The sequence below is a fragment of the Benincasa hispida genome, chromosome 1 (genome assembly GCF_027475165.1).
Source record: "Benincasa hispida cultivar pf3 chromosome 1, pf3_genome.v1.1, whole genome shotgun sequence".
Classification (NCBI taxonomy): Eukaryota; Viridiplantae; Streptophyta; class Magnoliopsida; order Cucurbitales; family Cucurbitaceae; genus Benincasa; species Benincasa hispida.
In genome coordinates this window covers 82,861,665-82,933,753 of record NC_143478.1, presented here as the reverse complement: position 1 = coordinate 82,933,753, position 72,089 = coordinate 82,861,665, and the positions used below count along the sequence as shown (strand labels likewise).

The following is a 72,089-nucleotide window of genomic DNA, read 5'->3' as shown; positions in this document are numbered from 1 at the left end:
AGCCTTTTCTCTCTAAAATATTACAGCATTTAGCCCCGTATCCAGTAGCATACTTTTCTCTAAAATCAATGGGGTATTTATAGGAGTAGATCCTTGACTCCGGCCTTGTGGTCCCACTTGATGAATATGGTAATTTCGTAGATGGAGGGATATTATTCCTTTTGTTATGCAATTAGACCATCAATTCTGCACAATCGTTAGTTGTACACATGTCGCAATCCTCCGCTCTCGCGTTTCTCAATTGCATCTTTCGATCATAGGTTCGCATGTGGTGTTTGTTCGAAGCATAGCTCTAGACTGACTATCGCCTTGTGCTGTCACTTCAGTAATCATCTCTTCATGGTTGATCGACGGGCGCAATTGTGACATAGATGCGTTGATTAGTTTCTTATGAGCCTTAAGTGCAAGCGGTGACTTGGTCTCCTTCAACACAGAGTTAAATTTGGATTGTCTTCCATATTTTTGGCGTTAGTGGGTGTAATCGCAAACATTTATAATTATTGTCATACTAGGCTAATTTTCATACAATTGGCGCATAATTACTAACGTTTGGCTGTGATATCTAGATAAGGTGGCATAAATAACTTGTATTTCTACAAGTTATCAGCCTCAATTAGAGCATTTGGAGGTTGGTTTGGGTGGTTCGGGCGTGGTTCGGGTTGGGTCGAGCGATCTAGACCTCTGTGGTATTATTTAATTATTTTATGTATGTGATGTGTATTACATTTGTGCATATAGTATGCCATTTAGATTTAAAATCCCACCATAGGATAACATGTTACATGCATAATATTATGTTATAAGTTAGTTATAATATATAATATGCATGTTTAGGATTTCTTAAAATTAATTATGTGTTATGTTAATTTTGAATGTCTTTGATGTATGTTATGGATGAATAACATGTCTATTTTTTTATAAATTGTTATAAAATCGCATTAGACATTAAAATCCATAGCAAAGATTATTAACATGCTCATTTAGGTTAACAACTTGCTTTAATAGTTAAAATAGGTCGTTATCTTATAAAATATGTTACAAACTCAGTCGATTCATAATCCTGTCTAAGGCTGGAGGTATTTAAGTTGACGGTTTACGTAACACTTCCTACCTTGGGATTATGACCAAAATGTTGAGCATTATTAACCGATTTTATGAGCTTGCGTGAGCGATATGAGGTTTAAAATTGGTTTAACACCTAGACATCGTAGGTTTAAATCCAAATATAAACGTTATACTTGGATAAATCACATAGACTTAGGTTGTTTAAAAGTAGCCTGAATATACCTAAGTAAAAGAATACCCAAAAAGTTTTTAGCAGTATATACGATATAACAATTTAGAACACTTCAGCGAGAGATTAACAATATATATGATATATTGTTTTTAGCTCTCACGTCCCCAAGAGTTCACAACGTGAGATTCATACTCGGCTTCGTGTCGCTTTTACCACAACTACTCCATTCGAAAATTGTTTGCATGGATCGATAATAAGGTGAATGGGGGAAGTAGTTTATAGTAAGTGGGTGAAGAAAATGTGTCAATATATCCTATGGTCTCATCCATTAGTTTGAACCGTGAGATTCCTATGTTGCGTCTACTATCGTTTTTAGGGGATAATAGCTACTTGTTAACCGCGATGATCCCTTCAGAGGGTTATAGCATAGGATTCGAAACAACCCAAGCTTCAGAAATGAAAAGGGTTTTATAGTTCCGTCTTGAACATTGTCTTCCAATTCGGGGCATGTTCATACTGCTCTATAAGACCTAAAAATGGTGGGTCACACTTACAAGAGTTACTAAATGTTAGTTAAAATTCTTGACCAAAAACAGTAACCAAACTACTATAGGAATAAGAATTATTCTAGATATAGTATTTGTTCAAGATTGTCTTACTTCAATGAAAGAGTATTTGACTACCCCTTGGTAGCATCTATTCTAACTCACTAAAGTATCGTTGAAAATAAATATGGGTACTTTATTACGTTTGCTAAAATTGGATTTAAATGCAATGTCGAACTCGATTATAAAACTTCTTGCTTCTGATAAACTCAAAGGAGAAGGTTACTCTAACTGGAAATCAAACATAAACACAATTCTAGTGGTTGACAACCTAGGCTTTGTTTTAATAGAGGAATGTCCTCTTCCCAGTTCAAATACTAACCAAAATGTCGGGAAGTTTATGATAGATAAGTAAGGGCTAATGAGAAGGTGAGATCCTACATCTTGGTGAGCATATCTGATGTGCTCAATAAGAAACATGAAGCCATGCCCACTGCTCGTGAAATCATGTCTGTTGGGAATGGTGTCCTAAATTTTCTTATAATCTCATAGTTTGTAAACTCTGTATAAACATATTGTTGTTAATAAAATAAGTGTTATTTTATGAGCATATACTCAATCCAATAAACTAAGATCTAAGGTTATTTCATGTAATTTAAGCAAGTATGTAGAGACGTACAAATGGATCTTGTTTAAATAATAACCTAAATGGTTTGTAGTAGATGGATAAGGTTGGGTACTTATCCTGGTGACACTATAGATACGACCCACTTTGTAGGTGTTACAAGTGTTGTAAAGTGCTACAAATGATCTGATCCTGATCATTCATGTTGAGACATGCGAGCGGGGGTATCCCATACAAAAAGTTTGTATAAGACTAGACCACAAAATGATAATAGAGCATTTCATTAGGATGACCATAGGTGACATGACCTGAATCCTTAGTGAGTTGTGAACTCCTGTTCATGAAGGTGGTCCTTTGATTTGTATGGGTGAAAGTGGCCAGATTATCAACTCAACAAGCCTACCATTTTGGGGATTCATCTTACTAAGGAGCTGGGAACTCAGCTACATAAGACGAAATTCACTTCTTCCCTGATGCAAGGGCAAGTAGATAAATAGCTCCCTTAAGGGTTGATTTCAGGTCTTGAACATAGTGGTCACACCCTTTCCTGGCCCGAGAGGACCTGGTCATAGTGGGACTATAACTTATTGTTCATTAGAGGAATCAATGATACTTAAGGAGTTAGATGTAACTACAAGGGTAAAATGGTATTTTGGCCCAGCTGTACTTACGAGCAATTTGTGAAGGGTCATCGCATTGTTGATTGGTTATAGCCAATGGACATAGAAATTTATTTGTAGTGCGAAGAGTGTAGTTGTCAGTATTTAGTGGAGTGACCGGCAGGTAATGGAAGTTGAGTAATTTAATTAAAGAATTTAATTAATTATCCAAGTACTGTTGGAGCTTCAATCTATAGGTCCATAAGGTCCCCACTATAGCTCAAGAGAGATTTTGTCTTTGGATTAATTTGAAGTGTTCAAATTAATTAAGAGAATTAATTAAGAGAATTAATTATATATGATATAATTAATTATAATGTATTTCATACATTATGAGAAAATTTTGAATATGATTCAAATACCAATTATATGAATGAGATTCATGTAATTAAATATAAATATGATGTATATTGAGAGGAATTACATATTTGGATACGATCCAAATATCATTTATATGAATGAGATTCATGTAAATGGATTTAATATAAATATGATTTATATTAAATGTCATGTATAGTTAAGAGAGAATAAAAACTATAGTTTATTTTGTATTTGATGTAATATATAACTATAGGTCATATGTTATATTTGATATAACATATAATGTATATATAATAAAGTAGTTATTATATATTTTTTTATTAATTTATTTGAAATTAATAAAAGGGAAAGAGTTATAACTCCCTCCCCACATTCTCTCAAAGAAAACGAACAAGTGATAAAAGTGGGTAGAGTGAGAATAATTCTCTTCAAGCATCCAACGTTTTTTACAGAGAAAAGTTATCTGGAGAAAAAACTCCCTCCCATCCTCTCCATCTCCTTCCCTCTTCTTAGGACTCAAGCAAAGTCCAAAACTTCTGTTTGAGTCTTTGAATCCCAAAAGAGAATATCGAGGGTTTTCGATTGGTAGTGTTCGTGCAAAAAGAAGGACATTCGTAAGGAAAGAGTTCCGTTCGTGATCGTTTGAAGGATTCGTGAAGAAAGGTTCTTCAAAGGTGATTTCTCTTGAACTTATTTCTTACTTAAAGCATGCTATAATTTAATGTTAAATGCATATCTCTTATATGTTTAATGTAAATTCTATATTCAACAATTAATTGAATTTGGACGATCCGCCTTCACTTAAAGATCCCCTCATGTCGAGATTTCCTTCAATTGGTATCAGAGCCAGGTTGTAGTTCTAATTCCAAATTCCATTTATGTATTGAAGTTATTTACACTTCTGATGGGTTTTAATTTCTGTATTGAGTTTATATGATAAATCTTTGTGGATAGTTGTTGATGGATGTTTAGGGGATAGACGTCTCTATTTTATGGCTTTCTGTTTAATTTACAAAGTTAATTTGTAAGGGCCCTTGCATTTTTAGGCAATAAATTGCAATTGATTCTGTATTTGTTAAGTTCTGATCGCTCATGAGGCTTCAGAAAAAGGGTTGCAGTGCGTTTCGATGGAGAAGACGAAACGAAGGTTGTCGCATCGTGTAGCTGGAGCTAAACGATTGTTTATATTTTGTTATGCGGTTGTGTAGAGTTTACTACACGATCGTATAACATTTGCTAAACGATCGCATAGCTAATGCTACATAATCGTGTAGAGTTTACTACACGATCATGTTGCGTTGGCTGCATGATCGCATAAGCGCTCTATGGGTAGACGATTGCACGGTATATGATACTCAACGCACATACTTGCATGCTAAACGATCATGTAGACTATCATACTCATCGCATAGTCATTAGCTACACGATCGTATAGTAAACATTACTAAATGCACGCTACACAATCGTGTTGACTATCATGCTCATCACATAGTCAATAGCTACACGATCGCATAGTAAATGTTACTCGATGCACGTTGAACGATCGTGTAGACATTCATGCTTATCGCATAGTCTTAAGTTACACAATCGCATATAAACAATTGTCTATTCTCAACGTCTCGCTACTCGATGATCAGGAGTTTGGGTTATTTGTGGAGCGGTTCAAGACCCGGTTCACTTGTTCCGAACCGGTGGACTCAAATTTTGTAATAAGTTAGCCTTTTATTTCTAGTTTCTGAGATTGTCTATCCTGGCCCATCAACTTTAGTTAAATATACATGTGATGTATGTTTATTTTATATGTCATAATGTATGTCATATAGTTTTAAAACCCACCATAAGTTATGCATTTATTTTCATGCATCATTTTATATTATAAGTGTTATAATATACTAATATGCATGATTTAAATTACATAAAGCATGCTATACTATATGTATGCATGCATCATTTATATTATAAGTGTTATAATATAAGGTTGAATGGTTGTATGGAATGTATGCTATGGCATGATTCATTACTTAATTATATAAATGTTATATATTAGTAATGAATGAACATTGCATGAAGTATGACACTACCTTAGGTTAATTTATAATTGTTATAAATAACTTATGTATGTCAAGCTTGCAATGCTCGGTTTTAATGTGTTTCATTTACTTTATAAGAGTTATAATTAAATGAAATTAAAAATTAAAATCAATAGCCAAGAGTTGCATGCAAACTTAGGTAAAAATCATTTTTTAAAATAGTTTTAAAATATGATTGAGATAGACCTAAGTTCACAAATTTCTAATGAGATTAGAAAATAGATTAATCTTTTAAATCAATTTAATAGGATTAAATTGATTTCAATAAAAGATTAAATTTCTAACAGATATATTTATCAGGAACCTTTTGTCTAAGGCGAGTTCTGGTTAGGCTGGGGTATTTAAGCTGATGGAAACGGAACACCACTACTTGGGAACCTACCTTAAAAGATGAATGAGATAGATTTACTACAAGTATTCAATTGTTGATTAATATTCATTAAAGTGTTTCATGAATGTTAATTCAAATTGTTTAACTTTCCAAAGTAAGTGTTACTTTTGAGAAAACTTAAACAATCACTTTGTAAAAATAATTAGTCGTATTTTTCCTAAGTAAATTAAACCCTAGGTTGTTAAAATACTCAGTAGGAGGAAAAGATATGTATGATATGTCATTTTTTTCCCTTACGTTTCTCCCTTAATATTCACACCGTGAGACTCATGCTTGGCCTTGAGGCACCTTGGGAGCGTCCCCTTCAGATGCTGTTTGCATGGGTCAATATCAAGGTGAATGGAGAGAGTATTCATAGTAAGTGGGAGAAGAATGTGTGTCAACATGTCTTACGGTCTCTTTAGTTGGTTTGCACAGTGAGACCTTTTTGCACGGCCTCGAGGCGCCCTGGGAGCGTCCCCCTTTGGATGGTTTGTGTAGTTGGTCAATACCAAGGCAAACTCCAGAAATGGATAGGGTCGCTTTAGTTTTTACCCCAATCGATTTTTCCCTTGGGTTGGCTCATTGGGGCAAAAATCTAGGATCTAAAATAAAAGGTCACACTTACGAAAAATTATTAAGCATGTTAATGGTTTCTTGACCAAATAAATGATGACTGGTCAGTATAGGAATAAGAGTTATTTTGGTGTAATGATTAGTTGAGAGTGTCTCAATTTAGTGAAGAGAGAAACTGACTACCCTTCGATGGCTTTTGTCTTAAATCACTGAAGCATCATTACAAAATTAGATATTAAATGAGGTTCATTTAGATTTTTCTAAAACTGATTGGATTTTTTTTTAAAAGAGTTATGCTAAAATCTAATGTAGACCAATATGTTTGGTTTTTTCAGCAATATGTCAAATAGTGATTTTCCGTTAGTTTCCTTTTCAACTTTGACCCTTTTTAATTACATGACATGGAAAGAATCCATTAAAATATTTTTCGTGGTAAACGACCTTGAAGTTGTCATGAATGAGGATTGTTCTCAAGTCCCAACCCCTGATGCACCACGAAATGTATGTAATGCATATGAGGTGCGGATGAAGGCTAATTCGAAGGCCTGACATTTTAGCAAGCACACTTGATGCATTGGCTAAAAGGTTTGAGAACATGATCATTGAACATGAGATCATGGAATCAATGGGAGAATTGTATGAACGAAAGTTCTCACTATTCAAGCAAAACGAGATTGATGACAATAAAATCAATAGTGTCAGTTCCCAAGATAATCTCCAGTCCATATTGAATGTCAAGGGACTAACAGAGAAAGAAATTGTTGCCAACTCTGATGAAGTTCATCGATGAGGATATTGATCCCACTACTCTCCAGAAAAGGAAGAAGTCCAAAGACAATAAATATGATTTATTTGTCTTAGAGACTGATGCGTTATTTTATGTGGTGATTTTATGAAAGGAATTATGGTGATGGGAAATGCATTGTGCAACAAGTTTTCTCAGTAGAATCTAAGTGAAAATCCTACTAAGTTTCCTGGTAAGTCCAGGATCGAACTCAGGGACTAAGAAAAACGGTATGCGGTGATAATTTTTAAGAAGACTTTGCGGTAACCAATAAATCAAAGAGTTATTTTGGGTTGTTTTTTTCGGTACAAAAAGTATGTGACGGATTTGAGAAAAGATTGATTATGCGATAGATACACTGAGTATGCAAAGGAACGGGTTGAGAAGGTCTTTAGCTAGCGTTTCCCGAGAATACGTTCAAAATATGCGATCATGCTACACTTATGTGACAGCAAATCATTTTCCAGTGCAAATGCGGTACTCCTAGTTCTAGAATGCATGCGATGAATGCGATAATGTCCATAGAGCTTATTCCTAAGTCTCTACTTTTTGCCTATGTGATGATGCAAGATGCACACAAAGACAAGATGACTGCATACAATCATAACCTATCTCTAGGATGCATGCGATGCGTTAATAGCAAACAGTGCTTATTCCTAAGCTCCTATCTCTTGTTTATGCATTCTAATCTGACTCTCTCGAGCCTAGATTCTAACCTGACTTTTCAAAGGCTAGATTCTATCCTTAGACTACCCTCCCGAGTATCTCTAATGGACGAATGATGCATACATAATACAAGATAATCGCATAGAATGAAGATCCCCAGTTATGCTAGCTAAGTGTTTCTCAACCCATTCGATAGATTTAGCTACTCATGCGTAATAAACAGAGGGTGAACAGATATAAAAAAGTAAATTCCATTTCTATAGATAAGTTCAAAGTACAAAATGACTATGGAAGATAAGGATAGAGAGCCTGGTAGCAATCCCTTGCTTCCCAAGGCTTTTACACTGTTAACTCTATATTGTTCAAAAGATATTCCTGCTTCCGCAAGAGTTGGCCCTCTCTCTGATCTCGACGCTTCCAACACTCTTCTAAGTTCACCGGAACGATCTTTCAGCACAATCTCGCTTCTGTCGCTTCCGCCTTCTAAATAAAAGAAAAACTAAGAACAAGGCTACTTCTAACTATGGAGAAAATTATCTAACTGTCGAACTCGACGAACTCGATGAACTAGACGCACTCCTTCACTAAAGGTTGCCTTCGATATTTATAGAGCTTCTGGGTGAAAGGCTTCTTCTCTCTTATGATTGCACTGATGGGATGGCATTAATTCTCTGTCTGATGTGCCGAATATTTGTCACCGAAAAGTCGAGTGTATTTGCTACAATAGTTCGTTAGCGACTCGTCAACTTAATTCGAAACTGACTGTCATCAGTTTTTTGTCTCGTCATGATTTATTATGCTTTTCACTCAGATGCGCCCACCATGTTGCGCTGGCTCTATGCGGAAATCCTTCTTGAGCAGATATTTGCGAACGTAAATCACCGTAAAGCCTTGCGGTAACGCTGTGGTCGACCATTGATTTCTTGTGATCGCATTTTCTGCCTTGCGTTAACGCATATTCTGCACAAAAATACATAAGTTAACTGTTTTCATGCGATGGACGCATGCGACGCAATATTATGAACTTAATGCTTTTTGGTCGCAATCTTATATATTTTATCAACACAAACCGACACTGTTTAATAACTTAGCACTGTAATAACGTGCATTTTTGCCCATTATTAGAGACGTGCTTAGTAGAGAATGATGATTCTTCTTGGATAATTGATTTAGGGGCTACTAACCACGTGTGTTCTTCCCATCAAGGATTTAGTTCCTAGAAACAGTTGGAAGCTGGAAAGATGACTCTTAGAGTCGGTACTAGTGAGGCAGTTTCAGCTGTTGCTGTAGGCAGGCTTAAGTTATTTTTGGACAAGAATCGATATCTGTTATTGGATAACGTATATGTAGTTCCTCATATGAAGAGGAACCTAATTTCTATTTCTTGTCTGATTGAATAAAATTATTCCCTTTCCTTCTCTAAGAATAAAGTATTTATTTTTAAGAATGGAATAGAGTTAGGTTTTGGTTCAATAGAAAATAACTTGTATGTACTAAGGTCGTTAGTCATAAAAGTTGTGCTCAATACTAAATTGTTCAAAATAACAATAATCATAAAAAGACCAAGAATTTCTCTTAAATAAAATGCCCATCTTTGGCATCTAATGTTAGGTCACATAAATCTCAATAGGATTAAGAAGTTGGTGAAAAGTGGACTTCTAAATGGTTTAGAAGAAAACTCTTTACCAGTATGTGAATCATGCCTTTGAGACAAAATGGCCAAACGACCTTTTACTGGAAAAGGTTATAGAGCCAAGGAAACTTTGGAGCTTATACATTCAGATCTTTGTAGTTTGATGAATGTAAGATCACGAGATGGGTATGAATATTCCATCCCTTTCATAGATGATCATTTTAGATTTAGGTATCTATACCTAATGAAACATAGGAGTACAAGACTGAAGTTGAAAACTTGTTAGGTAAGAAGATAAAAACACTATGATATGATCGTGGTGGAGAGTATATAGACTTAAGATTCTAGAACTATATGATAGAACATGGAATCACATCCCAACTCTCAACCCCGGGTACACCTCAGTAGAATGGTGTATCAGAAAGGAGAAACGGAACACTGTTGGACATGGTTTGGTCTATGATGAGTTATGCTCATCTTCCAGACTCATTTTGGGGATATGCAATATAGACTATAGTTTATATTTTGAACAACATTCCCTTAAAAGTTGTTTTTGAAACACCTTTTGAGTTATGGATGGAGATGTCGTAAAGGTAGTTTATGTGACTTCAGGATTTGGGGATGTTCAACCCATGTGTTTATGGAAAACCCCAAAAAGTTGGAACCTTGTTCAAAAGTGTGCCTATTTGTAGGTTACCCCAAGGAAACGAGAGGTGGATACTTTTATGATCAAGTGAGAATAAAGTGTTTGTATCGACAAACGCTATCTTCTTCGAAGAAGACCACATGAGGGATCATAAGCCACGGAGTAAACTTATTTTAAATGAGATTTCTAATGAGACTTAGCTTAGAAGCAAGCATTTAATTCTTCTTCAAGTCTTTTAGCTCTAGCTCTTGTCATTGGTCCTTATGGCATAATGATTGCCCCATGATTGGATTGACTTGGAAAGTTCTCCCATAGATTTTCAGCATGAGATTCAATTGAGCTAGTTTGAGCTTGGTGAGCTTCATTTTCCTCTTCATTTGAGTTGGTTTGATCTTGTTGAGCTTCTTGGTTGGTCAGTTCCTTATCATTCTCCATCTCTTCAAAAGGATTCATCCTCGAATCATAATTATCTACATTAAACAATGATAAGTCAGCAATATTAAATGTAGAACTCACTTGATACTTGCCCGGAAGATCAATTTTGTATGCATTATCATTGATCTTTTCTAAAACTTGGAATGGTCCATCTACCCTTTGATGTAACTTGATCTTTCTTTGGTTTGGAAAATGCTCCTTTCGAAAATGAACCCAAACCTAATCTCCTGGTTTCAGAATAAGTGGTCTCCTTCCCTGATTCACTCTTTTGGCAACATTTTCATTATGCTTCTCAATTCTTTCTTTCACTTACTTATGCAGCTTCTTGACAAATTCAGCTTTTGACTTGGCATCAAGATGAACAAACTGGTTAGTTGGCAAAGGTACTAAATCAAGAGGTGTCTTAGGATTAAATCCATAAACTATTTCAAAAGGTGAATATTTAGTTGTGCTATTGACAGGCCTATTATAAGCAAACTCAACAAAAGGCAAAATTTCCTCCCATATATGAAGATTCTTCTCAAGAATTTCCTAAAGAAATGTTATCAACGTCCTATTGACAACCTCAGTTTGACCTTCTGTTTGTGGGTGACGTGGTAGAAAACAACTTAGTTCCTAATTTTCCCCACAAAACTTTCCAAAAATGACTTAAGAACTTGACATCTCTATCACTAACAATTGAATTAGGAATGCCATGCAACCTCACAACTTTCCTAAAGAACAAATCAGCAATGTTCTTGGCATCATCAGTTTTATGACAAGCAATCAAAGGTGACATTTTGCTAAAACGATCAACAACAACAAATATGCTATCATGCCCTCTCCTAGTCCTAGGTAGACCCAGAACAAAATCCATAGACAAGTCAGTCCGAGGTGCATTAAGAACAGGCAAAGGTATGTACAATCCATGTGGCCTAGACTTAGATTTAACTTCTCGACAAGTAATGCATGTACTACAAACTTTGTGAACATCATGCAGCATTTGTGGCCAATAAAAATGACACTTGAGTGCATCATATGTTTTAAACTCAGAAAAATGACCCATCAGACCACCCCCATGTGCTTCCTTAACAGACAATTCCCTATACGAACCTTTCAAAATGCAAAGTTTATCTTTCTTAAACAAGAATCCATAAAAAATGTAAAAATTATTTATTGTCATTCCATTCATATATTGGGAAAATAAATTACCAAAATCATCATCATTTCCATACATTTCTTTCAAAAACTAAAATCCTAGTAATTTAAAAGATAAAGTTGATAACAAGCTATATCTCCTAGAGAATGCATCAGCCACAATATTTTCCTTGCCACTTTTGTACCTTATAACAAATGGAAATGATTCAATGAATTCAACCCATTTAGCATGACGACGATTCAACTTGTCTTGTCCCTTGAGATGCTTCAAACTTTCATGATTAGTATGGATGACAAATTCCTTTAGCCATAGGTAATGTTGCCAAGTTTGTAATGCTCTTACCAAAGCATACAACTCCTTGTCATAAGTTGGATAGTTTAAAGCAGCACCATTCAATTTCTCACTCTGATACCAAATGAGAATAAAAATAAATCCCAATAAACAAAATGATAACAACCCCAAGAAAGCTAAACATATTTGGCTTGGAAGATTGATCAATGATCAAGAAGAAATGAGAACTTGTTCCTAACTTCAAGATTCCGAACTCTCCACAATCTAATTGATCAAACTAGATTGAAAGTTCTAATACATGTATTCTAAACACAAGAATACAAAGAAAAAGCATAAAGCTTGAGAGAATAAACTCTAATAAATTTCATTCAAATTCAAAGTGTTGTTCCAATGACCAAAGTACATAGGTATTTATACTAATTGAAAAGACAACTTGGAAGGACACAACTTTTCACCTAATTGACTAGGTTCAACAAAAACTCTTCAACTACATACATGAATCTTAATAAATATAAATACATTGAAATAAATTAATACATCAAGCATTAAACATGGGGATGAATATGAATTTTCAGATTCATTAGGACTTTTGGGTGTCTAAGTGGCTGTTGAAGCTTGAAGGGTTGCAACTCTTCATGATGAGTTGGAAATTTAGCTTGGAAGCAAGTATTTAATCCATTTCCAAGTCTTTTAGCTCTAGCTCTTGTCATTGATCTTTGGGGCATAATGATTGCCTCATGATTGGATTGACTTGGAAAGTTCTCCCATGGATTTTCAGCATAAGATTCAATTGAGCTAGTTTGAGCTTAGTGTGCTTCATTTTCCTCTTCATTTGAGTTGGTTTAATCTTGTTGAGTTTCTCGGTTCGTCTGCTTCTTATCATTTTGTCATGTTAAAGTTTATTAGGATTCTCTTGTCCATAGCCACATATTATGACTATGAGATATGACAAATGGATGTCAAGACTGCCTTTTTTAAGGGTAATCTTGAAGAGGCCATCTACATGATTGAACTAGAAGGATTCATTGAACAAGATCAAGAGTAAAAGGTTTGCAAGATTAATCGGTCTATTTATGGACTGAAAGAAGCATCTCGATCTGAAATATAAGATTTTATATTGCGATTAAATCTTATGGCTTTGATCAGAATGTTGATGAGCATTGTGTTACAAGAAAATCATCAACAGCTCAGTAGCTTTCCTCTTGCTGTATGTGGATGATATCCTACTCATTGAGAATGATGTAGGTTTTCTGACTAATGTTAAGAAATGGCTAGCCGCCCAATTCCAAATGAAAGATTTGGGAGAGGCGCAATTTGTTTTAGGGATCTAGATCATAAAGGATCATAAGAAGAAAAGGTTGGCCCTGTCTCAGGCATCATATATTGATAAGATGCTTGTCAGCTATTCGATGCACAATTCCAAGAAAGGTTTATTACCTTTTAGGTATGGAATTGTTTTGTCTAAGGAACAGTGTCCTAAAACTCCTCAAGAGGTTGAGGAAATGAGACAGATTCCTATGCATCGGCTATTGGTAGCCTAATGTATGTAATGTTATGTACTAGACCTGACATTTGTTATGTAGTAGGGATTGTCAATTGATACCAGTCTAATCCAGGATTAGATCACTAGACGACGGTCAAAACGATCCTTAAGTATCTTTGGAGAACGAGGGACTATATGCTCGTGTATGAAGATAAGAATTTGATCCTTATAAGATACACAGACTCTGACTTGTGAAGATATAGTATGGCAAAGCATCAAGTAAGGATGCATAGTAGACTCCACTATGGAAGCTGAATACGTAGCTGCTTGTGAAGCTGCTAAATAGGTTGTTTGACTTAAGAAGTTCCTTACTGATTTGGAAGTTGTTCCAAATATGTCTTTACTCATCATACTTTATTGTGATAACAGTGGTCTGTGGCAAATTCTAAGGAACCTAGGAGTCACAGAAGAGGCAAGCACATAGAACGAAAATATCATTTGATCCGGGAGATTGTGCATCAAGTCGATGTGATTGTCACGAAGATTGCATCGGAGCACAACGTTGCTGATTCGTTTACAAAGGCTCTTACGGCTAAAGTGTTCGAGGATCATCTAGAAAGTTTGTGTCTACGGGATATGCGGCACATTGTCTAGGGCAAGTGGGAGATGTTACTAGAGTATAGTGTGGAGACATAAAAGTAGATCAGGTTCGAGTAAATAGTCAAAATGATCTATGGTACATGAATAAGGTTGGGTACCTTATTCTGGTAACACCATTAGATGCGGCCTACTCTGTAGTTGTTACAAAGAGTTTTGTTACAAAGAGTTGTAAAGTGCTACATACGATGCGATCCTAATTTGTACATGCTATAATAGAAGGAGTGGGAGCGTCCTATGCAATGAGTTTGCATAAGATCAGGACCAAGAAATAAGTCACTCTTACTTTATAATTTTATTTACTGTTTAAGACTGACTATTTCACCTAGATGACCTAGGTAACTCGATCTTAATCCTGAGCTAACTATGAACTCCTGTTTATTCGGGATTGTCCTTAGATTTGCATAGGTGAGGGTTGGCTCAACAGCGCCGACTCAATAAGACTCCCATTTCAGGAGTAAGACTGGATAGATAGCTAGGGACATAGGGTGCAAGATGGAGTTCAGACCTACCCGATTTAGGAATAGAAGAAAGGTTGTTCTCTCAAGTACTGAATCTAGGTCTTTAACAAGGGGTCCCACCCTTTCACTGAGGCTGAGAGATTTTGGTTTAGTGATTGGATCACAAACCAGTTGTTCATTAGAGGATCAGTAGGGACTTGAGGAATAAGACATAATCTTGAGGGTAAAATAGATATTTGACCCCGTCGTTATTACGAACAACCTGTGAATGGTCGACTTGCTGATTATGGTTAAATCATGTGGACATAATATATCTACAATGAGGGGAGTGCAACTATGGGCTTTAGTGGAGTGACCCATTAGTTAACTAATAGAGATTAATCTGGTCTAATGAATTTAGCCAATTAATCTCGGATTGTTGGAGCCCATGATCTGTAGGTCCGCGAGGTCCCCCTACTAGCTTCTAATGGACTAGCTCTAGAATAGCGTGATAAGTTAATTTGAATCGTTCAAATTAGAATTAAGGGAATTACTAATTATATGAGATATAATTACATGTTTAATTTGAGAATTAAATGGAATAGGAATATTTATATATTTAAATATGATTTAAATATATAAAGATGAATATGTGTTAAAATTAATGTTTGATATTAAATTAATTAAGTTTTATTTAATAATTAATGTATGAAATTAATTAATTTTTTCATTTTTAAAATCAAAATAGATTTTATAAAATTATTTTTGATTTTATGATAAAATTGAAAAAGGAAAAAGCAAATCACACAAAATGGAAAAAAGAAGATTTTCCATTATTCATCTCCTTAGTTGCTCACTCAAATGGCATTCACTTTACCTTGTCTTCTCCAAGCATGAGCTGTAACTCATGCAACTCTCTCCTTTGCATGTTGATCTGCAATATAATGAAGAGATTGGAGTGAAAATCGGTACAATCTATAGAGAATTGTAGAGAAATATCAATTTGAAGAAAGGGTTCTTCAATAAGATTATTGTAGTGAGCATTTCTCCTTCATCCCTTGATCCAAGCTTGTTTTGAGTCCCACAACTCAATCTAGAGCACCAAGAGAATAGTGGCAAAGATCTTAAGGTGGTCTGCAACAAGATTTTGAGAAGATAGCAGCTAGAGAAGGACATTTGAAGTAGTTTTACAAGAGGTATGTCTTGAAACTCACTTATTTTCTGCAAGAGCATGCTTTATTCTTTACCAAAATTAGTGAATTTGAGTGCTTAGATGATCCTTGTACTTTCGGTGTTGCTGATACAATCCTACAATTAGTATCAGAGCACCATATAAGCATTCAATTCGGTTTAATTTTGGTTTGGTGGGTGTTTTATATGAGAAATATGAAACTGATGCACTGATATGGTTTTCTGAGATTTGGCTTTTTAATTCTTTTTAATTTCTTATTTAAATTTTTAATTGGCTCTTGTTTGATGAGCTTTTATGTGTTAGCAAGAGTGTGTAATTTATTTGGAGTCATTAGAGTTGAAATTAAGATGTAATTGAAGAAACAAGTGAAAGAGACCGAGCTACTATTCCAGTTTTTTAGCTTCTGCTCAAAATCGTTGTTGAGGTTCAGTTGCTAAGTGATCGTCTAGCTTCAGATGCTACACGATGTGAAGAAAAGCTAGACGATCGTATAGTAATGGGCGTTGGTCATTGTGATGTTGAACGCTAGATGATTGTGTACCTACGGGAGCTAAACGTTGCGTTCAATTTGCTATATGATAGCACTAAGCGATCGTTTAGCTTTGACGTGGGAACTAAACGATACGTTAAATTTACTATACGATGGTACTACACGAATGTTTAGCTACGAGGCATGCTAAGCAATGCAATGAAGTGCTATGTGATAGCGCTGAGCGATTGTTTAGATGTAGAGCTAAGCGATCGTGCAGACGAAATGCTAAGCGACGCGATGATGTTCTATACGATGGGGCTAAGCGATCATTTAGCTACGGCGGATACTAAACGATGACATGAAGCGCTAAATGACGATGTTAAGTAATCATTTAGTTCTCTATGATGGAACTAAGCGATAGCTAAGCGATGGAGTTGAGTGATCGTGTAGTTCTATACGATAGAGCTAAACGATCGTTTAGCTTCGGCAGACACTAAGTGATCGTGTAGTTCTATATGATAAAGCTAAACGATCGTTTAGTTGAGGCAAACACTAAGCGATCGTGTAGTTCTTCACAACACAAGGCGATGGAGCTAGACGATTTCCTTCAGCACTACACGATCGGCCTTTACAAGACTTTGAGGTTGGACTGAGAGCAGCCGGTTCAACCGTTTTTCTCAAGGTCCAATCCAGTTCAGCCTCAGAGTGTTTTTGGTTAGTTTAATTCAGGCTTTGATGGTCCGGTTCAAACTTGTCCAGTTCGGTTCAAGGTGCTTGAGTTCGATTTGGAGCGATTTGAGCGGTTCAAAGGCGGTTTTGAAGCTGATTGTAATAGTTAGGCTTATGTTTGCTTGTTTTTGCCAAAACTAAAACCATATCAGTCTGTATTTAATTATTTATGCATTTGATGTATGTTATAATTAAATAAATCTTGTATGTGCATATAGTATGCCATTTAGATTTAAAATCCCACCATAGGAAGCATGTTACATGCATTGAAAGTATGTTATAATTGTTATAATATATAGTATGCATGTTAGGGTTTCTTGTATTTAATATAAGTGTTATATTAAATATTGAATGCCTTATGTATGTTATGGATTTTTAGCATGTCTAAAGTTTTATAAGTTGTTATAAAATTGGGTTAGACATTTAAAATCCATAAACAACAGCTGCATGCTCACGTAGGTTGACCACCTGTTTTAATTGTTAAAACTTATAAAACCTAGGTTACAAACTCAACCAGTATATAATCCTGTCTAAGGTTGGGGTACTTAAGTTGATGGTTTACGGAACACCTCCTACCTGGGGATTATGGTCGAATTATTGAGCATTGGTAACCGATTTTATGAGCATACGTGAGTGATGTGAGGTAATAAAATGGTTTATCACTTAGACATCATAGGTTAAAATCCAATTATAAGAGTTATACTTGGATAAACCACATACACTTAGGGTTGTTTTATTAGCCGAAAAAACCTAAGTATAAATCTACCCAATATAACACTTCAATGGTCGTTTAATAACTTCTATATGATAGAGTTATTAGAAAACTTCAGTGGGAGATTAATAACATATACGATACGTTATTTTTAGCTCGCATGTCTCTAAGAGTTCATAATCCAAATTTAAGTTGTACTTCGTGTCACCCTGGAAGTGTCCTCCATTCGGAAAGTATTTTTTAGCTTAAATCTAGATTTTGGTGAATAAGGGAAAGTTGTTCAAACATAAGTCTTTTATTCGATATATAGATTTCAACTGCCACGTCTCCACATAGTTTACACCGTGAGATTCATATGACGCTCCGTGTCACCCTGGAAGTGGCCTCCATTTGGAAAGTGTTTTGTATGAGTCAATATCAAGGTAAACGAAGGAAGTAGTTCATAGTAAGTGGGTGAAGGATATGTATCAATATATCCTACGGTCTCCTCCATTAGTCTGAATCGTGAGATTCCTATGTTACGCCTACTGGTTTGCTTTAGGTGAACCTTTGCTAGTCGTTTAGCGACGGTTATCCCCTCGGAGGGTTGTAACATAGGATTCGGAACAACACAGGCTTCAGTAAAATGAATAGGGTCTTATAGTTCCGTCTTGGATGTTGTCTTCTATTACGGAGACAAATTCATACCGTTCTATAGGATCTGAAAATGGTGAGTCACACTTACAAGAATTACTAAGTTGTTAGTAAAGATCTTGACCGAATACGATAACTAAGCGACTATAGGAATAAAAGTTATTCCATAGATAATAGGAATAAGAGTTATTCCAGGGATAGTGTTTAGTCAAATTTGTTTGTTTTAGTGAAGGAGTATGTGACTGCCCTTTGGTAGCAGATATTCTGACTCACTAAAATATCGTTCTAAATAAATAATGGTTATGGGTACATTATTACTTTTTGCTAAAACTTGATCTTGGATTTAGTTACGATTTGCTAATTAGAATTTGTTTGATTTTTATCAGCATGTCAAATTCTTCTGTAATACTCGTTTCTGATGTACATAACAGTAAAATCAAATCAACAAACAAATTACTAGCGGTTGATTACACCAAAAGAGTTTTAATAGAGGATTGTCCTCTATCTCCCAACTCATTTGAAATTATGAATTATGTAGATGAGAATGTTGAATTCAAATAACAAGATAAATATGATTTACTTGTTATCGAAGCATGTTTAGTGGAAAACGATAAAATCTGGATAATTGATTCAGGTGCCGCTAATCATGTATGTACTATCTCACAGGAAACAAGTTCTTAGAGAAAGTTGACCGAAGGTGAAACAATCTTTAAGGTAGGGACTAGAGAGATTGTTTCAGCTAAAGCAGTGGGAGATATGAAGTTATTTATAGGAGATAAGTACATTTATTTGAAAAATGTATATTATATTCCTTCTATGAAAAGTAATCTAATATCTGTCTCTTGTTTGCTAGAACAAAATTATAAAGTTTATTTCGAAAATGGTAAAGTGTTCATCAATGAGAAATAAACAAATTTGCTCTACAAAATTAGAAAATAATTTGTACATGTTAAAACCAACTGAGGTCAAAGCTGTTTTGAACATAGAGATGTTTAAAACTGCTGGGACTCATAAGAAGAGGAAGATTTCTCCAAATGCCTATCTTTGGCACTTGAGACTAGGTCACATAAATTTCAACAGGATTGAGAGATTGGTTAAGAACGGTCATCTAAATAAGTTGGAAGATAGTTCATTACCACCATGTGAGTCCTGTCTCGAGGGTAAAATGACAAAAAGATCTTTTTCTGGAAAAGGTCTTAGAGCCAAAGAACCCCTAGAACTGATTCACTCAGACCTTTGTGGGCTTCTAAATGTTAGAGCGAGAGGAGGGTATGAATATTTCAATAGTTTTATAGATGATTATTCCAGGTATGGGCATATTTATCTAATGCACCAAAAGTCTGAAACTTTTAAAAAGTTCAAAGAGTATAAGGCTGAGGTTGAGAACCAATTAAGTAAAAAGATTAAAACACTTCGATCGGATCGAGGTGGTGAGTATATGGTCATAGAATTTCAGAACTATTTGATAGAACATGGAATTCAACTCACAACCCCTGGCACATCAACAGAACATTGTGGTAGAAAGGAGAAACAGAACCTTGTTGGACATGGTTCGTTCCATGATGAGTTACGCTTAGTTACCAAATTCTTTTTGGGGACATGCAGTTGGGACTACGGTGTATATTTTGAACATGGTTCCCTCAAAAAGTGTCTCTGAAATACCTTACGAGCTCTGGAGAGGACGTAAAGGAAATTTATATCACTTCAGGATTTGGGATTGTCCAGCACATGTGTTGGTGCAAAATCCTAAAAAGCTGGAACACCGTTCTAAAGTATGCCTATTTGTAGGCTACTCAAAAGAAACAAAAGGTGGTCTCTTTTATGATCCTTAGGAAGATAAGATATTTGTATCGACAAATGAAACCTTCCTAGAGGAAGATTATATAAAGAACCATCAACCTCATAGTAAGCTAGTAATAGAAGAAATGTCCAGAGAAACGAAAAGTGTATCAATAAGAGTTGATGATCGAGCAGGTCCGTCAACAATATTTGTTGATAGAACAAGTCCATCAACAAGAGTTGTTGATGAAACTGATACTCCACATCCTTCTCAAGAGTTGAGAATGTCTTGTCGTAGTGGGAGGGTTGTGCAACAGCCTGACCGGTACATGGGTTTAACTCAAACTCAAGTCATCATACTAGATGATGGTTTAAAGGATCCATTGTCTTTTAATCAAGCAATGAACGATGTGGACAAAGACAAATGGATTAAAGCCATGGACCTTGAAATGGAATCTATGTATTTCAATTTTATCTGGGACCTTGTAGATCATCTAGAAGGGGTAAAACCCATCGGTTGCAAATGGATCTACAAAAGAAAAGAAGACCAACTGGTAAGGTACAGACCTACAAAGCTAGACTTGTGGCAAAAGGGTTTGCCTAACGAGAGGGAGTAGATTTTGAAGAAACCTTCTCTCCAGTTGCCATGATAAAGTCTATTAGAATACTTTTGTCCATAGCCATATTCTATGATTATGAAATACGGCAAATGGATGTCAAGACAACTTTTTTGAATGGCTATCTTGAAGAGGGTATCTATATGTCTCAACCAGAAGGGTTCATACAGTAGGGTTAAGAGTAAAAGGTTTGCAAGCTTAATCGATCCATTTATGGATTAAAACAAGCTTTTAGATCCTGGAATATGAGATTTGATGCTACGATCAAATCTTATGGCTTTGAACAAAATGTTGACGAACCCTATGTATACAAGAAAATGGTCAACAAAACTATCGCTTTTCTGGTGTTGTATGTTGATGATATTCTACCTATTGGGAATGAGGAAGAATATCTAGCTGACGTTAAGAGATGGCTAGCTTCACAATTCCAAATTAAAGATTTGGGAGAAGCACAGTATGTTCTTGGAATCCAAATAGTTCGGAATCGCAAGAACAGAACATTGGCATTATCTCAAGCATCTTATATAGACAAGATGTTGTCTAGGTATAAAATGCAAAATGTCAAGAAAGAATTTTTACCTTTCAGGTATGGAATTCACCTGTCTAAGGAACAGAGTCCTAAGATACCTCAAGAGGTTGAGAAAATGAATCAAATTCCATATGCATCTGCAGTAGGAAGTCTGATGTATGCAATGTTGTGTACACGTTCCGATATATGCTATGTCGTAGGAATTGTCAATATATTTCAGTTCAATCCTGGTCATGACCATTGGACTGTTGTTAAAAACATTCTCAAATATCTTTGAAGAACGAGAGATTATATGCTCGTGTATGGTCCTAAGGATCTGATCCTTACTGGATACACTGATTCTGACTTTCAAAGCAATATTGATTCAAGGAAATCAACTTCGGGGTCAGTATTCACTCTTAACGGAGGAGCAGTTGTATGGAAAAGCATCAAGCAGAGTTGTATTACGGACTCCATAATGGAAGCTGAGTATGAAGTAGTATGGCTCAGAAAGTTCCTGATAGATCTAGAAGTAGTTCCTAATATGCATCTGCATGTCACTCTCTATTGTGACAATAGTGGAGCAGTTGCAAATTCAAAGAAACCAGCCATAAAAAGGGAAAGCATATAAAGCGGAAGTACCATCTCATCAAGAAGATTGTACATAGAGGAGATGTAATCGTCACTCAGATTGCTTCCCAAGACAACTTAGCTGATCCATTTACGAAGACCCTCTCAGCTAAAGTGTTCAAGGGTCACCTAGTAGGACTATGTCTACGAGTTTTGTATCACTAGGGAAAGTGGGAGAATTTATGGGTATTGTAATGCCCTAGTTTATTGTATTTGTACATTTTATTCTCTCCATGTAAACTCAACATTGTACAATTTAGTCCAAGTGGGAGTATTGTTGGATTTTATGTCCTAAAACTCGTAGTTTGTAAAATGATAAACATTTTCTATAATCAATAAAATTATTATTGATTTCATAAATTGTATAAAAGTCTAAATCCAATAAACTAAGACCCATGACTATTGTATGAGTACTTGAAATTTATATGGAGACATAAGAGTGGATCAGATTTGAGTAAATAGTTAAAATGATCTATGGTACATGAATAAGGTTGGGTACCTTATTTTAGTAACCCCATTGGATGCGGCCTACTCTGTAGTTGTTACAAAGAGTTGTAAAGTGCTACATACGATGTGATCCTAATTCGTACATGTTATGACAAGAGGAGTGGGGGCGTTGTATGCAATGAGTTTGCATAAGAACAAGACCAAGTTACTCTTACTTTATAACGTTGTTTACTGTTTAAGACTGACTATTTTACCTAGATGACCTAGGTAACTCGATCTTAATCTTAAGCTAACTATGAACTTCTGTTTATTCGGGATTGTCCTTAGATTTGCATAGGTGAGGGTTGGCTCAACAGCACCGACTCAATAAGACTCCCATTTCAGGGGTAAGACCGGATAGATAGCTGGGGACATAGGGTGCAACACGGAGTTCATGCCTACCCGATTTAGGGATAGGAAAAAGGTTTGTTCTCTCAAGTACTGAATCCAGATTTTGAACAAGGGGTCTCACCCTCTCACTGAGGCTAAGAGAGTTTGGTTTAGTGATTGGATCATAAATCAGTTTTTCATTAGAGGATCAGTAGGGACTTGAGGAATAAGACATAATCTCTGGGGTAAAAAAGATATTTGACCTCGTTGTTATTACGAATAACCTATGAATGGTCGACTTGCTAATTATGGTTAAATCATGTGGACATAATATATCTACAATGAGGGGAGTACAACTATGGGCTTTAGTGGAGTGACCAATTAGTTAACGAATGGGGATTAATCTGGTCTAGTGAGTTTAGTCAATTAATCTCAGATCGTTGGAGCCCATGATCTGTAGGTTCGCGACATCCCCCTACTAGCTCTAGAAGAGCGTGATAAGTTAATTTGAATCGTTCAAATTAGAATTAAGGGAATTAGTAATCATATGAGATATAATTACATGTTTAATTTGAGAATTAAATGGAATAGGAGTATTTATATATTTAAATATGATTTAAATACATAAAGATGGATATGTGTTAAAATTAATTTAATATTTGATATTAAATTAATTAAGTTTTATTTAATAATTAATTTATGAAATTAATTAAATTTTTTTCAGTTTTAAAATCAAAATAGATTTTGTAAAATCATTTTTTTTTTATGATAAAATTGAGAAAGAAATCAAATCACACAAAATGGGAAAAAGAAGATTTTCCATTATCCATCTCCTTAGTTGTTCACTCAAATGGCATTCACTTTGCCTTGTCTTCTCCAAGCATGAGTTGTAACTCATGCATCTCTCTCATTTGCATGTTGATCTGCAATATAATAAAGAGATTGAAGTGAAAATCGGATATGCAATCTATAGAGATTTTTAGAGAAAATTCGATTTGAAGAAAGGGCTCTTCAACAAGATTACTGCAGTGAGCATTTCTACTTCATCCCTTGATTCAAGCTTGTTTTGAGTCCCACAACTCAATCTAGAGCAGCAAGAGACTAATGGGAAAGATCTTGAGGTGGTCTGCAACAAGATTTGAAGAAGATAGTAACTAGAGAAGGAGCTTTGAAGTAGTTCTACAAGAGGTATGTCTTAAAACTCACATGTTTTCTGCAAGAGCATGCTTTATTCTTCGAGTGCTTAGATGATCCTTGATCCTACAAATTCTAGGAAATCTACTTCAAGATCAGTTTTCACTCTTAACAGAGGAGCTATAGTGTGGAGAAGCATCAAACAGAGTTGTATAGCTGACTCCACGGTGGAAGCGAAATATGTAGTTGCATGCGAAACAACTAAAGAAGCATTGTGGCTGCGAAAGTTCCTGATAGATTTGGAAGTGGTTTCAACTATGCATCTACCCATTATTCTATATTGCAACAACAACAGAGCATTGCCAATTCAAAAGAACCAAGAAGTCACAAACGTGGAAAGCACATCGAAAAAAAGTACCATCTCATTAGGGAGATAGTACACCAAGGAGATGTGATAGTCACGAAGATAGCTTCAGAAGATAACCTTGTTCATCTGTTTATGAAGGCCCTTCGACTCAAGTGTTCGAGGGCCACTTGGTTGGACTAGAACTATGAATTTCATAATCTAAGGCAAGTGGGAGAATGTCAAGGGTATATGGATGCCCTAGTTTATTGTATTTTCTCTCTAATTTTTTATCAACATTGTAAAATATTAAATATTTGTCTCATTGGAGTATTAGTCCAAGTGGGAGATTGTTAGGAATATCTTAAAACTTGTAGTTCGTAAATATTGTTAACATATTCTATTTAACAATAAAAATATCATTGCGTATTTTATTAAATAAATTATTATTGCCATTGCATTCTGTTATAAAAATATAATAAATGAATCCATACCTATATACTTTAACTTTATGTGGCGACATAAAAATGAATCAAGTTTTAGTATATAGCCAAAATGGTCTATAAGTATATGGATGAGATTGGATACCTCATCCTAGTAACATTATTGAATGCGGCCCATTTTGTATACTGATACAAATGATGTGATCCCAAAATCATTCATGTAGAGACATGTGAGTTGGGGCATCCTATACAATGAGTTTGCATAAGACCGGACCTCAAAATAGTTATTTTTCTTTATAACGATTGTTTATTGTTAAAATTGACTATTTCAAAATTCAATGACCTAGGGTAACTCGATCTTAATCATGAGCTAACTATGAACTCTTATTTGGTCGGGATTATCCTTTGATCTGCAGAGGTGACAGTAGTCCAACAACACTACTCAATAAGCCTCCCATTTTGCGAATAAGACTGGATAGATAGTTGGGGACATAGTTCTGCAAGATGGAATTCACTCTTACCCAACTTAGGGTTAGTAAATAGATTGTTCTCTTAAGCACTGATTCCTAGTCTTGAACAACGAGGCCCCAGCCTCTCATGATCAAGAGAGTTATGGTTTATTAGTTGGATTATAAACCAAATTTTTCAATAGAAGATCAGCGGGAGCTTAATGAGCAAGATGTATTTACAAGGGTAAAACGATAATTTTAACCTAACTGTAAATGCGAATAAACTATGAAGAATCGACTTACTAATTGTGGTTAAAGTGGACAAAAATATATCTACAGTGAGGAGTGTAACTATCGAGCTATAGTGGTGTGTCTCGATAGTTAACGAATATTGATTAATTTGGTCTAAAGAGTTTAGTCAATTAATCTCAAATCGTTAGAGCTCATGGTCTGTTGGTCCATAAGGTCCCTCTACTAACTTGAAAATTATATCTTAGATTAGTGAATTGAGGCAATTTGAAATGTTCAAATTCGAAATTAAGATTTTGAATTTGAAATGTGCAAATTCAATTAGGGTTTTAATGAATTGTATTTGATACAATTAAAATATTTAATTTTGTTGAAATTAAATGAAATTGGAGAGTTCAAAAATATTTAAATAATGATTTAAATATTTGATGAAGTGAAAAATAATATTTGATATTTGATATTAAATTAAATAATTAAATTAGCTTAATTAACTATCCAATTTTGTTCAAATTTTGAAATTTGTTTAAAATTGTCATTTTGATTTATGAATTTTATTTTATGTTTTTTAAAATTCAAAATTGTAAAACTTAGTTTTAAAATTGAAATTTGGAAAATCAAATTTTAATTAATTTTTAATTAATCAAATTTTTATTTAAAATTTGGTTTAAATAAGAGAAAGTGGAAAAATCTCCACTAAATATTCCACCTCATGCCACTTCAATTTCAATGAAAATTGAAGTGGCTTCAACATTTGATCCTAAGTTGCATGTTCCAGCTCTATTAATTGAGGTTTTGACTTCAATTAGAGCCCCATGCAATCTCATTTCAAGCTAAAACTCTGATTCCTCTCCAAACCTTCTTCCATTTCAACCCAATTGCTCTCAATTCAATGTTTCCACCACACAATCCAAGCTTGAGGATAGTAGAGAAATTCTTCTTGGTGATCTACTAAAAGATTAAAGGATAATTTCGTGGGTATCAGTTGGATTTTGAAGGGTTTGCGTCAAAGGTAATGAGTTCTTGAAACCCATTTTAGAAAACTGTTTTGTTGCATGTTTTTAAACTCAAATTAAGTGTAATTAGAGTGCTTATTGATTCTGATTTTTTCCGATGCATATTAATTTACTCTATCAATTATAACTCTTATAATATATTATAAGGCATGAACATGTTTAACCTATGATAGGATTTATCTAAATGATATTCATAAGACATTTAAACAGCAAATGAACCGGTAATTTGACCCCTAGGATAAAATAAAGCAATAAATTACATTAAGTTTTGCAAAATTTATCTTAAAAAACTTCTACAGCTCCAAAATTGGACTAAGCCAACCCGAATCAACCCGAACGCTTTGAACCAAACCCCAAAATTACGAACCAAGCCAACCCAGCACAAAATCGAACCCAACTAGTTTGAACCAGCTAAACCAAACCAAACCATCTTGGACCGCAGCCATATCGGATGCGTTTTGCTAACCCTCACAAAATTGCATCAACGTTGCAAAGCGGAGGAGCAGTGTTGCGACGTCCGGAAGTGGATCTAGGAAAATTTGCAATTGTTCTCCCATTTTGGCCAAAATTGGTCTCTCTTCATCATAAACAACCCTAATTCTAGACATGGACTTACAAAAGACTTGATTTACATGATAAAATGCCCAAAAACGCAGGGTCTTTACAAATTGATCAAATCAAAACATGTAAATCTAAGGCCAAATTATATCATAAACATTCATTCACAAACCACATTCCAAAATGATATTCAACCCACCGAACCAGTGCAAATATTGAAATTTCTAAATTAATTATACGAGTTGCTCTAATAATAATTGTAGGTTTAAAAGCCTTAACACAGTAGAAGGACCAAGACCCAACTCAAAATTAATCTAGAATCCAAAAAATACCAGTACACTAGCAAAACATATAAATTAAAGTAGAGATATAAAAAATCTCAACCTACTGCAAAATTAGGTTAAGCATGCTTTACAATTTTGGGAATTTAATTTTACAGAGAAAGAAAAACATCACTTACTCTCATTGACGACTAAGATGAAAAGCCCAATTCTTCTTGGAATGGAAATAACGAACACCACCACTTCAAGACCTCCATATTCTCTGAGAAATTGGGGTTATTGGTTTTTGGGAAACAATCTCAAATTGAAAAAAGAGAGAGAATTTTTGGAGAGAGATTTTCACCAAAACGTTTCTGTGATCAATTTGTGAGTTTCTTCCTTTTTTTTATCTCCCAGGTATATCATGCGTGAGAGCCTAAACATGGGTAGTGATCCACGTTCTTTTGATAACTCCTATGTATGGGAGTTATTATTATTTAATTTAATAAATTAAATTAAATAAATAATCATTAATTTAATAAATAATTGAATCATTAATAATTAATTTAATTAATAAATCCATTTAAATCATATTTAAATGAACATCTTTCACATAATTTAATGAACATCTCTTATATGAATCATATTCAATTGTATTTCTCTCGTAACCTATAGTTTAGTGTTCATCTAATTCTTTCATAAATTAATTTTGAATCATATCCAAAATTAAATGTATAAAGTTTAATTAAAATATAAACTTTATATTATAATGTATCATTGTACATTATACTATTTCCCTAAGTGAATTTGAACATTTCAAACTCTATTCAAGACATAATTACCTTAATACCCTTTATGAGCTAGGAAGTGAACCTCATGGACCTCTAGATCAGAAACTCTAATGATATGAGATTAATTAGCTAAACTCATTGACCATATTAATCAATATTCGTTGACTGTGGGTACACTCTACTAAAGACCCACAGCTGCACTCTTCTCACTGCAGATATATCTCTATATCCACAGATATAGACCAATAACAGAAAATTAGTCCTTCACGAGTGTTCGTAACATCAATTGGGTCAAATTACTGTTTTACCCTTGGGTCACTTATTTATCTTTAAGTATCGGTGCTTCTCTAATGAACAACCTATTTATGGTCCAACCATTAAACATAAATCCCTTTCAGGCCAGTGAGAGGGTAGGGTTCTTTGTTCAAGTCTCGGAGACATCACCTAAGGGAACATTCATCTACTAACCCTAAAGTCGGGAAAGAGTGAAATTTATCTTGTATTATTATGTTTCCTCCCCATTAGTTTTGTCTCCAAAATGGTAGGCATATTAAGTCGATAAATTATAAACTCTCACCCATAAAAATAAAAGGATAATTCAATCTGAACAGGAGTTCATAATACACTCAGGATTAAGATTAAGTTGTCTAGGTCATCCTATTGAAATAGAAACCTAACTAGTCAACGAAGTTAAATCAAGTAGTTACTATTTTGTGGTTCGGTCTTATGCAAACTCATTGTATAGGATACCCTCACTCACATGTCATTTACACAAACGCGTTAGTTCATTGTGTTTGTATAAAATACAAAGTGGGACGTATCCATAATATCACCAGGATAAGGTACCCATTCTTATCCCTATACTATAGACCCTTTAGGATGTATCTTGAACATTGATCCCCGAATGTCTCCACATATAGCTCTAGACTCAAAGATAACCTAGGATGTTAGTTTATTGGATTTTGAGTTATTAAGACAAAACAAATATAATACAATCAATAACGCTTATTGAAATAATACTGATAACTCTTTATTGATGGCAATCAATTATTTACATTTTCTATCTATGAGTTTTAGGGCATAAAACTCAACCGATTTCTGTAAAATATTTGTTGGAATAATATTATTCTATGAATTTTATTGATAAAGTACTTATTTACAAGAATGGTATTCATTTTTTTTTTTTTTTTTTTTGCAACCTTAGAAAGTAATCTATATGTACTAAGGCCATTAGCAACTAAGGCGCTTCTTAATACTAAAATGTTCATAACTGCAACAACTCAACATAAAAGACAGAAAAAATTTCCTAAAGAAAATGCTCAATTTTGACACCTAAGATTAGGTTACCTAAATCTCAATAGGATTGAAATGTTGGTTAAGAGTGGACTTCTAAGCGAGTTAGAAGAAAACTCTTTACCAGTATGTATGTCATGCTTTAAAGACAAAATGACTAAAAGACTTTTTACTAGATGATTATTCTAGATATGGGTATGTTTTCCTAATACAACATAAGTCTGTAGCTCTTGAAAGTTTCAAAGAGTATAAGGCTGAGGTTGAGAATTCATTAGGTAAACCCATTAAAATACTTCAAACGGATTGAGGTAGGGAGTATATGGATTTAAGATTCCATAACTATTTGATAGAACATGGAATCGCATCCCAACCTTCAACACCTGGTACACCTCAGTAGAATGGTATATTAGAAATGAGAAATAGAACCTTGTTAGACATGGTTCATATGAGTTATGTCCATTTACCTGATTCCTTTTGAGGTTATGTAGTAATGACTGCAATTTATATTTTGAACTGTGTTCTATCCAAAAATGTTTCTAAAACACATTTCTGAAACACTTTAGAATTTGGGGTTGTCCAACACACTTGAGGCAAATCCTAAAAAATTGGAACCTCATTCAAAATTATGGCTATTTGTAGGCTATCCCAAGGGAATGAGAGGTGATTACTTCTATCATCCTAAAGAAAATAGAGTATTTGTGTCGACAAATGCTATATTTTTAGAAGGTGACCACATTAAGGAGCATAAGCCCCGCTAGTAAATTGGGTTAAGTGAGCTCTCCAACGAAATTACTAACACTTCAACAAGAGTTGGTGAAGAAGCTAGTACATCAATAAGATTTGTTGATGACGGTTCATCTAGTCAAGCACATCCATATCAATAATTGAGGGAGCCTCGAAGTAGTTGGCGAACCCACCTACTTGTTATATGGGTTTACCAGAAACACTAATCATCATATCATATGGTGACATTAAGAATCCATTATCATATAAACAGGAAATGAGTGATGTGGACAAAGATGAATGTGTTAAAGTTATGAATCTCGAATGAAGTTTATGTACGTCAATTCAGTCTGGGATCTTGTAGATCAACCTGATGGCATAAAACCTATAGGTAACAAATAGATCTACAAGAGAAAAATGGGTGTAGATGGGAGGTAGAAACCTTTGAGTCTAGACTGATAGCAAAGGGTTATACCCAGGTTTAGGGAGTGGACTAAAAGAAAACTTTCTCACCTGTTGCCATGCTGAAGTTTATCCATATTCTCCTGTCCATTGCCACATATTATGACTATGAGATATGGAAAATGGACATCAAGACTTCCTTTTTGAATGGTAATCTTGAGAAGACCATCTATATTCAACAACTAGAAGGATTCATTAACCAAGGTCAAGAGAAAATGGTTTTTAAGCTTAATCGATCCATTTATGGATTGACACAAGCATCTCAATCTTGTAATATAAAATTTGATACTGCAATCAAATCTTATGACTTTGACCAAAATATTGATGAGCCTTGTGTCTACAAACAAATCATTAACATTTTAGTAGCTTTCTTTGTTGTATATGGACGATATCCTACTCATTGGGAATGATGTAGGTTTACTGACAAATATTACAGAGTGGTTAGCAGCCCAATTCCAGATGAAAGATTTAGGAGAGGGCAATTTGTTCTAGAGATCCAGATCATCGGAGATCGTAAGAACAAAATGCTAGCTTTGTCTCAGGTATCTTATATTGATAAGATGCTTGTCAAATATTTGATGCACAATTCCAATAGGGTTTTATTGCCTTTCAGTCATGGAATTATATTGCCTAAGGAACAGTGTCCTAAGACATCTTAAAAAGTTGAGGAAATGAGATGGATCCTCTATGCATCGGTTGTTGGCAGCCTGATGTATGCAATATTATGTACTACACCTGACATTTGCTATGCAATGGAGATTGTCAGTAGATATCAATCCAGCCCAGGATTAGATTACTGGACAACTGTTAAAACCAATCTCAAGTATCTTCGAAGAATGAGAGACTATATGCTTGTGTATGGAGCTAAGAATGTGATCCTTACAGGATACACTAACTCTGATTTCAAACTGATAGGGATTCCATGAAATCCAGGATCAGTGTTCACTCTTAATGGAGGAGAAGTAGTCTGGAGAAGCATAAAGCAAGGTTGTATTGTTGACTCTACCATGGAGGCAGAGTATGTAGTGGCTTGTGAAGCTACTAAGGAGGTTGTATAGCTTAGAAAGTTTTTGACAGATCTGGAGGTTGCTCCAGATATGTCAAAGCCCATCATCCTTTATTGTGATAATAGCGGTATTGTGACTAATTCTAGGGAACCTATAAGCCACAAGAGAGGGAAGCACATTGAGCGCAAATATTATCACATCTGAGGGATTGTGTATCGAGGGGATGTGATCGTCATGAAGATTGCTTTGGAGCACAATGTTGCTAATCCATTTACAAAGACACTCATGACTAAAGTTTTTTAGGGTCACCTGAAGAGTCTAAATCTACAAGACATGCATCATCTAGTCTAGCGCAAGTGGAAGATGTTATTGGGCGCGTATTGTATGCCCTAGTTTATTGTTTTGTGTATTGTACTCTATTTATTCTTTGTATTTTTACACTCCACTAGCTTTAGGAAAAATGGAAGATTGTTTGGGTGATGCACTAAATCTCGTGGTTTCATAGTTTATAAATTTATTTGTGCAAACAGATTATTTATTTAATAAAATAAAGTGTTATTTTATTTGACATTTAGTTACATTAACCCAAAACTAATAAACAAAGATCCTAAGTTACCTAATATAGTTTAAACATGTATATGGTGACATACAAGTGAATCATGTTTAAGTAATAACCTGAAAGGTCTGTAGTAGATGGATTAGGTTAGGTACCTTATCCTGATGACACTATGGATACGACCCACTTTATAATTGTTATAATTGTTGTAAAGTATTACAAGTGATCTGATCCTCATCATCCATATAGAGACGTGTGAGTGGAGATATTATATACGAAGAGTTTATATAAGATTGGACCACGAAATGATTAGTCTCTCTTTATAACATCGTTACTTGAAGTGACTTGTATTTCACTTGGATGACCATAGGTGACTTGACCTTAATCTTGAATGAGTTGTGAACTTTTGTCTTTGAGGGCGATCCTTTGATCTATATGAGTGATAGTAGTCAGTATCATCGACTTAATAAGCTTACAATTTTGGGGATTCATCTGAATGGGGAGCTGAGAACACAGCTACATAAGAAAAAATTCACTCCTTCCCATTACATAGGTTAAATAGATAAATTTCTCCCTTAAGTGATGATTTCGGGTCTTGAATAATGAGGTGCCTCACCCTCTCACTGGCCAAAGAGAGGTCAAGTTATAGTTTCACTATGACTAATTATTCATTAGAGGGATCAATAGTACTTAAGGAGTTAGTTGTAATTACAGAGGTAAAACGATAATTTTGACCCAGCTGTAGTTATAAGCAATTTGTGAAGGATTAATTTATTGTTGATTAATTATATCCAATAGACATAGAAATATATCTACAGTGCAAAGAGTGCAGTTGTCGATCTTTAATGGAGTGACTGACAGTTAATGAATGTTGATTAATTTAATTAAAGAGTTTAATTAATTAATCTCGTACCATTGAAACTTCTAATCTGTAGATCCATAAGGTCCTCTTGCTAGCTCAATATGGGTAAATGAGAATCAATTAATTTTAGATTAATTTAAAATTTCAAATTAATTAAAAGAAATTACTTATATGGGATACAATTAATATAATGTATTTGGATACATTATAAAATAAAGTTTAATCATATAAATGAGATTCATATAAATACTGTAGGTTAAAATTAATGTGAATATGATTCATATTAATACTATAGGTTATATGAGAGAACATATACTATAGGCTATATTATATGTGATATAATATAAACTATAGGTTATATATTATATCAGATATAATATACAGTTTAATTTGTTTATGTTAAATTACTTAATGTAATTAGAACTAAAATAGGAAATAACTCCCTTGGGAGTTATTTCACATGGTGATGGGAGTTATGTGATAACTCCCTTACATCTCTCATATGCCATATCTAGAGAAGTCGAACAGAGTTGTTCAATACGTGAAAAACTTTAGAATCCTGGTAGAACAAAAAATTTGTTATTTTCCTCGTCTTAATTCTAGATTGTTACTATGTTTAATGTGTTTATTTAATGATTTTATAGGTTTCAAGCATCTTAAGGGTAAAATCAGTTGTTACAAGCTGTTTGGGGTTAATTTGGAGAAATTATGAGCTAATTTGAGCTACCAGACTTCAAAAGAATGTGAAATGATGAAAATGCCCCTAGATGGAGCGTTGCAACGCTACAAAACAGTAGCCTCCATAATGCTAAAAAACATGGTAGCGTTGCAACGCTCTAAATTGTGACAAAGGCCTCGCGTGCATTGTTTGTCGTAGGGTTGCAACACTGTAATACCTATTGTATAATGTTTCTACTTCATTTTAGGGCAGGAGAATCACCTCCCAATCGGCTCCTATGTCAATTTTCTCCTCTTCTCACTTCTTCACTTGTATTTTTCTCCATTTTTCTCCCCATCTCATGTAATTAATGAAGACATTGTCGAGTTCTTCTCTTCTCCATCTCCATGGGAAGGTAAGACCTAGCTTTCTAGTTTAGGGATTTGGAATAATGTAATTTTGGAGTTTTGTTTGAATGTAATTTCTATATTCTTATCTATGGGTTTCAATCTGAATTTTGTGTTTATAAATTGCATAATTTTATTATTGATTGACAACCAATAATTTGTTGTGTAATTTGAATGCTTAGAGATTGCTTATAATATGTGACATATAATTATAGGTTAATCTCAAAAGAAGCAATAGATTAGATAGACTTGCAATTTATTATCTATAATGAATAGTAGTTTGTCCTATCAACCTAGAAAGAAACCACATCGAATGTTTGATTAGATGGTGGAAATTAAATATTCATCCTAGCGTAAGCCCTAGAACTTGATGTAGTTGGTTAATCATGTTTAATATGGATTCATTTGAGCATGTTTAGCTAATTAGGTAATTAAAACCGTTGGTTGAATGTTCAATCAATAGGGCTAGGCATAGTTAAGAAACTAAAATTACATTAAGCAAGTCAATGAGAAAGATTACATTGGTCCATTCCATTTCCCTAAGCTAGAATGTTGTAGTTAATTTCATTTCTATCTTTTAATTTAATTGCATTTTATTTATTTTATGTATTTCCTTAGTCAATCCACAACCCCCTCCCAATTTTACCATTTTAACTAATAATGTGCTTCGAGGAACTAATCTTCCATGCTTCTCCGAGGTTCGACCCCGAAATTACCACTTGTACTACAAGTCAGTATAAGTAGTTCATTCGGTGATTTATAAATATTATTTGACTAGTCGAGGTTTGCTTGCAATGACAAATCTATCAAGCTAGCAAATCCCTCTATAGAAAATCTCTCCTCTTTCTGACAAACTCTTTCAAGAAAATTCCCTTCTCTTTCACCAAAATTAAGAAGGCAATCCCATACACTCTGCCTTTTGGTTCTCACCTTGAGGATAGTAAGGAAGATTTTTGGTGGTATTCATCTTGTTGTACATTGTTGAGTTCGTGGGTGATTTTTTGTTCGTGGTCTCACCAGAGAGCAAATTCGTGAAAAAAAGTTTCCACATGGGTATATGTTATCATCCCTTTCCTCTTTGTCTTTTTAGTAGAAAGCATTTTTTAGGTTCAAATGTTTATCATTTTGTTCTTCTCTATTTCTAATGAGTTACAAATTAAAATTTACTGCAACCACTTACTTCTGCATCAAGAATTCGATTCCTATAATTAGAACATTTAAGACAAAGACTTCCTATAAAAGCTTGAATTTCCTCATAAGAGTCACTGCTTGAATCAGTTTCATCCTCTGATAGGGTAGCAGAATATCCTTTATTCTGTCTTCTCTGGACATTTAGTTTGAAAGTGTTCGAATACCTCACATTCTCGACATCTAAAATTTTTTCCTTTTACACATTGACTATTACTAGCTTCTTTGTCACTTCCTATTCTTTTTACAGGAACTTTTGAGAGCTTTGAATCAAAGTTATTGTTGACATTACTGATGTCCTTGGCATGGGAAGACACATAGTTTCCATGTGATACTGCACGTATGTCTTATCATTTAAGAGCTTTGCCAAACTGCTTTGCCATAAAGGAAATTGGTCTAGGTAGATTTTCATCAGTTTCTTTATTCTTGCTCTTAAAAATTTCGTTGCTCACAAAGGATTGTAGTGCAATTTCCTTGGACTTCTTCTCAGGTTTATGTTGAAGGTACATTTCAAACGTTCAAAGGGATCCAAATAGTTCATCAATTTTCAGGTTGGCAATATCATGGGTCTCTTCAATAGTTGTGACCTTCATATCAAATCTTTTAAGTAAGCAGTGTAAAACTTTCCGAACAAGCTTTTCCTCTAAAAATTTTCTCTCCGAGGGCAAAAGATTCATGGAAAATGTCCAGAAAATGCACGTTAAACTCTGCAGTAGTTTCATCATCGAGCATCTTTAGAGATTCAAATTTGATAGTCAAGAGCTGCAGCCTTGACATCTTCACCTTAGATATGCCTTCATGTGCCACAGCAAGGATCTTCCATGCTTCCATAGCAGAAACACATATATTGATAAGTCGAAAAATATTCTTGTTAACTCCATTGAAAATAGCATTTAGAGCACGAGAATTTCCAAGGGAGGTCTCACCCTCAACCTCACTCCAATCCTTCTCGGGCTTGAGAGAGATCTTGCCATCTTTGTCAGCAACTTGGGGATGTGTCCATCTAGAGATAACTGCCTTCCAAGTCTTACTATCAACGGGCTTAACGAAAGTTGTCATTATGGCTTTCCAATAGAAGTAGTTAGTTCCATCAAGCATAGGGGACGAGTAGTTTATCCACCTTCCTTGATCGACTCTATTGAATACTCAATGAACAACAGCCAACCTGCTTTGATACCAATTGAAAAATAGAGGATCGGTCTAATACAGAATACAATGACAAGCATGATATCACAAATAATATATATGAAAATTGGGCAACACGAAAGCAAACAGAAAAATAACGACACGAAGATCGATAACCCAATTTGGTGCAAAACCACCTACGTCTAGGAGGTTGTGTGCCTGGTGAAACGAAACTTCACTATATAAAGAGTTTAGCAATTACAACAAAAGTACTTATCTGATGGACTCCTTCTTCAGTGACTCATGTATAGCTTCCTCTCCAGTTTCAACTTAGGCTCCCCTTAAGTTTGAGCTCCCTTCACTTCCACAATAATGCTTCTCCAAGCTTTGTATGAGATTGCATCAATATAATATATTTAGGCTCCCCCTAGGAGTGAGATCCCCTCACATTCATTATATTTAGATTCCCCTTAAATATGAGTTTTCATTGTCTTTAACGTAATTAGGCTCCTCCTAAATACAATATCAAATAAAACTTCTCCCAAGCTCTACAATGGTTGCTGAACCAAAATTCTTTAAGACAAGTACAAAGATTTTCAATAACAATACATGGAGGTTAAAGTTTAGACAAATCATAAACTTAAAACTCTCGATATACACTTTTTTAATAAGGCGCTTAACCTTAAAATTAAATAAGAGTACAATAATATAAGGGTAGTTTTGAAAATATCTTTTAGGAGTGAATAAATATTCTCTGTAGGAAAATAAGGAAAGCAAATACGAAAATCTGCAAATCATGCAGACATATAAGGAAAAGATTTTCTGTAGAATCTGCTGCCAGACATGTAACAATGTTAATAACAATGTCTTTGATATGTTGTACATGTTGCTCGAGTTTTGCCTGTAATAAAATCAACCAACTACACTACAGTCTTGTGATAACACCAACCAATCACACTGTAATAGCAAAATTTGAAAACAAAAAAATATGCAAATCATTGGAAGAAATGGAGAGGAAATATGCTTAATTTTCAAAAACCAAAAACCAAAAACCAAAAACATAATGGTTACCAAATAAGATTTAAATTTTCATTTGATAAGCATTTGGTTTTAGATTTTTTATTTTTGAAATCGTATTTGTTTTCTAATCATGTTTTTCATCTTTCCTAGGTAATTAATAGAATTTTTTACCAAATTCTACAAACCAAAATAAGTGTATAGAAACTTAACTTTTCTTAGTTTTCAAAGCATAATTTAGATTTTGAAATTTTTTCTAAAATTTCGATAACTAAATAAAGAAATCCATGATTGCAAGTAGTGTTTATCATACTTAAGTTACAATGGTTAATTTAATTGCAACAACTTTGGAGCTCAACGGAAGGCAATAACTTAAATGGAACTTTGGTGCAGGTGTAGTGAAACTTAATTATTTAGGGGGTATTTGGTTTAATTTTTTTAATAATTAAATTTAAAAATAATTTATTTTAAAAAAATTGAAGTGTTTGACAACCTTCCAAAATAGCTTTAAAACGGTTTTAAAGTTCGCTTTAAATAATTTTTCTCAAAATAATTTAAATAAAAATGATATTTTTGAAAAATATTATTTTTATCAATCCAATCGGACTTTTTTTTTCCCTCTTTATCATACTTAAATGGATAACATGCTAGCACCCCTACCAGTCTTATCTAACTGTTATTTTTGTGGTAAGAGATGGGTCTATCTTTGTAAATAGGTGTAGGTGCATTATTGTTCAAATAAGAAGTTTTTAAATTTTAATAATTGAATTGGGTTTAAAATGTAGTTCGATTATGTTAAATAATTATGAATTGAGAATTTTTCTCACCTTAAAAATGTACCATTAATAATTAATGGAAAGAAATACTTAGTTCACAGTTCAAATTGGTATAACTTAAAATTTAAGAAGTTAAATCTATACTTGGATATATTAATATTAACAAAACGTCTCTAGCTCTAAATACTATTTGACACATCCTTGCCTAAATAATCTTATCTAAAGTTTAAAATGTCAATATCGGTGATAATATTGAGTTCTCAAGTCTATGAAAAATGTTGATATAAAAATATTGCTAAACAATCTATCTCTAGCTATGAGTATTTTTTAAAAAGCTCTAGAAGCAAAAAGCTCAAAAAATAATTAAACTAATAAATAGATATTTTATACTTTATTAATGAGTTAAAATGGTTATTATTTATACTATATTCACATTAGCATTATCTTATAGTTTGTTTTCTTATGTTTCATCCATTATTTTTAGGGTAATTACATTAGGTAGTACTTTTAGGATTAATAATTAAGTGTATAGCAACGTCTTTTTTAAAAGAAAAAAAACCTCACTGATAGACTTCCATTAGCGATATGGTCTATAACTAATAGCTCTGATCGTTATATCTAAATTTTGTTATATTTACAAATTTTTTTTATTGTGCTATATATGTTAACATTTTGTGTCTAATTGCTATATTTACAACTAATTATAATACATAACATTTTAAGAAATAATAGCTAAGTGTATAATCTATCAACGATAGAAATTTTTCGCTGATAGACTCTTATCAACGATATGGTCTATTATTGATAGACTTCTATCAACGATGTGGTCTATCACTGGTAGACTATCTAAATTTTTCTATATATATATATATTTTACATTATGCTCTATTTGCTATTAATTTAAGTCTGATTGTTATATTTACGACGGTTTTTATCCATAAAAACTTCATAATTCAAATACTTTATAACTTTATCTAATTTAAAATGTGATCCTATTCTAAAAATAATAAATGTGGCATAGTGACGTCAAGCGGATGTGTAAATCAACTACTAAAAAGGTAAGTTGTAAAAAAATATTTTAAAAATTAAAATTTAATCATTATAGTTTGATAAAACCTCATATCCATTTATATACATGATTTGATTAAAATCTTCTTAAGTAGTGTCTAGAATTTATTTATGAAAAAAAAATTAAATGATAGATCATAAATTATAAGAACTAAATGTTAACCTTCTCCAAATCATAAAGGCCAAATTTATAGTTTTCTATTTCATCCGTTATAAATGTGTAGAAACGTGTAGAGATGCCTGAGTTGACATACACATCATCTATATAAAACCAAACGCTTAAAGTTTGAGGATGAAAATGACATAGAAATGCGTGTGGACTGAATTGAATTAGTCATTAATAATATACAAAGGACACCTTCTTCACCAGCAAACCTAATTTATTAAGCTCCTTCAATTGCACTGTGCAACCTCACCCACCACCATTAAAGCACCAATGCTTATAATTCCACCAACCAAATTAACATAAACACTTAAAACACAACCTCTCCAAAACCCTTATACTCATAAACTATTTCCCATCCTTTTTCTTTTTTCTTTTTTTTTTTTAATTTCTTTTTACCATATGGATAGTAACAAATACGCCAACAATAATAATGGTACTACATCTCCGCCGCCCCTAACCTCCTCCGATCACAGCCTCGACGCCACCGGCATGCGGACCGTCGACACCTTGCTCCGCCTTGTGCCGATGGGCCTCTGTGTCGCTGCGCTTATTGTCATGCTCAAGAACTCTCAGACCAACGACTATGGCTCTGTCGCTTACTCCGACCTCGGAGCTTTCAAGTATGTATATTTTATACGTGTGATTTTCTTTTCTTTTTTTCTTTTTTTCTTTTGGCTTTTCAATATGAAAGTTTAATCGTTTTGGACGATTTGATTTGTTTTGTTTGATAACTAATTTTTTATTTTTTTCATTTTTTAAATTTGGATTTGTTTTCTAATTATAAAAATGGTTTGCTTGCTTACTAAAAATTACTTTTTTTTTTCAATTTTCAAAATTTTGATTGATTTTTTAGAACCCTCTAGAAGGTAAAGACAACCATGGAAGGAAGATGATTCATTTTGATAATTATTTTGGTTTCTGTTTTCTTCTGATGTTTTAAATATGACTTGTTTCCACACAATTCTTTTTTTTTTTTTTTCTTTTAAGGCTTTCACCGTTTTTGTTTTTTTGTAAAAAAATACCTATGAACTACAAAGTCAATTTTTTCAAAATTATGTAAATAAATTACATTACAGAATCCATTTTAGAGATTGGCGACTTACCCATTAAATGATTTTGGCATTGGACGTTCCAAAAATGGAGTTTGAAATATATGACAAAGATGGAGTGTTAGAATATTTCTATTGCTAGGTCATGTCGTATAGGTCCCCCAATTTCGCGCCCCAAAAGTTAGTTATAATCCGATCCAACGATAGGGATTCTTAGTAAAACTAGAGATCCTCTAGAGATGTAGAAAGATGCAAGACTCTATACCACTATTTGTTATAGTTGAATTGCCTCGTTTGGTAACTATTTTATTCTTTATTTTTTGTTTTTAAAAATCAAATTTTTTGGTGAGTATAATGGTTGAATTCTTAATCAATTTTTTTTTTTAAAAAAAAAAGTTTTTAAAAATTATTTTTTAAATTTTCAAAATTTGGCTTGGTTTTTTAAATAACTGATAAAAAGTATATAACAAAAAAAAGAGATTAGGAGTAGAAGTAAGGTTTATAAACTTAATTTTTAAAAACAAAAACTAAAAACTAAATGAAAAATTTAGGTTAGTTTTTTAAATCATCTTTAAAAGTAGTTGTAGTAGGTTGGTAAGCTTAATTAATTTTTAAAATAGATAAATAAATAAATAGCATGTCTTTATAAACATATAGATATAGCTCCCTTTTATAACTTTTTTTTGTTTTAATTTTTAAAAGTTGAGCTTAGAAATATACATTTTTGTTTTACTATTTACTTTCCATCCATGATTTTAAAAATGCCAAATCTTAAAAACTAAAAAAAAAAATAGTTTTTACAAATTTACTTTTACTTTTGAAATTAAGTTTAAAATTCAAGTAATTTAGGAAAGATAAATGAAAACTATAGTAAAAATGGAGAGAAAATAAGTTTAATATTTAAAAAAAAAACCAAATAATTATGAAATGGGTACTAATTTATTGTTTTCGGTGTTTTATAAATCTGCTTGTATGAACATTAAAGTCTTATTAAAAAGAAAAGAAAAAAAGAAGTCAAATATATAATTTTTAATAATTGGCCTAAAATAAAAAATTAAAACATCCGAAAAGTGAAATGGATAAATAAAAATGAGAAAAAAAGGATTATAATGTATGAGGGAATGAATTGAATGTAGGTTTTTGGTGCATGCTAATGGGATATGTGCTGGCTACTCGTTTTTGTCGGCGGCGGTGGCGGCCGTGTCTCCGCCTTCAACCACTTCTAAAGCTTGGACTCTCTTCTTCCTTGATCAGGTTTTCCTTTTATTTCTTTTCACACTCTCAAAATTTCTTCAATACATTCTTTTCTTTGTTGGATATTTTATCATCTTCAATACCAAACTAACAAAATACATAATATCCTTAATTAAGTAGTCTTCCCAATAACATTTCTGATCCTTTAGTTTATTTTGATGTATATATACTTAAATTTTGGTTCATTTTAATTATCATTTTGGTCATTACTAAAATGATTCTTGTTTAAAATTACATAGACTAAAATGAACAAAAGTTGGGTATATTAATATCAAAATGAACATTTTGAAAATACTGTGGATGAAAATGAATTAAATTAGTTGATAGTACAATGACCCAAGTGAACATTTTATTGAACATTTTGAAAGTACAAAATGTTCATTTTGGTCATTGTTTTCAAAAGGCTCATTTTGGTATTTATACTATCAACTAATTTAATTCATTGAATTATCCTATTGAGATGTTCAGATGTATCTTTTGATCTCCATCCATTAGTATCTAGTTAAAAAAAACATTTTAAAAGTACAAAAATAAAAATAAATCAAAATGATCAAGTATGAACACCATAGTAATATTTAAATATATTTTTTACTATGATAGTTGATGAACTCATAATTGAGATCTGTAAATTATATTTAAGTTATCCCATCCATTTAAGCTTTATTGATATGGTATCAGAGCGTTGGAAGTGATAGACTTTATATAAAATTAAATTTAATGACTTTAACCTTGAATTGATTATTTGTAATTTGACTTTATATTAGGGTAGAAGGTCTTGTACATTTGAATTTCCTTGTTTTTAGATCATTTATAAAATTTCAAGTCCACAAGTAAAGAAGGCTATAAAATTGTTGTTATGATTAAATTTAGGTTAAAAATCATTTTTAATCTCTAAATTTTAATAAAAGTAATAATTTAGTCCTTGAATTTTGGTTTGTAACGATTTAGTTCATGAACTTAGTATGTAACAATTTAGCTCTTGTAGTTTAAAGTTTGTAACAATTTAGTCCTTATTATAGAAATTAGTGTTAAGATTTAATGAGATTTCTTGCATAAATAAACCGATAAACCAATTAAAGATTAAATATTTTTACAAAATACAAAGTCTACATCATAAAATAATAAAAATTGACATCTAATATTGATATATTTATTTATATTAGGGACTAAATTATTATGAATTTCAAAGTACAAGAACTAAATTATTACATACTAAAGTTCAGAAACTAAATTGAAAGTATAGGGACTAAATCGTTACTTGGATAAAAGTTTAAGGAAGAAAAGTATTTTTTAACCTTAAATTTATAACAACACATTAGGGTTATTGTATGTCTATTAAATAGCTCAAATATAACAAAATCTCTAAACGAGTAGAGTTTTGTTTGATTACGTCGTATCTCGTTAGCTGTTGACGTACCTAACCCTAGCGGCGGGGACGGTGTCGACGGAGGTGTTGTACCTGGCCTACAATGGAGACACTGAAATAACTTGGAGTGCAGCCTGTGGGACATTTGGGAAATTCTGCAGCAAAGCTACAGCTTCGGTTGTCATCACATTTGTTGTGGTTGCTTTCTATGCTTTCATTTCCATTTCATCTTCTTACAAACTATTTAGTAGGTACAATGCTCCATTGCCAGATCCTTCCAAGCAACTTCAGATTCCAGCCTTCCATGGCTAGATTTTAGCCTACATAACCTAAGTTTCTATTTGCTTTGCTTTGCTTTGCTTCTCATACTCTCTAGATCATTTATCATGGTGCAACTGTATACACTGTGTTAATGCAAAAAACATTAAAAACTTTTTAAGGTTTCCTAGTGAAATATTCCAATAATGATAATCCTTTTGGGTTCAAATGTTTAAATTGTTATTAGTTATTGTTTGTAATTGGATTTTCAAAATAGGGGAGTTTTCTTTTCTTTTCTTTTCTTTTCTTTTCTTAACACAATAAGTGGGGTATTAAAATATGAACCTCTATAATGTCAACTACTAATAAGCTGTGGTTGCTTTCGTGGATTTGATTAAGTAATTATATATCTTTGAGAAGTTTGAAATCAAATTTAAATATAATGATATATGGAAGGGAAGATTGAATCCAAAATTGAATTTTGGATGGAATTCAAATATAATGCATTTTTTTTTTCTTAGTTAAGTGTCTTTCTTCTTCTTCTTTCTGGTGAGAGAATCAAATCTCTAACTTCAAGGTCAATAGTATAAATTTTCATGCAAGTAGAACTATGTTCATTTTGGTGTTAGGTTATTTATTAGAGTCCAAGTCTCAATTTATTAAAAATGTTAGAAATGCCACCAAAGTTGGACAATTGTCTTCAATGGTGTGAGACATTTTGGATGAAAACCAAAAGTAAAGTCATGATAGTTTATGCACAATGTAGATAATATCTATTGTGAAAACATGTGAATGGTTATCCTCTCTGACAAATGGTATGTATCAAAGTCGTGCCCTTTCCACTTGGAGCCTGTTTGGATTGATTAGAAAAAAGTCAAAGTCATTATTTTTTAAACTCTTTTGATAAAAATTGTTTAAAATATACTATGAAAACGCTTCAAAAGCTATTTTAAAGGGTTGTCAAACAATTTAATTTTTTTAAATGGCTTATTTTGAAAACTAAATACTTGGATAGTTAAACCAAACATACACTTAGTCGTTTCAGTGTGTCTCAATGACTTAGTCATTGTGATTCATGATTGAGCTAATCAAACTAGGAATAGACTAATCCAGTGAAGAGGAGTTGACCTAATTAAAAGTGATTGTTCGAGAATAAATACGGGTGGATAACTATTTGAAAGAAGGCTTTGGTGGTCCTTTGTTTGAGGGGAGGATTATTGGAGTCCAATCAAAATTTCACATTTTGTTAGATAGGAAGTAGATCTATGGAGAATAAGTAAGGACAACTATTTTTAATAATATGAGATCTTTTGGGTGAAACTAAAAAAATCATGAGTTATCCTACCGATATTTGAATAACTATTGTCCTTAAGCTTTAGATTAAGATTGATTCGTTTTATTATTTATGCCTATGATAATTAATTACACAATACACATCTTTCTTGCTTATTGTTTTATTGTAATCTTTTAAATTATATATTATTGTTTACTGATATACACCACATTTGAAATTGGGTCTCGAAAGGTTTGAGATCTCTTTCTCTCATTTATTACGTAATGTATTGTGAAGAAAAGACTTTGTTTTCTATAAATATAAGTGTGTGTGTGTTTTTTTTTCTCCTTTTTTACTTCTATTTCTCTTTACATATTTAAGAAGAATTATGAGATAATTTTAAAGAGTTTAAATTGAAGTTTGGAATTTGCGTTCAGTACAATTATAATTTTGGAGTTCTAATTAATACAATCTTTCAAAGTTAAAGTAATACTTGGTCGAGGATAAAAAAAATGAATTTATGGTATCTTTATCGATAGCATGTTTCTTGTCTCATTGAAGACACTAAATTAAAAAAGAGGGAAAAAACATTTATTTTGTTTGGAATAAGGAAATAATAAAAATCCAAAGGAATAAATACTTGATTGGTAGATCATCCTTATATTTGAGAAATGGTTTCAAATAGCGATGTTCCTAACAACCTTATTAATTTGGGTTCAAAATGCTTAATGGGTTGGGCTTTTAGTTCACCAATAGAGAGGGATTTTATATATATAATTGGGCTGCTTGTAAACATGACTTTAGCCCAAATTAATTGCATATATAGAAAAGGAATAAAAGAAAAAATCTAAAAATATATTACATCTTTAAAATATTTACAAATGAATGAATTACTATTCAATCTTTGATTGAATTTTTTTTTATTTTCAATTTCGTCCTCCCTTATTTTATCTTGTTGTACACTTTTTTTTAGTCTTTTTATTTTCTTTATTTTCTTCGATTTTTGCTTCTTTCCTCATTTTTTTCACTTTTTCATTTTATTTTCTTTCTCAATTTTTGCTTCTTCTCTTAATTCCTTTATTTTTTATTTTCTTTCTCAATTTTTTCTTCTTCTCTTAATTCCTTTATTTTTTATTTTCTTTCATTTTCTCTTTTTCATTTTATTTTCTTTCTCAGTTTTTGCTTCTTCTCTTTTTTTTTTAATTTTATTCTTTCTTTTATCCAATTTTTGCTTCTTTTCTTTATTTTTTATTTTCTTTCATTTCTTTTTTTTCTTCTTTTAATTTTATTTTCTTTCTTTGGTTTTTGCTTATTCATTTTATTTTTATTTTTATTTTCTTTATTCAGTTCTTGCTTATTCCTTTTTTTTATTTTTTTTTTCTTCCCTTCTCCGATTTTTGCTTTTTCCCTTATCTTTTTTTATTATTTTATTTTCTTTTCATTCTCCTTTTTTTTGCTTCTTCCCTTTCTTTTTCTTTTTTTTAGTTTTTCTTTCATTTGTCCAGTTTTTGCTTCCTTTTTCTATTTAATTTTCTTTCTTTCTTTTTTCCAGTTTTTGCTTCTTCTCTTTCTCTTATATTTAAATTTTTTCTTTCCTTTATTTAGATTTTTTCTTCTTCCTTTTTTTTTTCACAAGAATTATGAGGCCGAGTTCCATACGCAAGACTTGAAAGTACTCAATTCATAAGTGACTTAACACCAACAAGCCAATCATTAAGTTTGATTGTTATAACAAATAATAAATATAAATAACAAATGAAAGTCTATCAGAAATAGCCACTAATATATTCTATCATTGATAGCTTAATCTTCGATTATATTTTCGTAGTTAATAGCCACTTATAAAAATCTATCATTGATAGACAACTTAGTTAATTTAATTAATAAAGTTGAATCTTGAACTAAAATGTAAGTGGAATGCCTAGAAGTTATCATGATAGTTATCATGATAGCATGTTTATCAGTGATAAAAGCTAATACTAATAGCATGTTATCGATGATAGAAGCTATTCGATAGCACGTTATCGGTGATAGAAGCAACCACTGATAGCACGTTATCGTTGATAGAAAACTATCATTGATAACATGATATCAGTGAGATCATTGATAGCATCTTATTAGTGATATTATCAGTGAAAGAAGCTATCACTGATAACCACAATATGAGTGATGTTAGTGATATCGGTGATAAAACTTAGGTGATATCTATATATCGAGTTTCTTTCAAAGGTGATAACCAGTTATAGAAGTCTATCATTGATAGCCTTAAGTGTTAATATTTCAATGTTGATTCTAATTTATGAAAGTCTATCAGTGATAACGACTGATAGCTGCTATCAGTGATAGTCATGTTAAAAGATTATTAGTGATAACTATTATGGTAATCAAAGTTGATAGTCTTCTTTCGAAGTTGATCACTATTTATAAATCTATCATTGATAGCCTCTAATAACCTTAAGTAGTAATATTTCAACGTTGATTCCAATTGATGAAAGTGAATCAATGATAGCTACTAATAATTGATAGCAAATTAAAAGCTAATATTTCAAGATTGTATTAATTTTTCTCAAATTGAAAGTTATCGCTATAGCAACTATCATCGATAGAAATTGATAGAAGCTATCAACTATAGCAACTGATAGCAACTATCAGTGGTTATCACTGATAGCTGTTATCAGTGATAGCTTTTAATTTGAGAAAATCGGGAAAAAGCGAACAAAATCAGGAAGGGCTAGTTGCATAAAATGGTGGCTAGGCATGGCGAGTTGCATAAATAGAATTCAAGTCCAAAATAATAGAATATGTAGTACAAGGATAAAATAATTGCATATATAGATCAAAAATGGTAAAAAAAAAAAAAACTAAAAAACTCACGTCTAGCCACCATTTTGTTCGCTTCTTCTCAATTTTCTCAAATTAAAAGCTATCACTGGTAGAAGCTAACAGTGATAACCACTAGTAAAAGCTATCAGTGATAACCACTGATAGGTGCTATCAGTTGCTATCGCTGATAGCTTCTATCAATTGTTATCGATGATAGTTGCTATCAGTGATAGTTTTCAATTTGAGAAAAATTAATACAATCTTGAAATATTAGCTTTTAATTTGCTATCAATTATTAGTAGCTATCATTGATTCACTTTTATCAATTGGAATCAACGTCGAAATATTACTACTTAAGGCTATTAGTGGCTATCAATGATAGATTTATAAATAGTGATCAACTTTGAAAGAAGACCAATAACTTTGATTACCATATTAGTTATCACTAATAATTTTTTATCATGGCTATCACTGATAGCAACTATCAGTCGTTATCACTAATAGACTTTCATCAATTAAAATCAACCTTGAAATATTAACACTTAAGGCTATCAATGATAGACTTCTATAACTGGTTATCACCTTTGAAAGAAACTCAATATATAGATATCACCTAAGTTTTATCACCGATATCACTAACATCACTCATATTGTGGTTATCAGTGGTAGCTTCTTTCACTGATAACATCACAAATAAGATGCTACCAATAATCTCACTGATATTATACTATCAGTGATAGTTCTCTATCATCGATAATGTACTATTAGTGGTAGCTTCTATCACCGATAACGTGTTACCAGGTAGCTTCTATCATCGATAACATGCTATTAGTATTAGCTTCTATCACTGGTAACATGCTATCAATAGTAGCTTCTATCAATCATAGCCACTGGACACCTTTTTGCCACTTTCTTGTCCTTCCCAAACATTTATAAGTCCTTTTCTTTTCGATAATAGCTTCTATCACTGATAAACATGCTATTAGTGATAACTTTTAGGCATTCAACTTACATTTTAGTTTGAAATTCAATTTTATTAATTAAATTCATTAAGTCAGCTACAAATGATGGATTTCTATAAGTGGTTATTAACTACGAAAATATAATCAAAGATTAAGCTATCAATGATAGAAAATATTAGTGGCTATTCCTGATAGACTTTCATTTGTTATTTATATTTATTATTTGTTATAAAATCAAACTTGATGATTGGCTTGTTGGTGTTAAGTCACTTATGAATTGAGTACTTCCAAGTCCTACGTATAGAACTCAACCTCATAATTCTTGTGAAAAAAGAAGGGATGAAGAAAAAATTCAAATAAAGCAAAGAAAAATTTTAAAAATAAGAGAAAGAGAAGAAGTAAAAACTGAAAAAATGAAAGAAAATTAAATAGAAAAAAAAAAGAAGCAAAAACCGAAAAATGAAAGAAAAACTAAAAAGAAAAAGAAAAAGGAAGGGAAGAAGCAAAAAATTGGACAAAGAAAATAAAATAAAATATGAATCGAGTACTTCCAAGTCCTACATATGGAACTCAGCCTCATAATTCTTGTGAAAAAAAAAATGAAGAAAAAATTCAAATAAAGCAAAGAAAAATTTAAAAAATAAGAGAAAGAGAAGAAGCAAAAACTGAAAAAATGAAAGAAAATTAAATAGAAAAAAAAAAGCAACAATGGAAAAAATGAAAGAAAACCTAAAAAAAGAAAAAGAAAAAGTAAGGGAATAAGCAAAAAATCAGAGAAAGAAAATAAAATAAAATAATAATAAAAGATAAGGGAAGAAACAAAAATCGGAGAAAGTGAAGAAAATAAAAATGAGTAAATAAGTAAGTAAGAATGGAAGAAAGAAAATAAAAATAATTAAAAAAGGAATAAGCAAAAACCGAAGAAAGAAAAGAAAATTAAAAAAAAAAAAGGAAAAAGAAAGGAAAAGGAAAGAAATGAAAGAAAATTCAAATAAAGGAAAGAAAAAAAGAAGGAAATTAAAGAAAATAAAAAATAAAAAGAAGCAAAAATCGGAAAGAATAAATCTTTTTTTTTTTAAAAAAAAAAAGCAAAAACTGAGAAAGAAAATAAAATAAAAAAAAAGAGGGAAGAAGCAAAAATCGAAAAAAGAGAAAGAAAATAAAAAGACTAAAAAAAAGTATACAATAAGATAAGATAAAGGAGGGCGAAATTAGAAATTAAAAAAAAAAATCAAAGATTGACTAGTCAACTTATCCATATTTGCAAATATTTTAATGATGTAATATATTTTTAGATTTTTTCTCTCATTCTACTATGTATTATAAATATCCTTACAAATATATACATTAGATCCAAAGTATTAACAAATATAACATAATGTAAAAAAAAAATTGCAAATATGGTCAAATGTCTATTAGTGATAAGTCATATTATTGGTAGGAGTGATAGATCATATCACTGGTAAGAATCTATCAACAATAGAAATCTATCACTGATCATTTATTACGTAATGTATTGTGAAGAAAAGGCTTTGTTTTCTATAAATATAAGTGTGTGTGTGTTTTTCTCCTTTTTTACTTCTATTTCTCTTTACATATTTAAGAAGAATTATGAGATAATTTTAAAGAGTTTAAATTGAAGTTTGGAATTTGCGTTCAGTACAATTATAATTTTGGAGTTCTAATTAATACAATCTTTCAAAGTTAAGTAATACTTGGTCGAGGATAAAAAAAATGAATCTATGGTATCTTTATCGATAGCATGTTTCTTGTCTCGTTGAAGACTTTAAATTAAAAAAGAGGGAAAAAAAACATTTATTTTGTTTGGAATAAGGAAATAATAAAAATCCAAAGGAATAAATACTTGATTGGTAGATCATCCTTATATTTGGGAAATGGTTTCAAATATCGATGTTCCTAACAACCTTATTGATTTGGGTTCAAAATGCTTAGTGGGTTGGGCTTTTAGTTCACCAATAGAGAGGGATTATATATATATAATTGGGCTGTTTGTAAACATGACTTTAGCCCAAATTAATTGCATATATAGAAAAGAAATAAAAGAAAAAATCTAAAAATATATTACATCTTTAAAATATTTACAATTATGGATGAGTTGACTATTCAATCTTTGATTGTATTTTTTTTCATTTTCAATTTCGTCCTCTTTTGTCTTATTTTATTGTACACTTTTTTTAGTCTTTTTATTTTCTTTATTTTCTTCGATTTTTGCTTCTTTCCTCATTTTTTTCACTTTTTCATTTTATTTTCTTTCTCAATTTTTGCTTCTTCTCTTAATTCCTTTATTTTTTATTTTCTTTCGTTTCCTTCTTTTTTTTATTTTATTTTCTTTCTCAATTTTTGCTTCTTCTCTTAATTCCTTTATTTTTTTTATTTTCTTTCATTTCCTTCATTTTCATTTTATTTTCTTTCTCAGTTTTTGCTTCTTCTCTTTTTTTTTTTTTTTTTAAATTTTATTCTTTCTTTTATCCAATTTTTGCTTATTTTCTTTATTTTTTATTTTCTTTCATTTCTATTTTTTCTTTTTTTAATTTTATTTTCTTTCTTCGGTTTTTGCTTATTCCTTTTATTTTTTTTTTATTTTCTTTATTCAGTTCTTGCTTATTCCTTTTTTTTTCTTCCCTTTCTCCGATTTTTGCTTTTTCTCTTATCTTTTTTTATTATTTTATTTTCTTTTCATTCTCCGATTTTTTGCTTCTTCCCTTTCTTTTTCTTTTTTTATTTTTTCTTTCATTTGTCCAGCTTTTGCTTCCTTTTTTCTATTTAATTTTCTTTCTTTCTTTTTTTCCAGTTTTTGCTTCTTCTCTTTCTCTTATTTTTAAATTTTTTCTTTCCTTTATTTAGATTTTTTCTTCTTCTTTTTTTTTTCACAAGAATTATGAGGTCGAGTTCCATAAGCAAGACTTGAAAGTACTCAATTCATAAGTGACTTAACACCAACAAGCCAATCATCAAGTTTGATTGTTATAACAAATAATAAATATAAATAGCAAATGAAAGTCTATCAGTGATATACTAATATTTTCTATCATTGATAGCTTAATCTTCGATTATATTTTCGTAGTTAATAGCCACTTATAAAAATCTATCATTGATAGACAACTTAGTTAATTTAATTAATAAAGTTGAATCTTAAACTAAAATGTAAGTGGAATGCTTAGAAGTTATCATGATAGCATGTTTATCAGTGATAGAAGCTAATACTAATAGCATGTTATCGATGATAGAAGCTATTCGAAGCACGTTATCGGTGATAGAAGCTACCACTGATAGCATGTTATCGGTGATAGAAAACTATCATTGATAACATGATATCAGTGAGATCATTGATAGCATCTTATTAGTGATATTATCAGTGAAAGAAGTTATCACTGATAACCATAATATGAGTGATGTTAGTGATATCGGTGATAAAACTTAGGTGATATCTATATATCGAGTTTCTTTCAAAGGTGATAACCAATTATAGAAGTCTATCCTTGATAGCCTTAAGTGTTAATATTTCAATGTTGATTCTAATTGATGAAAGTCTATCAGTGATAACGACTGATAGCTGCTATCAGTGATAGTCATGTTAAAAGATTATTAGTGATAACTATTATGGTAATCAAAGTTGATGGTCTTCTTTCGAAGTTGATCACTATTTATAAATCTATCATTGATAGCCTCTAATAACCTTAAGTAGTAATATTTCAACGTTGATTCCAATTGATGAAAGTGAATCAATGATAGCTACTAATAATTGATAGCAAATTAAAAGCTAATATTTCAAGATTGTATTAATTTTTCTCAAATTGAAAGTTATCACTGATAGCAACTATCATCGATAGCAATTGATAGAAGCTATCAACTATAGCCACTGATAGCAACTATCAGTGGTTATCACTGATAGCTGTTATCAGTGATAGCTTTTAATTTGAGAAAACTGGGAAGAAGCGAACAAAATCAGGAAGGGCTAGTTGCATAAAATGGTGGCTAGGCATGGCGAGTTGCATAAATAGAATTCAAGTCCAAAATAATCGAATATGTAGTACAAGGATAAAATAATTGCATATATAGATCAAAAATGGTAAAAAAAACTAAAAAACTCAAGTCTAGTCACCAATTTGTTCGATTTTTCTCAATTTTCTCAAATTAAAAGCTATCATTGGTAGAAGCTATCAGTGATAACCATTAGTAAAAGCTATCAGTGATAACCACTGATAGGTGCTATCAGCTACTATCCCTGATAGCTTCTATCAATTGTTATCGATGATAGTTGCTATCTGTGATAGTTTTCAATTTGAGAAAAATTAATACAATCTTGAAATATTAGCTTTTAATTTGCTATCAATTATTAGTAGCTATCATTGATTCACTTTCATCAATTGGAATCAACATCGAAATATTACTACTTAAGGCTATCAGTGGCTATCAATGATAGATTTATAAATAGTGATCAACTTTGAAAGAAGACCAATAACTTTGATTACCATATTAGTTATCACTAATAATTTTTTATCATGGCTATCACTGATAGCAACTATCAGTCATTATCACTAATAGACTTTCATCAATTAAAATCAACTTTGAAATATTAACACTTAAGGCTATCAATGATAGACTTCTATAACTGGTTATCACCTTTGAAAGAAACTCAATATATAGATATCACCTAAGTTTTATCACCGATATCACTAACATCACTCATATTGTGGTTATCAGTGGTAGCTTCTTTCACTGATAACATCACGAATAAGATGCTACCAATAATCTCATTGATATCATACTATCAGTGATAGTTCTCTATCATCGATAACGTACTATTATTGGTAGCTTCTATCACCGATAACGTGTTACCAGATAGCTTCTATCATCGATAACATGCTATTAGTATTAGCTTCTATCACTGGTAACATGCTATCAATAGTAGCTTCTATCAATCATAGCCACTAGACACCTTTTTGCCACTTTCTTGTCCTTCTCAAACATTTATAAGTCCTTTTCTTTTCGATAATAGCTTCTATCACTGATAAACATGCTATTAGTGATAACTTTTAGGCATTCAACTTACATTTTAGTTTGAAATTCAATTTTATTAATTAAATTCATTAAGTCAACTATAAATGATAGATTTCTATAAGTGGTTATTAACTACGAAAATATAATCAAAGATCAAGCTATCAATGATAGAAAATATTAGTGGCTATTGCCGATAGACTTTCATTTGTTATTTATATTTATTATTTGTTATAAAATCAAACTTGATGATTGGCTTGTTGGTGTTAAGTCACTTATGAATTGAGTACTTCCAAGTCCTGCGTATGGAACTCAACCTCATAATTCTCGTGAATAAAGAAGGGATGAAGAAAAGATTCAAATAAAGCAAAGAAAAATTTTAAAATTAAGAGAAAGAGAAGAAGTAAAAACTGAAAAAATAAAAGAAAATTAAATAGAAAAAGAAAGAAGCAAAAACCGAAAAATGAAAGAAAAACTAAAAAAAAAAAAAAAGAAAAAGGAAGGGAAGAAGCAAAAATTTGGACAAAGAAAATAAAATAAAATATGAATTGAGTACTTCCAAATCCTACATATGGAACTCAGCCTCATAATTCTTGTGAAAAAAAAATGATGAAGAAAAAATTCAAATAAAGCAAAGAAAAATTTTAAAAATAAGAGAAAGAGAAGAAGCAAAAAATGAAAAAATGAAAGAAAATTAAATAGAAAAAAAAAGAAGCAAAAATGGAAAAAATGAAAGAAAAACTAAAAAAAGAAAAAGAAAAAAGAAGGGAAGAAGCAAAAAATCGGAGAAAGAAAATAAAATAAAATAATAAAAAAAGATAAGGAAAGAAACAAAAATCGGAGAAAGTGAAGAAAATAAAAATAAATAAATAAGCAAGTAAGAATGGAAGAAAGAAAATAAAAAGAATAAAAGAATAAGCAAAACCAAAGAAAGAAAAGAAAATTAAAAAAAGGAAAAAGAAAGGAAAAGGAAAGAAATGAAAGAAAATTCAAATATAGGAAAGAAAAAAAAATAAAAAAAGAAGGAAATGAAAGAAAATAAAAATAAAAAGAAGCAAAAATCAGAAAGAATAAATTTTTTTTAAAAAAAAGAAAAAAGAAGCAAAAACTGAGAAAGAAAATAAAATTAAAAAAAAAAAAAAGAGGGAAGAAGCAAAAATCGAAAAAGAGAAAGAAAATAAAAAGACTAAAAAAAGTATATAATAAAATAAGATAAAGGAGGGCGAAATTAGAAATTAAACAAAAAAATCAAAGATTGACTAGTCAACTCATCCATATTTGCAAATATTTTAACGATGTAATATATTTTTAGATTTTTTCTCTCATTCTACTATGTATTATAAATATCCTTGCAAATATATACATTAGATCCAAAGTATTAACAGATATAACATAATGTAAAAAAAATTGTAAATATGATCAAATCTAAATAGTCTATTAGTGATAGGTCATATTATTGGTAGGAGTGATAGACCATATCACTGGTAAGAATCTATCAACAATAGAAGCCTATCACTAATAGACTTGGCTATATTTATAATTTTTTTTAAATGATGTTATATAGTTAATTTTTATTTTTAACAATGGTACGAATTAAGTTATTATTATTATTTTGGCTCATTCTTTTTTTCTCATACCGCCTAAACTTACACCCAACCTCTTTCATCATCTTCATTTCATTGGTTTTTCAATCAAAGAAAACAACAAATAATGAGATTTTTTTTAAAAAAAAAAATTAAAATGGCCAAAGAATATTTTCTTGTTTGATTCTGTCAATATAAGAAGAGAGAATAGCTTTATTTCTCATGGGCAGCCCCTACCACTAACAGAACAACCACAAAATTGAAACCTAGAAAGTTCTTTTTCATTTTTTCACCTCATTTAATTAATTCTCTAAGCATTTTCTGCCATGCACCTTTGTCCAACTATAATAGGGCAATGACCTAAAAAGATAATGTTAGGTTAAGTTTTTATTGGAGATGATGTAATCACCTTTTGACTAATGGACTTCACTTGAGATTATGATATTCACTAAAATTTGGTAACAATTTTCTTTTTAGTTTTCCATTTCTAAAATTCATGAGATTCAATATTATAGTGATCAGTGATAGCTTCTTTCACTGATAACATCACTAATAAGATATTATTAATGATCTCACTGATGTCATGCTATCAATGATAGTTTTCTATCACCGATAACGTACTATTAGTGGTAGCTTCTATCATCGATAACGTGCTATCGGATAGCTTCTATCATCGATAACATGCTATTAGTATTAGCTTCTATCATTAGTAATATTCTATCATGATAACTTCTAGACATTTCACTTACATTTTAGTTCGAGATTCAACTTTATTAATTAAATTCACTAAGTTGGCTATCAATGATAGATTTCTATAAGTGGCTATTAACTTCTAAAATATAATTGAAGATTAAGCTATCAATGATAGAAAATATTAGTGGCTATCACTGATAGACTTTCATTTGCTATTTATATTTATTATTTGTTATAATAATCAAACTTAATGATGAGCTTGTTGGTGTTAAGTTATTTATGAATTGAGTAGTTTCAAGTCTTGCATATGGAATTGGAAATTAAAAAAAAATTCAAAGATTGAGTAATTAACTCATCCATATTTACAAATATTTTAAAGATATAATATATTTTGAGATTTTATCTTTTATTCTACTATGGATTACAAATATCATTTTCATTATCGAAATTCTTCCCTTTCTTCTGAAAAAGCCTAACCCATTTCTTCCAGTTTCATCGACTAAAAGGGCCTAATGTTTCATCATCTTTCCATCAATTTATCTTTTCTTTTTAGAGTTAATTGGAACTTCAGATGAGCATAGTTGGTACCCTTTTTTTAGTTTGCATTTCGACAGTGGTGTCTTACGGAACCGATTTCTGTGATTATGAATATTCTTTGTCATCTCTATAATTTTGAAGGAGAAGAATGAGAAGAAAGAGGATCGGTGAGAAGGTTCGTGAGTTTTGTAGGTGAGAAAATTTGGGATGCTTGGGGTTAATGAATTTGAATCATCGCAAAGGTAGATTTCTTCTTCTTCTTTTAATCATCTAACAGATCAAAATAGGGTTCTGTTTTGGTTTCTCTATTTTAGATTTTTGTTTACTCTATTCTCTATAAATTACTCTCCTTATGTATAAATCAATGAATATATGGTCCTATATAAATTTCACCCATGAAATCTTTTCTGGTTCTTGCTGAAATTTAAGATTTAGTTAATTAATAGTGTGTTTGATTTTAACTGGAGAAGCAGAATTGCATTCCATTTGTGAGATTCTGATGTTGAATTTCCTTCCAAACTTTAAAACGTTGAATTTATTTTCATGAAAAGTAAAGATATAGTTTTATTTCGTCTTTTTCATTTTCGATATTGTTGATTGAAGTCTATTATTGATAGGCTTCTATTACTCATAGATTTGAAGAATGTTTTTTTTATGGAAAGTAAATAAATAATATAATTTCATTATTGTTCTTTCGATGTTGTTGATTAAAGTCTTGTCAGTAAAAGATTTCTATCACTAATAGACTTGAAGGATGTTGAAAACGTAGGATGTTGAATTTATTTTCATGAGAAGTAAGTAAATGTATAGTTTCTTTACTATTTTTTTTTTTTTTTTTTTTTTTGGTGTTATTGGTTAGAGTCCATCCGTGATCGATTATTGGTTAAAGTAGGTGAATTTATTTTCATGAAAGGAAAGTAAAACTATAATTTTGTTGTTGTTGTTTTGTTTAGTTGATGAACTATTGCTAGTGTGCTTTAAACTTCAAATGTGGTGCTGACTACAGTCTATTAGTGATAAGTTTCTATCGCTGATAGACCTAAAACATGTTAAATTTATTTTTCTTGAAAAGTAAGAAAAAGTGTAGTTTCGTTGTAGTTTTGTTGTAGACTATTGCTAGTATGCTTTTAGATTTCAAATATGTTGTTGATTCGAGTTTATTGGTGATAGGTTTCTATCATCTATAAGCTCTATCATTGATAAACTTAAAGTATTAAAGTATCTATTACTATTTTAACAAATGGATAAGTGATGGTAATTATGAAAAGCAACTTGAAGAATCGTCAAGTAAGAGATCGGAAGAATGCAAGAGACCACAAGAATGTAGAAGACCACAAAAAAACTTCTCCAAAATAAATAAGACATTTTTCTAGAGTCAAGGATTGTTCTCCTAGTTTTGACTTAAAAATCTCCAAGATGTAATGATGTAGTACCTTAGTTTTGTGGATATTGCAGTACTTTAGTTTTGTGGATACTGTAGAACCTTAATTTTGTGGATATTGTAGTATCAACGATTGAAAAGATCAGGGATATACTTTATAGTAACATTACTTTCATATGTATTTGATTATGCTATATTAATATAGAAAAATGTTGGATCACAAGTTGAATCATTGCAATTTATGTCCTTTTGCGTTTCTATTGAAAAAAAATTCTAAGGACTAACCATGGGTGCTGAAGCCTATCATGATAGACCATATCATTTTATATCACTAATAGACTTTACAGGGACATGACCAGTGATAAACTCATTTCATTAATATAAGAGATAGACTATTAGTTTTGATTGAAATTTGTCAGACATAATAACATATCCACGAAGACTCACTTCTTTGAATGGTTGGTGAAGGATTTCGATTTTCACTAAACAAAAATTGTTTAATAAAAAATGTATTATGTTTTTAATCATACAAAAAAAATGAAGAATCGGTAAACTAGAAATGAAGTAAAATGGACTTAATATTTTTTATTACATGCATGACTATAACATATATTCCAATTGAATTCTTGTACACAATTTATCCATCCAATCTGATGCCACTTCTCAACCACAACGTAGATGGTGCCAATGATTTTCAAGGTCACCGAGTCTTCTAGTGATTAGAGCTATGCTCCACCTCTCTCGCAAATTCCTTCTTCGTATGATTTCACATTCTAAATAAAAGAAAAAAAATTAGTAATATTTCACACAATGATACTAATATGAGTCTATCAATGATAAGAGCATATCCAAATAATGATTATCAATATAATGAAAGATGTTGACATTAATCTATCGCCGATATATCGATATAATTCAAAAGTGCATTGCATTGATTCATAGGCCAAAAATTGCAGCAATGTAAAGCAAATGACACATCAAAACGAAAAATAATAGACCAATATCCTTTAATTATGTATAAAAAAAATAGAATATAAGATCCATCAATGACAGACTAATATTATTGATAGACTAAGATACGAGTCTAAAGTTTTGAAAAGTCCATCACTATTTTTAAAGAAAAAAAAAAGACTGAACCCTCAAAACCTAAAAACACAATGAATAAAGTTATACAGCTCAAAGAAAAAATCATAAATCATAGTAGATGAATCTTATAGAAATCATCAAATTAACTAATAAAATGAACACATTTCAATTAAACAACAATGTGCCTATAAAATCACAAATTAAATCAAATTTCAAAAACAAGGATAAAGTCAATTGTAAAACTAAGACGAGGAATCACACACAAAAACTCGAGCTCAAAATTGGGGAGGAAGAATCGAATGCATGAAATCCAAAAATTGTGATGAAATCTTACCATACCAACAAATCCACAAACATATCCAGCAAAACCAAAAGCAAGAATCGCACACAGAACTGAGAGAACATTTGAAGAAGAATTTGAGAAATTTTAGACGAACCCAAAAAGAGAAAAGTAGAATAATACGCGATGAAAAAGAACGATCAGATCTATGATGAAGAAAATCTAATTGACCATGAAGAAAACTAGGAGAACAAGGGAATAAACTCGAAAGGAAATACACCTGCAAGAAGAGGAAACTAGTGAAACAAATTGATAAAATTGGAGAAGAAGAGAAAATCGTGATTTGAGGCTATTTTAAGAATAAATATTAAATGAATCAGCGTATTAATGAAAATTTGTTACCTTTGCAAATGGTTTTAAATGATGTTATATCCTTATTTAATTATCCTAAAAATACTACTCATTATAATTATCCTCTATAATTAAAACTCATTCAAAATGGAAGTAAATATGAGATTGGAAATTTTAAATACTTAATTTTATTTTTTTCTTCAAAATAAAAGTGTAAAAAAAAAAGAGAGAGAAGATTTCAATCATCAAAATTTAGAATTTTATGCAAACTAAATATCTTTTATTGAAAGGGGATTTTCAAAAACATAAAAATCAAAGAGATTATTTACATAAAATAGCAAAATTTTAGTCTTATTTGATAGAGGCCGATGGAAGCTGATAAAGTCTATTAGTGTCTATCAATGATAAAAAGATATAGAAATCTATCACTAATAGACGCGGATAAAATACCAGCATCTATCAGTATTTTTTTTTGTTATTTCTGTAAATCGTTTGACATTTTTTCTATCTGTAAAAATTTTCCTTATTCGAAAGTATTTTAAAACTAGTATTTTTCAAAATTAAAACAATCTTATGTTTCTAAAGTTATTTTGAGTGGTTGTCAAATACTTTAATTATTTTTCAAAATGACTTATGTCTAAAATTAAACATTTAAAAAGTTAAACCAAACACAACTTAGTATATTCCTACTTTATATTATAGAGTTTCAAATTCCAACATTTAACTTAAAAATTTTTGTTATCAACTTGAACATAGTTCAATTAACAAGTATAAATTTAAACATAGTTCCACTAAAATGTATTATGGATCCATGGCTTAAGATTTGAATTTGATGTTCATCCACAATGCTCAACTCAAAAATAAATTAAACATAGTATTAGATTACAACATAATGATGAATATAAAATTTAAGTGCAAGACAAAAGTACTTCCTACCACATCAAAAATAAATTTAAAAAAAAAATGACATTATTAATTCTTTGTATAACAAAGGTCTCCGAAGTTCAAATTTTAACATCCTCTCATTATATATTGCTTTTACAAACTTGATTGATTGAAGCTACCTCGGAATCAACTCCTTGAAAATTTCAAGACTTGCTACCGAACTTTCAAGAAGGAAGTTAAGTTTTAGAACCTAATAAAATTATTTTTTAAAAACATATATATATTTTTTAAGAATTTAGCTACCAATTCAAACATTTTTAAAAATATATATATGAAAATCATAATTAAAAAAAAAATGTAGGAAAAAAACAGGTAAAAATTTTAAAAATTGAAAACTAAAAACAAAATTGTTACCGAATTATACTAATATGATAACCTCAAGAGAAGTCCATTAGTCAAAGGTGATCACATCATCTCCATTAAAAGCTTAACCTAACATTATCTTTTTAGGGTCATTGCCCTATTATAGTTGAAGGACAAAGGTGCATGGCAGAAAATGCTTAGAGAGTTAAGAATTAAATGAGGTGAAAAAATGAAAAAGAACTTTCTAGGTTTCAATTTTGTGGTTGTTCTGTTAGTGGTAGGGGCTGCCCATGAGCAATAAAGCTATTCTCTCTTCTTATATTGACAGAATCAAACAAGAAAATATTCTTTGGCCATTTTTTAAAAAAAAAAATTCAAAAAAATCTCATTGTTTGTTGTTTTCTTTGATTGAAAACCCAATGGAATGAGGATGATGGAAAGAGGTTGGGTGTAAGTATAGGCGGTATGAGAAAAAAAGAATGAGCCAAAATAATAATAATAATTAAGAGTAATTACAATTAGTAACATTTTTTAAAATAATAATCAAGTGTATAGTATCATTTTAAAAAAAATATAAATATAGTCAAGTTTATCAGCGATAGACTTCTATCGTTGATAGACTCTTACCAGTGATATGGTCCATCACTGATAGACTATTTAAATTTGGCCATATTTGCAATTTTTTTTATATTATGTTATATCTACTAATACTTTAGGTCTAATGCCTATATTTGCAATTGTCTCAACAATTAATGTGTTAAGTATATACCAATTATCCAATAATTGAGTATACATAGTTCAATTGGTTTAAGTATATACTTTCAAGGCTTGAAGTGCAAATCGATCCATCTCGCATATTTTAAAACTAAAAACGATGTTAGAAATATTCTAAGTGTTGTATAAATATGAAAGAAGTTTTTTTTTTAAAAAAAATACGAAATGTGGGGTTTGTAGATTGACACATTCTTAACACTTTCATCATATCCCACTTCTCTTCATCAATATGCAATAGGTTTCGAGGGTACAATCAAATATCATACAAAAGTAGGGAGAGAGCTAGAAAGCAGCCCTCATAAAGAAGAGTATTACAATGAAAAGCATTACATCAATTGTAGATGGGCTATAATCTTTGAAAAGCTTTGATTTGTAAATCGAGTTGTCTGTTAGAGTGCAAATATTCTTCCATAAACTTTGTACTATTACTGGAGGAGTTATTGAACGTGTGATTGTTTTTTTCAATCCAAATGGTCCATAACACAACTACCAAAACGTTGAAGATGATGGTATTTTAGCTTTTCTACAACATTGAAAAGGTGGTCCATAAGTCCAAAAGAAATTGCTAACAATTTGTAAAGTAGTTCATTTAGTTTAGAAAGATGGTACACATTAATTATAAAGATCAATTATTGTTTATATAGAGACATGTCTTGTCGTAACTAAGACATTTTTTTTTTTGTTCTTAATATTTTTTGTTTAACATTTTTTAAAAGAAAATTCTAAATTGTTTAGAGATGTCACTTTTTAGTGAAAGATTTCTTCTTTAATATAATACTTGTACATACTACTATGTGTAGTGGTGGATCTAGAAATTTTATTGACGAGAAACTTTATAATTCAATAAAAATGTATAAGTGAGTAGTTCTAAAAGTTCATAAATTTTATGACTTTCATACAATAACATTGTAACGACAATAAATCAAGAGGAAATTGACAAATAACAACAATATGATAATTTAAAAAACCCAACAAGCAAAGTTTAATATGTTTATTTGAGATCCATAAATTATTTCAAATTTTAATAAAATAAATATAAAATAAAGAAACTAAAATAAAAAAATAAGAATGATTTGAAATATGAAAACCAAATGCATATAAATAAAATAACAAACATAAAAAGAAGAAGAAAAATAAATTACAAAACTTACCTCACAGATTAGGAGAAGAAGTTGAAGAAGAAGTGGGGCTTGAACCTAATCTGGAAGGGACTGGAGATAGATTTACTAGTGGGCTAGCTAATGGTATTGATACCATGTCAATTATATATATATATATATATATATATATATATATATATATATATATATATATATATATATATATATATATAAAGAGCATAAAGTTGCGAGTCCCTAGGTCTATACTAAATCCGTCAGTGACTACGTGCAACCATAATGATAGTTGGCATCAAACAATTTTAAGAATAAAAATAACATATAACATTAATTAAACAAGCCAATTAAAGATAGACTAAGTCAAAGTGAACTTGGTTCAATGGTATTGGTATGACCTCCGTCTCAAGATGTTGGAGGTTCAGTCCCTCACCCTATAGTTGTTGTATTAAAAAAATTAAAGATAAACTAAATATTCATTTTCTGATTTCAATAATTTCTACTAATTTCCACTATTTTCTTTTTCTTTTTTTTTTTTTTTTTGGAAGATTTATGTCGATGGGATCTTTTATTTTAATATTGTAATTTGAGAAAATTATTAAGAAAATATGGTGATTTTGAAAGTATTTAGAGAAATGTGGTAGTATGGTAGACGTTGCAAAAGATAGAGAGTTGAAGAGTTGATTAATCGGTGGAAAAAAGAATGAAATAAAATTGAAGGCTGAGAGTTGGAATCTCGATTAAAGTAGGTCGAAAGTGTTGGAAATAAATTTTGGGCTTAGGCCCATAGCAAAAGTTAGGGAGTAAGAGAGTTTTATCCCACATTAGAAAATTTAGCAATGCCTAAAGCGTATAAATACCAAGGTATACTAGATGTGAGTCCAAAGTGTGTTGGTGGTGGAAGTATAATCTTTTCACCACATGAGTGCATCGTCGCTATCGTCTGTCCATCTGGTCGGACAAGGGGGTTCCCTATTTCCATTCTTCTTCCCTGGTAGACACAAATTTGAGCAAACTTTTCTCCGATTCTAGTCCATTTTTCAGCAAGTGACTACAAGGACATTACAAACTTTATCCTTAAGTAATGTATTTTATGCAACTTCCTTACGTAGGAACCTGGTGTTTGGGAGTCTATTGAATAGGGCTAGGCTTAAGGTTGTGTAGCTGATGGTCTTTTTGTATTGAATATTGTCCCTATTGCGAATATGATGAATGCAAGTGCTTCTAATTCTGCTTACATATTTAAGTCTCTTGATATGTGGCATGGTAGACTAGGTCATGTGAATATTATATCGGTTAAGAAACTTAAGGAATTAAAACTGAATAATGCATCTGAAACACATGAAACTAGTAAATGTCATGTTTGTGTAGAAATAAAATTTATCAAGAATTGCTTGAATTGATTCATTCTAATTTAGCTAATTTCAAAAACACCATAAATAAAGGCAGAAAAAATTACTACATATCGTTTATTTGATGCTTTTCTTAGATATACTAATCAATCTTTTAAAAACAAAAGATGAAGTTGGTAGTATGTTTGTGAAATATAAAGCAGAAGTAGAGAATCAATTGGATAAGAAGATTAAAAGGTTAGGGTCATATAGAGGTGGTGAATACAGTGATAATTTTCTTAAAATAATTTTGTGAATCAAATGGCATTATTCGTGAATTTATTGCACCTTATTCACCATAACAAAATGGTATAGCAAAACATAAAAATAGAACTCTTAAGGAAATGATAAATGCTATGTTGTTGAGTTTTGGATTGTCTGATAATATGTGAGGGGAAGCTATGCTTTCTGCCTATTATATTCTTAACAGGGTACCTCATAGAAAAGTGAGCAAGACACCTTACGAACTTTGGAAAGGCTATGTACCTAATCTCATAGATGTTTAGCTAAGGTAGCATACCCTTCATTCAAGAAACCTACGGTAGGATCTAAAAATTTTGACTATGTGTTTATTGGTTATGCTCAAAATGGTGTTGCATATAAATTTATGTACTTGAACAATAGATCCATATGTGAATATAGGGATGTCGAGTTCTTTGAGCATGTTTTTCCATTGAAAGGAAAAATTTTGAATTTATTTGAACGTCTAATTATAAGAATGTATCTGTTTCTATGCTTCTTCATCTAATAGTATGCATGAAACATGAAATAATATAGCTTCTGGTAGTATGTCTAAAACTGAAGATGTTAGCACTTCTGATAGAATGCATGAAATAGAACCTAGAAAAAGTAAGAGATATAGAACTAAGAAAAACTTTGGTCCTTATTTTTTTACTACTTTTTTAGTTGAGAGGCCAAATGATATTGACTGTCAGTTTACGTATATGTATCTAATATGAGGATCCAAAAACTTACCAAGAAGCCTTAAGTTCTGTAAGAATTGGATTCTCTAACCATGAACCAAACTTGGGACTTAGTAGATCTTCCTAAATGAAGTAAACTTATTAAGTACAAGTGAATTTTCAAAAAGAAAACAATGCTAGATGGTTCAATTGAGAGATATAAGGCTAGAATAGTAGTAGGGTATACAAAAAAAATAAGGTATTGACTACTTTGACACGTATTCCCTTGTAACAAAGATAGCTATTATTAGAGCCTTGATTGCACTAGTTGCCATCAATGGACTTTTAATTCATCAAATGGATATAAAAACAACATTCCTCAATGGTGATCTAGAAGAAGAGATTTTTATGATACAACTTGAAGGCTTTACAATTGTCAGTCAGGAAAATAAAGTATGTAAACCTTAAAAATCCCTTTATGGTCTTAAACAAGCTCCCAAACAATGGTATGAAAAATTCAATGATACTTTAATAAACAATGAATTTAAGGTAAACTCCTCTGATACATGTGTTTATTCAAAGTTGTTTGAAGCCGAGTGCGTGATTATATGTTTGTATGTTGATGATATGCTCATCTTTGGAACAAACATAGAGACAATAAGTAATACCAAGTTTTTTATTATCGTCGCATTTTGAAATGAAAGATTTGGGGAAGCTAACGTAATACTTGATGTTAAAATAAGAAAAAACTGAAAATGGATTTTCTCTATGTCAATCACACTACATTGAAAAATTATTAAAGAGAGATTTGACTATTTTGATGATCCTCCTGTAAGAACTTCTTATGATGCTAGTGTAAATCTTAAGAAAAATAAAGGAGATAGTATATCTCAATCTAAATATGCAAAGATCATAGATAGTGTTATATTTCTAATGAACTCTACTAGATATGATATTGCATATGCTGTGAGTAGATTGAGTAGATATATACATAATTCTGATAAGGATAATTGAGGTACTCTTCGTCGTCTGTTGAGATATTTTAAGGGCACAATAGACTACTGTTTGCATTTCAATAAATTCTTTGTTGTATTAGAAGGTTATTGTGATGCAAACTGAGTAACTGAGAATGGCGAGGTCAGTTCTACTAATGGATATGTATTTTTACTCAGAAGATGAGCAATGTCGTGAAAGTCTGCAAAACAAACTTGCATAGCTAGATCCACCATGGAATCTGAATTTATTGCTCTAGGATTAGTAGGACAAGAGGTTGAATGGCTTAGAAGCCTATTAGGGGATGTACCATTGTGGAGGGACATTAGTACCAGTCTCTATACATTATGATTCATAGGCTGCCATAGGTTTTGCCAAGAATAGGGTATATAATGGCAAAAGAAGACATATACATGTTAGACATGGAGCTATAAAACAATTATTAAAGGGAGGAATCATTTCTTTGGAATATGTAAGGCCTGAGAAGAATTTGACTGATTTTTAACCAAAGGCATAATAAGGAAAATAATTTTAGAATTCTCAGTGAGGCTTAAATCCTTATACTGATCCATAGTCCTTTGTCTGGGTGGTCTATTACGATAGACTTAATGGTCTATAATCCTTTGTCTGGGTGGTCTGTTGCAATAGACTTAATGGTCCATAACTCGTTGTGAGAGTGGTCCTAGGATGGACTTGATGGGTAATGCTAAAACATTTTAATGATCTATAGCCCTTTCTTTGGGTAATCCTGTATAAACTTGATGGATAATGATGAAATCTTTATAGCTCAGTATTTGAGTGGTTTGTCTTTAACATACTTGGTGAAGATGTTCCTGGTACGGACTAGATGACGAAGTCTTCATAGCTCAGTTATGAGTGGTTTGCTTCTGACAAACTTGATGAAGCACCTGACATGATAGTGAAGGTGTGGTTGCCTTCTATGAAAGAGTTTAAAGGTCTCTTTCTAGAGTTTTTATGGTGATCCGAGGTTTATGTGCATGACCATAATAAGTACACTCTATATCACAGAATAAAGAAAAAGACTAAGAGTAAAACGTGTTGTGTGGGTCTCAACCGGTGTTATTGAAGTTCAAGAGTAACTCACTCTCTCTAACAAGGTTGTTGCTCTGCTTCACTATGCATTAATTCAAATCATTAGATATTGATGTTTAAGTTTGATCTTCTTTATTTGCTCAAAATAGTTTCTTCAAATTACTTTGTTTTTTTTTTTACTTGTTAATTTTTCCGTAATAGTCATTTGTGGATGATTGTTAGAAATGACTTTTGGGCTTAGACCCATAGCAAAAGTTAAGGGAGTGGGAGAACTTTGTCCCACATTGGAAAATTTAGCAATACCTAGAGGGTTGCTAGATGTGAGTCCAAAGTGTGTTGGTGGTGGAAGTATAACCCTTCCTCCACACACACACATCGCTATTTATCCAGTCGAACGGGTGGGTGGGTGAGTTCGAGTAACTGTGCTTGTGCAAAAAAGAACTAAATTTTTATTACTTATCCATTTGATTTTTTAACCCAAATTATTAAAAAATTAAATGATTTATTATGTTGCTCGTTGGAACGTTTTATTATTTTTGCCTGTTTATGTTTGTGAACATTTCCTCCTCTTCAAACCCTAGCAATTCCATTTCCGTTCTTCTTAACAGGTGGATTGACATATATTTGTAAGTTCATACTGTTTCTCATTCCTATTCTGTTCTAAGTAAACTTTTCTCCAATTCTAGTCCATTTTCCCATAAGTGCACACCTAAATTTAGAGGCTGCATTAACCTTGGGGAGCAAACGACATAGTGATTAGTACCGAGGTTACACCACAATTGCTTTCAGGGCAGTGGTTCCTCCACGACGTAGTAACTCTTCACGGCATATGTTCTAACAGAAAGTTGAACTCTCGACCGAGGGCAGTGATATTGTATAATATATATACTTTTTGTCTCCTGGAAATCAAAACATATATATATATATATACATATATATAATGAAGAAGAGAAATGGTGGAATAAAGAAGAAGAAAGATTGAGAGAGGATAAAAAGAGAAGGAAAGAAGAAAAAGAGAAAAATGTGAGTCGTGAGTGGAGATAATTAGACACTCGGAGAGAAGAGAAGAGAGCATATAATTATTATAAAACTACAATATTTTTAAAAATACCACATTTTCTTAAATATTTTAAAAAACTACAATATAATTTCAATTTTTTTGTCAACATTTGTATCCAATATTTCTATGAAATCAAGACCTAAAATTATACAAAACCTCGAGATTGCTATTAACATCTGAAACCTTAATCAAATATAGTTCATAAAATGATACAAAAATATTCTTAAATTTTTTGTAGGTTTTAAATATGTCTCTACCGTTAGTATTTGTTTTTCTAACATGTACCCATGTAAAATTTCTTCAATTAAATGAAATACGAAAAGTAATATGATAAATGATGTATGAAAATTAAGAGACATACATTCTTTCAATTAAAATATAACTATGTAGAAGATATTTACCTTTGCTAACATTCATATTTTCATGTTAAGATATAATTAATATATTTTTTATGACACTATTAACATAATCAACTTTCACATCATTAATTTAGATAGATAATATCATAAATAATGTCATATATGTCTTTTAAATATATTTAAGTACTTACTTCTTGCTCCATAATTGAAATAAAAATTTGAAAAAAAAAAATGGGGTCTTAATTGAGTTTTGGTGTAGCTATTTGACCCTAATTTTCAAAATCTTATGCATTTAGTCTTGAAGTTTTGAGTTTGATATCAATTTGGTCTATGATTTTCAAAATGTTACAATTTTTTCTTGAGATTTAAGTTTTGCTTGTCCCTAGATTTCAAAATTTACACTTTCAACCTTGATTTTAATTAAATACTCATTTTTTGTTTTCATTATAATGAGTTTAAAGGAATTAAAAATATATAATTAATTAAATTTTACTCTTTTTTCATAACTATTAAAATTTAAAATTTAAAATTCGCGTCATAATTATTTAATAAAAATCAACATTCAAAGTACAAATCTCGAAACTTAGAAAGTAAATTAAAACAAAACTCAAATATCAAAAGTAAAATGTACAACATTTTGAAATATAGGCACTAAATTAAAACCAAACTCAAAATATAAGGGTCAAATATGTAACATTTTGAAATCGAAGGACTAATCGGAAATTAGACCTAAATCTAGAGACAAAAAAAAATCTATTTTTTTAAAAAAAATCAAAATGCACAAATAAAAAAATAAAGGGAATTTTAAATAATTAAAGGAAGGTAATTGGAAAGACTTTGGGGGGAAAATTGGTTGGAAATATAAGAAGACAAGAAACTACCTAGAAAGGAAAAAGAGAGAATCACGTGACAACAACTTAGAAAACTGGGAAATTAAAAAAAAAAAAATTAAAAAGAAAAAAGAAAGAAAATACAAAAAAGGGGATCAAATCAATCCTTGTCAATCTGAGTTTGGGGTTAAGGGGAGCCCACTGCCAAACACCACCTAATTGCCCATTCGTTAAAATCTGGTCAAACCAAACACTCCTCGACCTTTTCTGAAGCACACATATCACCAACCATTTCCCTTTTTTATTTTTTTATTTTTTTATTTATGAATTCGATCGCGACGTTTAAATTTCTAACCAACGTTTAATATGTCGATCACGATGAAAACTTCGAGATCTCAATTTTATGAAAATGTCATGTCAATGGAAATATAGGTTTTAATAAAATTTCTTTAAAAAAAAAAAATCTAAACAAGAATATTTATATTAATAAATAAATAATTTTATGTTCCATTGACTTTTTTAAGGATATAATGAAAATGTTGAATCGCCCTCATCTCGATGTCAAATTCATAAAAATGTGAAAATGTCAACATGTTAATACAATTTTAATTCTATATTTTTGTCAATAATATATGTGTTTTTATTTAGTTCATATTAATTATTAACATCAATGTTTGTCTGTTACTAGTGTTTTGACGTTGATAAGTTTAAATTTGTATTAATTATGATTAAAAGAATAAGTTGCATAATGTTTGAATATGTATATAGTTTGTGATTATGATTTATTAAATTATTTGTTACTTGAGATGTAAATTTTAGTAGTCTAAATTTATCTTAAAATTAAGATATGTTTAAAATACTTTTTAAACTTTAGATAACAAAATTGATGGTAGGTTAAAGCTAATATAATTTTATTATTTCAAATTGTGCCATTTGGCGAATGTTTGTAACTTCTTGAAATATGATATATTAAACACATAATTCATATAATTTATGGACCCCAAATCTTTTCATTTTTGTATAAAAGAACATTTTTTGAGGTTAAAAAATAAGCGGATGGAATTGTGATTATATTGTATGATGGATAAATTTTTGTTATGATGTGAGGTAATTTCAGAAAAAAAAATAAATTTTTATCTAATCAATTTTAATCTAAACTTTTAATTTCATTAGATAAAATACCTGAACTTAAATGATTGACAATATATTTACTAAAGATATAAAATCATAAGATTAATTAGGGTTCTATTAAACAAAGAAAATGTCAAATTGGCCTCAAAACTAATTTGGTATCTAAAATATATAATCATGAACTTAATAAATATCAAATAGAATATAGATTTATTAAACATAAATTAAAGTTTAAGAGCCTTTTAAATAATTTTTAAGTTTAATGATCTTTTAGATGTAACCTAAAAGTTTTGAGAGATGGACGCAATATCTTTTATTATTGTTTTACCGAAGATTATAAATTTAATAAATCCAACAAATTAATATTCACTTTTTTTTCTATATATATTAATTAATATAATCAGCCATTATTACAAACTTGAAAAACAGTGGATGAAGGTCTGAACCAAGGTCCAACCAAAATACAATAATTGGAGGGGAAAAAAACACTCTGAATTGTTATGGTTTTGTAGCAATTTCAATTGAGTTTGAATAAGAAAATGGCACCAAATTTGACCAAATAATTTAGAAGAATCAAAGACATCCCAACCTATTATCATCATAAACATGTTCAGAATTTGTTGTACACCAAGGACCCTCACTGTTTTCTCATTTTTTTCTTAATTTGAGAGGGAATTTTGTTCAATCTCTTGTTATTATATATTAGTTTTTTTTTTTAATAGGGTGGGGCCAAAAAAATCTTAGAAGTGGAAAATTTTTACCCTTCTAATTTTATATATTAAACTCAAACAATTCTAAACATAACTAATTTCCTTTCCAATCTAATGATATAAAAAATTACTCAAGAGTAAATTTATTTGTTAGGAGAAGTCATGTTAATTTTGATTATAACTATTATAAGGATAATTATTTTGAATGTAGAAATATTTTTAAATATAATAAAATGTCACTCTCTATACGTAATAAAGAGTGTCTATCTTAGACATTAATATATGTATATTAGTGTCTATCACTGTCTATCATTAATAATATACAGTGACATTTTGTTATATTCATAAATAACTTGGCTCATTTTTCCTAAATTTAAAAATAGTTTTATTATAATGTAGTTATCACTCTTTGTGGGCCTTGAATATATTTTTAAAAAATTAAATTCTTAAATTTGCATGTCCTTTATTATGCTATCATTTATATAGGTAACATCACATCATGTTTAACTATGAAATGTATTATATGATCATAATTCTCTTTTAATTTGCAAACATGGACATCATGAACGAAATTAAGTTGTTAAATATAGTTCAACTAGCATACAAATATGTTAGACAACCTAGAGATATAGAGTTTGAATCTCCTAATCTTTATTGTACTAAACAAATGAAATTAGATTCGATCATTTGAACCTAAACAACAATACATCAAATTTAAATTTTAAAAAGAAAAACTAAGATAGAGATATGTTTATTTTTCTTTCCTTCCACTCAAAATCAAATAAAAGAGGGAAAAAAAAAACCATCAATTTAAATTATGACCCTAAGTTTCATAAAAATCCAATTGAGTAGTTGTAAATATTAGAATCCAAAAGGACATATGCATGTTCAAATATTCCATCAACAAACAAGATAATGATATCCCTTTACTTTTAACAAAGACACAAACACCCATCAACCAATTTCAGCTCCTTTGTTCCCATATTGTATGTTATGAGACTAGACAACACATTTTTCTTATTAGATAAGCAACATTTCCACATTCTTGTCTCCCTTTGAGAGTGATACTTCTATGTTTTAAGGAAATTAAAATTCATCTTACTTTCAATTAAGTGCTCAATTATATTCTTAAAAAAGTATATTATATATATACTCTTGAAACTATTTGTAATAATTGAGTAATTTTTTTATTTGGATTGCGTCTCTTCAAAAATGCAACAAATATTGAATTGTCTATGTTGAAAAGACGCAACATGTTAAACAATAAGTTATGTAAGGTTGCGTCTCTTTTCAACGGACATAGATAATTTTAGAATCTAGCTAAATAAGAAAAAAAATTAATATATATGTGTGTTAAAATTTGGATTTGTTTTTTA

General features: G+C 31.1%; 1 protein-coding gene and 1 long non-coding RNA gene across 2 annotated transcripts; both read left to right on the top strand.

Annotated features, from left to right (window-relative positions):
- The first annotated feature begins 39,437 nt into the window (after positions 1–39,437).
- On the top strand, positions 39,438–43,388 carry LOC120070177 (CASP-like protein F16). Its single transcript, XM_039022036.2, has 3 exons — positions 39,438–39,852; positions 41,418–41,535; positions 42,941–43,388. The coding sequence occupies exons 1-3, from the start codon at positions 39,632–39,634 to the stop codon at positions 43,211–43,213; spliced, it is 612 nt and encodes a 203-aa protein (XP_038877964.1). The 5' UTR covers positions 39,438–39,631; the 3' UTR covers positions 43,214–43,388.
- Positions 43,389–55,941: 12,553 nt separating this feature from the next.
- On the top strand, positions 55,942–57,653 carry LOC150038773 (uncharacterized). Its single transcript, XR_016524959.1, has 2 exons — positions 55,942–56,291; positions 57,299–57,653. It is a non-coding gene; the product is annotated as an uncharacterized LOC150038773 (long non-coding RNA).
- The last annotated feature ends 14,436 nt before the right edge of the window (positions 57,654–72,089 follow it).

Bases quoted from the DNA above. Each gene is read 5' to 3' on its own strand.
- LOC120070177 (XM_039022036.2), top strand. From the start codon at position 39,632: ATGGATAGTAACAAATACGCCAACAATAATAATGGTACTACATCTCCG. The intron at 39,853-41,417 runs GTATGTATATTT...AATTGAATGTAG, and splicing joins TCCGACCTCGGAGCTTTCAA to GTTTTTGGTGCATGCTAATG. The intron at 41,536-42,940 runs GTTTTCCTTTTA...GTATCTCGTTAG, and splicing joins CTCTCTTCTTCCTTGATCAG to CTGTTGACGTACCTAACCCT.